The sequence below is a fragment of the Chionomys nivalis genome, chromosome 24, assembly GCF_950005125.1.
Source record: "Chionomys nivalis chromosome 24, mChiNiv1.1, whole genome shotgun sequence".
NCBI lineage: Eukaryota > Metazoa > Chordata > Mammalia > Rodentia > Cricetidae > Chionomys > Chionomys nivalis.
In genome coordinates this window covers 40,358,700-40,430,220 of record NC_080109.1, presented here as the reverse complement: position 1 = coordinate 40,430,220, position 71,521 = coordinate 40,358,700, and the positions used below count along the sequence as shown (strand labels likewise).

Genomic DNA, 71,521 nt, shown 5'->3' with positions numbered 1-71,521 from the left:
CCAGACTCTGTGCCTCAGTGTTCTCCGCGTCTTCTCAGAGAGATGCTGGCTGAGAAGAGTCTACAGCATCACCCTTGTTCCTGCCTCATGCTTGCTTTTTGTGGACTGATCCAAAAAGAGACAAAAGAGGCAAACTCCTCACACTTCCCAGCCTTTGCAGTGGTGTATGGTTTGAACCACGACTTGATTTGCCCAATAGAAGAGGACAGACGAGAGACTTCGCCAATCCCGAGTTTAATTTAACATGATTCTAGCCTGTGATAGTGGAGTGGGATGCCAAAAACACCAGGAAAGCCTGTGAGGAGAAACATGGCTTTCTATTTGACCAATCAAGTAGAATGATTTACTGAGAGCTCCCAATATCACCGGTGTCTACCTATGCCTTGTGTCAGGGACCACAGGAAAGGTTCAGAACATGCGCATTCCAGATAACCAGATTCAGAGATGACAACGGGTAGCTAAAGGGTTGCTCAGCTAACTCTGAACAGCATCACCATACGAAATGAGAAAATGGTAGCTTGTTTCAGGCAATCAAATCTTAGGAGAGTGTATATTGTTTTGTTAGGCAGCAATGAGCAACATCAACATTACCAATCAAAGGATATAACAAGGAACCCTTCGCCCGGCAGTGGTGGCGCATGCCTTTAATTCCAGCACTCGGAAGGCAGAGATCTCTGTGAGTTGGAGGCCAGCTCTGGTCTACAAGAGTTAGTTCCAGGACAGCCAGGGCTGTTACACAGACCCTGCCCAAAAAAAAGAGTCTGGAAAATAATAAACTGGAGGGAAAGCCCTCACACAAAGATAACAAGAACTTGCATTCACAGATGTTTCTTTCCATTTAGATTTTTATTATTAAATTTTATGTATTATTATTATTATTATTATTATTATTATTATTATTATATGTGTGTGTACAGATGCTATGGACCCTGTGTGGAGGAGGTCAGGGGATGACTTTGTGAAGTTGGGGTTTCTTCTACCACATGTGTCCCGAGGATAAAATCCAATCCTCTCAGCTCGTATAGCAAACTCCTTTATCCATTGAGCAGGCTGTTTCCCACTCCTCACGAACTTCGGGTTTTATTTTATTTATTTGTTTGTTTTTCAAGACAGCGTTTCTCTGTAGCTTTGGTGCCCGTCCTGGAACTAGCTCTTGTAGACCAGGCTGGCCTTGAACTCCCAGAGATCTGCCTGCCTCTGCCTCCCGAGTGCTGGGATTAAAGGCGTGCGCCACCACCGCCTGGCAAATTTAGGGTTTTAAAATACCTATTTTTGGTTGCCTTCCTTCGTTCAAACCTTCCAAGCAAAGAAACCGCCAACTCTTTTTATTTTTCCTTGGTTTTCCGAGACAGGATTTCTCGGTGTAGCTTTGGAGCCTGTCCCAGAACTTGCTCTGTAGACCAGGATGGCCACGAACTCACAGAGATCCATCTGCCTCTGCCTCCTGAGGACTGGGATTAAAGGTGTGCGCGGCCACCACCACCAGGCTAGAAACCTCCAGCTCTTAACATATATCTAACCATAATGGTATAATATTTATATCAGTTTTAGAATTTAAAAAATTACTGGGGCCAGGTAGGGGTGGCATGCCTTTAATCCCAGCATGGGAGGCAGGCAGATCTCTGTGAATTCAAGACCTTGCCTGGGTCTATAGCCAGGGGTACACAGAGAAATCCTGTCTCGAAAAACCAAAAGGAAAAAAAAATTCCTGGGGAAGAATGTTCATGTATTTACAGTGGCAAAACTGAAACAAATGAAGTGTATGTGACCTCGTTTTCCTTTTCTCATCCCAATAAACAGGCCCCCAAGGATAAGGGCGGGCATCATTTTTAACAGCAGTAATCAAATAAAGCCAGAAAACCGGAGACGCAAACCGCAAAGACAAGCCTGAAAAAGTTATTATTTCAAACACACAGCTCTCCAATCTCGTCTCCCTGGAAGAGAAAGCAAAGCTGGGGCACTCATCGATCGCATCCTCCCGAGGCCTCCTGCCCAGGCGGGATCTTTCCCTTTCCTTGAGGAAAATGGGGGTGGGGAGGGCCGTGGAGAGGAGACAGGGACTTCTCTACGTGGCCTTGTGGTACAAGTGACCATGGCTGCAGAGGAGAAGAAAAGCTCATGAAGCTGAAAAATTTTGCAAAGAGAAAACAATTGTCCCGCAGACCACAGTAAATAAAATAACAGCGGTGGGGCGATTTGCAAGCATGTAACGCGCTTTTGTGCGGGGCTGCTCCTGCGGGCCTCGAGGGTTTCTGTGTGCCTGCTCCGCAGGACCTCCGCGACTGGCCTGCAGCACAAAGGCCGAGCCTGCGCCCCTCCTCCAGCGATTCACCCCCAATCTTCCCCATGCTGAGGAGGTCTTACAGCGCACTGAAGACTTTCAGTGGGGTGCAGGGCAGTGCAATTTAGGATTTCTGCAGTACGGGGTGGGTTTCCAAGCCTGGCAGACAGGGGCCAGATTTAAAAATAGCCTTTACTCACCCGATTAACCCTTTCCTCGCTGCGCTGCTCTTTGCGATTTGCTTGCTCTGAACAGTGTAAGATTCAGCTTCTCATGGCTTGGAAATCAGCTGAATAAATGTCATGATTCATTGCCAAAAGTGCTATTTAAATTATCGCAGTCTTATATGGCAGGGTTGAAGGTGAAAGAGAAAGGGGGCTACCAAGAGAGAGATGATGACCTAAGTGGAAGAGAAGCAGTTCCTGGTTAGAGGAGACACGGCCCTCACATGGAGACTGGGATGAGTCCGTGATTACTTTAATGACCGTGAAACTTGAGTATTCAAAGAAATAAATGAAGCTATGTAATCACCTTCTAAGTCCGATCAAAGGCTGGTGAGAGCCCGATGGGAGGGGCCGGTTATATAATAGCATTTATGTCCCACAGGGCTCTGCAGGCCAAGGAAAGCAAGGGCTGATGTGTTAGCAGGAGAGCAGACCTGCATTCAACGCTACCGGGAAGGTCTCCTCTAAAGCAGGGAAGGCGCAGCCTGACCCATTGGGACCGGGCCTGCTGGTGTTTTGGGTTTCTGAGAGCTTTGCAGTGAAAATCAAACTTCAGGACGACACAGAGGATGGGCCAACAGGATCCAGCACGTGCCTGTGTGCTTTGACTTTTAAATAAAAACACACGACCGAAGCAAAAGACAAACTTGTGATTATCTTAATGTGGCGTTATTTTAATATTTCTCTCTTCTTTATTTGTTAAAGTGGTATTATTAAATAGCGTAACCAGTTGCCTAAGGGAGAGATGCCAGAATCAGCCCCCCAGCTCTCTTTGGGGCCGAGGATGGCTTTAAATGGTTGATCTTTTTTTGCCTCTCCTTCCCAAAAGCTGGGATTACAGGTGTTCCCCACTACCCACTTGTGCTTGGTTTATGTGGCATCTCAGATCCAAAACAGGCCCCACTCTACCAACTGTGACTATGTCAAGCCTGGGACACCTGTGATTTTAGCACACGTGGGTATTTCTCAGCCTGTTGCTCTGGGACAGGTCACATCTAGCTTTCTGTCCTGCTTCTTGCCCTCACAGCTGTCTAGCTCAGTGTGCTAGGGTCTCGCTTTCCTCATCTTGGAGACTAGGTCTCTGGCTACATCCTCAGCTTGTTCTGGGGATACCCACTGGCAAATGGGTGGCACCTGCTGATTGACGGATGGAGACAGAATGGTGTGGTGGTGTGGCCTACTCCAAACTTCCAGCAAGGCACAGCAATGGTTTTTCCAAGACAGGGCTTCCCCGTGAAACAGTCCTGGCTGGCTGTCCTGGAACTCACTCTGTAGACCAGACTGGCCTTGAACTCACAGAAACCCCACCTGCCCCTGCCTCTCACACGCTGGGATTAAGAGTGTGAGCCATCAACACCTGGTTTGGCTTTTCTTTTCTTTCTTCCTTCCCCCCCCCCCCTTTTTTTCTTTTCAGATATTCTTTTTTTTTTTTTTTTTTTTTGGTTTTTTGAGACAGGGTTTCTCTGTGGTTGTGGTTTTGGAGCCTGTCCTGGAACTAGCTCTTTAGACCAGGCTGGTCTCGAACTCACAGAGATCCGCCTGCCTCTGCCTCCCAAGTGCTGGGATTAAAGGCGTATGCCACCACCGCCTGGCCAGATATTCTTAATGTAATCCCTAGGAGTGTGTGTGTGTGGGGGGGAAGCCTTTAAAAAACAAAATAACACCTCAAACCCTTCTAACCAGGAGTTTGTTATTGTTGAAATTCTCCAGAAAAAAAGAGAAAAAACAAAAGTCAGACACCCAGTTAAATTTGAATTTGAGATGAATAGCCATTTTTCAGTGTAAGTATATGTCAGTAAAAAACAAATTATTTAAAAATTCTAGTTTGGCTGGGCAGTGGTGGCGCACACCTTTAATCCCAGCACTTGGGATGCAGAGACAGGTGGATCTTTGTGAGTTCGAGGCCAACCTGGTCTACAAGAGCTAGTTCCAGGAGAGGCTCCAAAGCTACAGAAAAACCCTGACTCAAAAAACCAACAAATAAATAAAATAAAAATTCTAGTTTGATTAGCCATCCAGTTCCTTCCTACACACCAACTGTGGCCATCTAACTCTTAACATTGAAGACCTGTGGGTAGTTTTCTTGCAGTAATGGGGATTGACTGAGGGCCTCCCCTGGGTCTCCAGGTGCTATACCACTGTCCAGGCCCAGCCTGAGACCTAAGAAGAGATACTGCTCCCTTTCTTGGCCCCAGACTCTGCTAAGGTAACAAGAAAGACTCTGTACTGTTGGGGCATCCATCTTTGGCCTTCAGGCCCATAGTATCCAGCAGACATTTCCAAAAACTGCGCCCATGTTCCCAAATATGGTTTATAAATATTCTTTTACATTTAAAGGGGGATATGATATAGATATGAATAATTTGCATTGGTATGGATTTTAAAGTCAGTTTTGTTATATGTATATACATATTTCTAATCTTGATTAAGGTATTGTGATTATGTAGTTCATTTAAAAATGTAATGTATAGCCGGGTGGTGGTGGCGCACGCCTTTAATCCCAGCACTTGGGAGGCAGAGGCAGGCGGATCTCTGTGAGTTCGAGACCAGCCTGGTCTACAAGAGCTAGTTCCAGGACAGGCTCCAAAACCACAGAGAAACCCTGTCTCGAAAAACCAAAAAAAAAAAAAAAAAAAAAAAAAAAGTAATGTATATAAGTTGTTAATTGATAATCATTGATAATAGTCAAGCTTGTAGTCATGTTAGATTTTCTAGATATATAGAGATATATTTCAATTAGATAGGCATTCTTCATATCTTTCAAAGACTACAGAACATGGCATTTAAAATGTTTTAATAAATTAGTCATGACAATAAGACACGTCTGCTCCTGGCAGCACCAATTTACTTCAACAGGAAGATGAGCATCAAAGAGGTTCCTTAAGGAGTTTGATAGCCATTTGGGCAAGAAACTGCACTTGCCTGGACTGTTGCATAAACTGGACGTGAAGAACCCGCAGAGAGAGGACTGCTAAACTTGCCAAAAGGTGAGATGGGCCGGGCGGTGGTGGCGCACGCCTTTAATCCCAGCACTTGGGAGGCAGAGGCAGGCGGATCTCTGTGAGTTCGAGGCCAGCCTGGTCTACAAGAGCTAGTTCTAGGACAGGCTCCAAAGCCACAGAGAAACCCTGTCTCGAAACCCCCCCCCAAAAAAAAAAACAAAAAAAAAAAACAAAAGGTGAGATGGTCTTTCGGGGTTCCTGACTTATGAAAGAGTCTGCGAGACATTCTACAGGACACAGCAGATAGTGACTGAACTGCCTTTAAAATTTCCTGCTTCATGGAAATGTCTGCTGGAAACTATGGGCCTGTAGGCTGAAGATGGATGCCCCAACAGTAAGAGGAACTTTGGGTGACTGTCCAGGCAGCGAGATGTCTCTGTCATTTCTAGAGTTTTCTTATTTCTTGTTTACTTAGGTAATATTATATCCTTCTAAAGTCTTTGATGGAGTTAAAGAATAAATAGTTATAGTTTTCCTTAGTTATGATAAAAGATAAAATAAATATAAATATTGTAACTGTAATTCTTGATAACTGTTTTGTTATATTTAATTTTACTATGTTAAAATGAATGCCTTTCTTTTTTGTTTAAACAGAAAAAGGGGAAATGATGGAGGTGGGTCTTGTATTTATCTGTTGCTTTCATTGGTTAATTAATAAAGAAACTGTTTGGCCTTTGATAGGACAGAAAATTAGGTAGGTGGAGTAAACAGAACAAAATGCTGGGAGAAAGAAAGCCGAGTCAGGCAGTCGCCATGATTCTCCCACTCCAGACAGACGCAGGTTAAGATCTTTCCTGGTAAGCCAGCTCGTGGTGCTACACAGAATATTAGAAATGGGTTAGATCAATATGTAAGAGCTAGCCAATAAGAGGCTGGAACTAATGGGCCAGGCAGTGTTCAAAAGAATACAGTTTCCGTGTAATTATTTTGGGTAAAGTTTGCCGGGTGGCGGGACACAGTCCACCGCTCCACACTACATAAAAGGACAACCATTTTGACTTTTTTTTTTTTTTTTTTTTTTGATTTTTCGAGACAGGGTTTCTCCGTAGCTTTGGAGCCTGTCCTGGAACTCCCTTTGTAGACCAGGCTGGCCTCGAACTCACAGAGATCCGCCTGCCTCTGCCTCCCGAGTGCTGGGATTAAAGGCGTGCGCCACCACCGCCCGGCTCCATTTTGACTTTTGCAGTTTAAAAAGTGACTTGGATTTTTATGATGCCTGGCCTGAGCCACAGCTATGTGACGGTTCAGGGTTGCTGGGCCAGTTCTGTATGTGTGGTTACCTCTTGGTGGGTTCTGTCTGTTTTCTCGTTCCCTTTTACAGAGCAGAGCTCCATGGAAGCTCACTAACAGGCCCATGTGGTCCAGACAAGGCCAGAAGCTGCCACACCGGCTGCAGGAGAGGAGGAGTGTTCCTAGGAAAATGATGGGATGAGTAAGGAATGAGGCACCCCGGAAAATACATAGGTGGAGGGGTGCACAGAGGCAGGCGAGGGCAGCCTGGTCGACACTGCAAGTTCCAAAACAGCCAGGGCCACGCTGATCCTGTCTCACAAAAAATTAAAAAGCAGCCGTGCGGTGGTGGCACACGCCTTTAATCCCAGCACTCGGGAGGCAGAAGCAGGCGGATCTCTGTGAGTTCGAGACCAGCCTGGTCTACAAGAGCTAGTTCCAGGACAGGCTCCAAAACCACAGAGAAACCCTGTCTCGAAAAACCAAAAAAAAAAAAAAAAGCAAGGAGGGTTAGAAATTCATTGTTGAAAACAAAAAGTTACACACAGTGTAGCAATGAGTTAATACTTGAAGCATGAGTTTTGTATTCTTAATTCCATGACACTACCTTTGTAAGGAAAAATTTAATAAGGATTTCTTTTTTGTTGGTTTGTTTTTTGTTTTTCCAGACAGGGTTTCTCTGTATAGCCCTGGCTGTCCTGGAACTCTCTCGGTAGACCAGGTTAGCCTCAAACCCAGAGATCCATTTGCTTCTGTCTCCCAAGTTCTGGGATTAAAGGAGTGAATCACCAATGCTGGGTTTAGATGCCATAAGCAGTTCTAAGTAAAATGTATTAATTTTGAAAAGTTTACTTCATTGGTCTTCATTTCATCTGACTATATGTAGCTCTGGCTGTCCCGAAACTCACCCTGTAAGCCAGGCCTTGTTTCAGAGATCCACCTGCCTCTGCTTCCTGAGTGCTGAAATATAGGGCACATGCCACTACTCCTAACTTGTATAATTGTGTTTTGAAAGGAGACTTATGGACTTCTATTTTTTTCCCCTTTGTTTTTTATTTAGAGACAGGGTTTCTCTGTGCATCAGCTCTGGCTGTTCTGGAACTAGCTTTGTAGACCAGACTGGCCTTGAACTCACAGAGATTCACCTGCCTCTGCCTCCCAAGTGCTAGAATTAAAGGTGTGTGCCTCCACCACCTGGCTAGATTTATATATTTTTATTTTATGTGTATGAGTGTTTGCTTGCATGTATGTGTGTGTGTGTACTGTTTTGGAACACACACACATTGGCCATGGAGCTAGAGGGGGGCATCAGATCCCTGGAACTTAAGTTCCAGATATTTGTGAGCCTCCATGTAGGTCCTGGGAAGTGAGCCCAAGACCTCTGCACGAGTAGCTAGTAATGTAACCACTTAGCCACCTTGCCAGCACCTCATGCTACCTTAGAACTTAACACCCCAAACAAAAATGGTGGGGCTGGAGACCACTCACAACCTTTGGTAACTCTAGTTCCAGGGGATCAGACAGACATCCTCTTCTGGCCTCCATGGGTACCAGGTATACACACCATATATATATATATATATATATATATATATATATATATATATATATATATACACATACACAAAACAATACACATAAAAGTAAAAGTTTTTTTAAAGAAAAGAATTATGAAAACAATGAGCCGGGCGGTGGTCGCGCACGCCTTTAATCCCAGCACTCGGGAGGCAGAGGTAGGCGGATCTCTGTGAGTTCGAGACCAGCTTGGTCTACAAGAGTTAGTTCCAGGACAGGCTCCAAAACCACAGAGAAACCCTGTCTCGAAAAAACAAAAAGAAAAAAGAAAAAAGGAAAAAAAAAAAACAATGAAAAAGCAGAACACCAGAACAACCTGTTAACTTTTGAAGGACAGAGAGAAATTTAGAGTAATTCAGACCAAACAGTGCTTTTGGTGGTGGGGTTTTTGTTTGTTTTTTCAAGACAGGGTTTCTCTGTGTAGCCCTGGCTGTCCTGGAACTCACCCCATAGACCAGGCTGACCTTGAACTCAGAGACCCTCCTGATTCTGCCTCTGCTCTGATTCTAGCACTGGGATTAACGGCGTGGCCAAACAGTTTCTAGAAAATTCCAGCTCTAAACCCTTTTGGTAGTGATGGTGCCTGGATCAGCTGCTGCACGTCAGTCAAATCACTAGAGAAAACTGCCCCAGGCCTTAGTGCAGAGGGCCTGTGAAGGAGTCAGATGAGTTCAGAAAGTAACCATTCCTTTTGGATGCCTGCAAGAACCCCAGTTACCTGGCCTGGCTTGTCACCTACAAGAACCGCCCCCCAAAACAACTGGTTTGCCTCTATCTGCTAGAGCCCCACCTGACCCCGAGTTCTAAGTAGTAAAGAAAACTTGCCCTGAAGTACAATTTTTCCATTCCTACTTGGAAGACCTGTGATGCCTGATGTCATGTGAGCACAGACTAGATGTCACAATGTCACACACAACTCTGGTTGTCAAAGTGTCCGTGACAGAATAAACCGCAGTTTCCAGCTTCTTGTTAAGTAGTTGTGAGCAAATTCAAGTGTGGTTCCTCCTTATTAGGCTGGACCTGTCATATGATGGAAAGGCGGCTTGAGAGGGTCTTGTTCCTCCCTCCCCTTCCACAGGTAGTGCGGCCACCTTTTGATCCGGGTAGATGTGTGATCAGCGGTGCCGCTGCAGTCTTTTCCCCTAGACGACTAATAACAAGCACACACATGTGATAAACACCATGAGCTGTTACTAACTTGTAATACTAATTTGGTGAGGAAAGGGCTTATTTCTTCTTACAGCTTGTAGTCCATCAAGCAGGGAAGTAAGTAGGCGTGCAGGGCAGGAACCTGGAGGCAGGAACTGAAGCAGAGGCTGGCCCTGGAGTGATGCTGCTTACTGGCTTGCTTGCCATAGTTTACTTGCCTGCCGCTTCATACAACCCATGTCCACTCGCCTAAGAGTGACAGTGGCATAGTGGGCCGTGCCCTGCCATAGCTGTCATAAATCATGAAGTGCTCTACAGTCTTGTATACCGGCCAGACTGATGGAGGCATTTTCTTTACCACTGTTCCTCTTCCTTGGTGAATCTAGAGTGTGTCAAGATGACAAAACCTAATGGATGTGTGTGTGTGTGTGTGTGTCTGTGTGTGTGTAAAATTTGCCTATTGAGACAAGTTCTTGCTACACAGCCCACCCAGGCTTGCCTCAGTCTTCTGAGTGCTGGGATCATAGGTACGTGTCACTGTGCCCGCCCTATGGCATTTATTTTTCTTTTGAGACAGGATTTATTAAATTATTCAGACTTGATCCTAACTTAGAATCCTCCCACCCACCTTCTGGGTGCCCTGGTGCTGGGGTCCCAGGCGTGTCACTGTGTCACTACATAGTGCTGATGAGTGACCCCCAGACTTTGTACATTGTAGGCAAGCGTTCTACCAACTGCACTGCATACCGAGGCAGCTCTATGGACATGTGTTTGCTCTATGGACATGTGTTTGCTTGTTTGTTTTGTTTTCCAAGACAGGGTTCTCTGTGTCGCCTTGTCTTAGAACTCACTCTGTAGATCAGGCTGGTTTGAACTCACAGAGATCTGCCTAACTCTGCCTCCCGAGTGCTGGGATTACAGATGTGTGCCACCACTGCTCGACCACATTTGGGTGTCTAAAACATATACTAAGACCAGACATGGTGGTGTACACTTTTAACCTCAGCACTCAGAAGGCAGAGCCACGTGGGTTTTTGTGAGTTCGATGCCAGCCTGGTCTGTATATTAAAATCCAGGATAGCTGGGGCTATAGAGAGAGAACCTGTCTCAAAGAACAAAAAAGGAGAAGAAAAAAAGTAAACAAACAAACAAGCAAACAAAAAAACCCCACAAACCAACCCCACATGCGCTAGGCGAGGTAGTATAGTGTATGTGCAATCCTAACAGCCCAGGAGGTTGAGGCAGGAGGTTAGTAGAGTAACTTAGCAAGACCCTGAAAGGCGAGGGTTCCAGTAAGCAGCAGAGCTCTTGCCTAGCACACATGAAGCCTTTGGTTCACTTTTCAGTACTGAAAACAAATCAAAACCTTAAAGCCAAAATAAAGCCAAGCGACTCACTTCATTGCTAGAGATTATCCCCCCCCCCCCCCTCTCTCTCTCTCTCTCTCTCTCTCTCTCTCTGTGTGTGTGTGTGTGTGTGTGTGTTAGTGGCTGTCCTTTAAAGTCCCTTTATAAGAATAGTACTGTGGTCGGGCGATGGTGGTGCACGCCTTGAATCCCAGCACTCGGGAGGCAGAGGCAGGCGGATCTCCGTGAGTTTGAGGCCAGCCTGGTCTACAAGAGCTAATTCCAGGACAGGCTCAAAAGCTACAGAGAAACTCTGTCTTGAAATTTTAAATAAATAAATAAATAAATAAATAAATAAATAGATTGGGGAAGATATTGGAAGGTTTTCATTTGAAAAAGTGAAGGGGCTCGCTATTGGCTGCGAGGTAGCCAGCAGCTGTCTTCTGCATTCACATCTGTGTCCTCAGTGTGTCTTATTTTCTTCCTGAGTACCTTTTTCTCCTAACCCTAGTGTTTGAAAACTGCATTGACCTCTCAGGCTACAGTAAGCAAGTGCTCTCTGGATTTAAAGCCCATTCCATAAGAAGGATCCAATGTATGACACCACCCACATGACCAAGACCTGAAACTGGATAGGCCACGGGCCTGGGGTGGGGGGGACGACACAGCAATAAGATGACTCCTACGAACGCTCGCTATACGCATAGGTCAGGGTCTTGCTCAGCCGCATCGAAGAAGCTGCCTTCTGCAAACGAAGACAGAGGCCCACAACTGGACAGAGTGCAGAATGAGAGGTTGGGGAACACTGTCCTAGGCGGGATGTCCGCATCAAACCCCTCCGCTCAGGGCTCAGGGAGGGATACAGAAAAGGAGGTGGGAAGACTGTGAGAGCCAGGGGGAAGGGATGACTCTGAGAAACCAGTGTCTTCCAGACCTGGCAGGACTGGTGCCCAGAGGCACTCACAGAGACTGGCAGCAGGGCCTGCTTAGGTTCAGCCAGACAGGGTTCCAATGCAAGAAGGGAAAGTCCAGGGCTCCCACCCCTAATCAGGAAGGTATCTTCACTTGACACCTGCTTGCAAAGGAAAAATTCGTTTTCTCCACTGGAGTCTAACTGGGAAAGCAAAGCATAGTTAGGAGCAGGCGGCATGTCCAGCAGTAGACGCCAAAGCAAAAAAAAGCTCATCGGTATTCTTTTTTTTTTTTTTAAGTTTTTCGAGACAGGGTTTCTCTGTGGTTTTGGAGCCTGTCCTGGAACTAGCTCTTGTAGACCAGGCTGGTCTCGAACTCACAGAGATCCACCTGCCTCTGCCTCCCAAGTGCTGGGATTAAAGGCGTGCGCCACCACCGCCCGGCTCATCGGTATTCTTGTAGACTCTCTGTCTCATGTTACTTCGTTTGGGCATTGTTTATCTTACTGTTCCTTTGCTTGTGTATTTTGGTTCCTAGTTTTGGGGTTTTGTGAGGTTTATTTGTGTGTGTGAATTTCTCGATTTTCTTTGTTTGGTAGGTTGACTGTTTTTTTGTTTGTTTGTTTGCTTGATTGTATTTTTAAGGAGAGAAAGAAAGGGTATAGAGTTGGATGGTTGTGGAGGTAAGAGGATCTGGGGCAGTTAGGGAAGGAAAAAAAGTGTGGCAGATTACATTGCATGAAAAAAGCTCCAATTGAAAAAAAAGAAAAAGAAAAAGGGGCTGGAGAGATGGCTTAGCAGTTAAGAACACTGGCTGCTCTTCCAGAGGACCCAGGTTCAATTCCTAGCACCCACATGACAGCTCACAACTGTCTGTAACTCCAGTTCCAGGGGATCTGACACCTTCACACCAATGTACATAAAATAAATTAATTATTAAAAAAACCTCTCAGGCTAGTGAGATGTCTCAGCAGGTGAAGACAATTGTTGCTAAGCCTGTCTAGCTGGTTTGCAAGCCTGGGAGCCTCTGGTGGAAGGAGAGAACAACGTTGCTCTCTGACTTCTGAATGTTCAGAGGCACCGTTCCCAAATAAATGTAATTTAAAAAAAAAAAATTTAAATCTGTATTGAAATATCTTAATATACCTCAACTCTGTTCCAAAGGGAAAAAATACATCAATTTTGTTTGTCAGGTCAAGTATGCAATTCTAGTTCTATCTCTCTCATAATAACAGTCTGTGCTGTGTACAGTACAGATCTTATGTGTAACAGTCCTTGGGGTTAGAGGCCACACTGTTATGTAGACAGGGTCTAAAATATCTTCAGAAAGAGCATGAGGGAGGGGCAGCCTGCCCAGCAAGCAGCGTAAGTTTTGGCTCCAGAAATGAGATGTGGATGGGGGAGTTATCACACAATCTTCTGCCGCCAGCAAATGGGAGTCCCTGTCGCACAGCGCCCATGCTTCAGGACCACCCTGATCAGCAGCAGAGTGCCATCGCAGAACTCTCCCATAAACAAGAGCACACAAACGGGTCTGTGGAGACACCTGCCTGCAGGGCTCGCTAAGGCCACCACTGACTGCTACAGATCCCCCCTAATGAGATATGAAAACAAAGACTGTTGGCTTATTCAAGATGACAAGAACGCAGAGGTGGAGGTGGCGGCGTGCAGCAGGGGCCTAGGGACACACACCCTGGCGGCGGCTTGGGATCTGACACTGAGACTCCCATTCATAGGTTGTCTACTTGGCGTCAGAGATGATTGGGATTAGTAGTTTAGTTGCTGGATACATGGAGCTGATTTGACAGATGAGTATTTGTGCCAGCCCCTTAAGTCCTGTGGTAACTCAGTCAGAGAAGCAGAGGACAGATAAGACCGCTAAGGGAACTAATTTAGTGATATCCAGGAAATGGATTGATCTTGTTGATTGCTTATTTGTTTTTTTATTTATTTGGGTTGTTTTGAGACAGGATTTCTCTGTGCAGCCCTGGACGTCCTGGAACTAGCTCTGTTGACCAGGCTGGCCTTGAACTAGAGATCTGCCTACCTCTGTCTCCTGAGTGCTGGGATTAAAGGTGTGCGCCACCATGCACAGCCAAGAAACATCTTCAGAATCCACAGAGCTTCTTGGGTTCCACCTGTGCTTCAGCACTGTGCATGTTTCCCACGTTTCCAAAGGTAGCATCTCTCTCATGGCAGTGGGGTCCTCATGATCTTCATTTCCCAGGCTTTTCCAAAATTCCAGACAGAATCCCTTAGCTCCCAACAAATTGGACAGATCCTGTTTGACAAACAGAAAATTTCAACTTGGAAATGTCATTTGCCTCAGTTCTACCGTTGCTGGATGACGTAGCTGAGAATAAAAATCTAGTGTTTAGCTTTGTAAAACTGCTCATGGAGGCGTACTTCTGGGACACCCCACCCCTGAACTCAGGAAGTAGAGACAGGAGATTCACAGGCTGAAGGTCATTTTCAAGTTCAAGACCAGCCTTAGCACCTTGAGAACCTATCTCAAGTATGTGATTTGCTTTGCATCAGATTCTGTCTGGAAAAACAAAACAAGGTGGCAAGTGGAGAGAGGCTCACAAGGCCCTGCCCTCCATGAGGATCTTCAGACAGCTGACGGTTGCTAAGTGAGTTGTGTGTGTATGTCTTTGATACCCAAAGGACCCTGGATGGGAGACTTTGGCAGTTGAATCCAACAGATGGTATTGTTATATACTCATACGCAAATACTATAGCAAAGACTGTAAGAGTTTGCCAAGGTTGTTTCACCAGCATGGCCACCGAGACAGGAGCTAAACATGGATGACACCAATGGACACGTCAGACTGAAAAGAGAAAGGCCCATGAGGCCTCGACTCTACACAAGGAACTATAGACACTCGAGAAGCACTGGGAGCAGGAGAGGCGGTCCTCCCAGAGACAGAGCACACCAATCGGTGGTCCTCCAGGAGAAAAAGCAACACCAATCGGTGGTCCTCCAGGAGAAAAAGCAACACCAATCGGTGGTCCTCCCATAGAAGACAGAGCACACCAATTGGTGGTCCTCCCCAAGAAGACAGAGCACACCAATCGGTGGTCCTCCCAGAGACAGAGCACACCATTCAGTGGTCCTCCCATAGAAGACAGAGCACACCAATCGGTGGTCCTCCCATACAAGACAGAGCATACCAATCGGTGGTCCTCCCAGAGACAGAGCACACCATTCAGTGATCCTCCCATAGAAGACAGAGCACACCAATCAGTGGTCCTCCCATAGAAGATACAGCACACCAATTGGTGGTCCTCCAGGAGAAAAAGCACACCAATCGGTGGGGAGAATCGGTGGTCCTCCCCAAGAAGACAGAGCACACCAATCGGTGGTCCTCCCATAGAAGACAGAGCACACCAATCGGTTGTCCTCCTCAAGAAGACAGAGCACACCAATCGGTTGTCCAATCACCAGCCAGCCCTGAGCACACATACAAGTATAATTACATAGACTTAGCAGGTGGTGTGTAGGAATATATATGTGTATACTTATACATATATATGCTTGCAACAACAAATAGTGAGAAAAGAGGCCATGAATTTTAAAGAGAACCTAGGGAGGGTTTGGAGGAGAAATATAATTAAATTACAGTCTCAAACAATGTTAGGTAACAAGTTGATTACTTGCTTTTCAAATTTGATCCCTAAAATTAACTTGGGAAGATGATAAAGGTATCAAAAAGAAACTGGCAAGATTAGTGACACTGACCACCACCTGCAGAGGACTGGAATTGGGTCGCCAGGGAGGGCCTTCCTGAGAGTTCTCAGACTGTCTTGAGCCCAAACGGAAGGGGAGGTTTTGGTGTGTCATCTAGAAACCAAGCTGCCCTGTATTTCATTTGTTTGCTTCTTGCTGTCTTTTTCTGGGGTGGAAGTTTTCCTGGTTAAAGAAAACAGGGCCCAGCATGCTAGACAAGTGTTCTACCACTGAGATAAAGATGCTAAAATATGAGGAGTAAACAAAGAAGAGAAAGGTAAGAGGAAGAAATAGAGAGGATGGGGTGATGAAAAGAGAAGACAAGGGATGGCTCAGCAGGTAAGCCATCTTCCAGAGGACCCAGGTTCGATTCCCAGCGTCCACATGGACGTTCACAACTGTCTGTAACTCCAGTTCCAGGGGATCTGACACCCTCACACAGAGAGGGTGCACCAGTGCACATAAAATAGGAATAAATGAATTATTTAAAAAGAGAGAGAGAAAACAGAAGGAAAGAGAGGACAGAGAAAAGGGAAGGAGGGAGAGGTAGAAAGGAGAGAAAGCAGAAGGACAGAGAAAGTGTTTTGAACAGTGAATGAGAAGACAAAGGGACATGGCGCAGATAGTTACTGAAAGAGTAAGAAACTTCACAAATCATCAATGATAGCTGCACAAAAACCCTGTTACCACAAGAGCATTGCTTCAGTGCTGAGACGGGAACCCAGGCTTGACCTCCAACCCAAAAGTCTTTTTGTTTTTAGCTCTTATTTTGCATATGGGGAGACACCAGGAGTTTGGTAGTCTGCTCGCCTACCTTTACTTCCTATGAATATCTTCAGCCTAACGTGGCGTTTTTTTTAGGAAAGTCTGAACACTGGAAAGGTCCAAGGGCTTGGGAAGATAGGGGAATGACTCAGGGACTGAGTCACAAACCTGAGGAGCTGAGTTCGGATCCCCAGCACCCACGTGAAGAAGACTGAGGGACAGGCAAGCCTGGCATTCCAGCACTAGGAGGCTGAAGCAGGAGGATCCTTGGGGTTCAGTCAGACCAAAATGGATGAGCTGCAGGTTACTGCGAGACCCTGACTTAAAAACATACTTTGAAAAATAATAGAGGCCGGGCGGTGGTGGCGCACGCCTTTAATCCCAGCACTTGGGAGGCAGAGGCAGGTGAATCTCTGTGAGTTTGAGACCAGCCTGGTCTACAAGAGCTAGTTCCAGGACAGGCTCCAAAGCCACAGAGAAACCCTGTCTCGAAAAACCAAAAAAAAAAAAAAAAAAAAGAAAAATAATAGAGGAAGACTCCCAACATTGACCTCTGGCCTCCACACATGCCTGAACACACATGTTTACATCACACACATACATGCATTTTTCTTCTGTTTTTAAAAGTTCTCACAGAAGTCCGGTGATCAAAGGTGGTGATGCACACCTTTGATCGCGGCACTACGGAGGCAGAATCAGGCGGATCTCTGTGAGTTTGAGGCTAACCTGGTCTAAAGAGCTAGTTCCAGGACCATCAGGACTGTTTCACAGAGAAATCCTGTCTAAAGAAAAAAAAAAGTTCAGCAGACCCGTGACAACAGCACAGAGAAAGCAGGGACAGGAAGATAGGTTGGAGCTCAAGGGTCAGTTTGGTTAGGGAGACAGACCCTATCTCAGAAAGACAAAAGGACAAATGACAGGCCTAAGGCTAGGCACTGCCGGTAATCCCAGCACTTGGTAACTTGGTAGGTGGAGGCAGAAAGATAAACCTGGGCTGGCCCTTTCTGTCTTCTCCCCCTTCTCCCAGGCCTTCCTCTCATATATATATGAGCCAATCTGGACTGACAAACAACTAAGAAGAATCAAACATAGGCATCATTTTGTCTGTTTTAATTTTTATGTTTAGAAAGAGCTAAATTAAGCCAGGTGGTGGTGGCGCACGCTTTCAATCCCAGCACTTGGAAGGCAGAGGCAGGCAGATCTCTGTGAGTTCGAGGCCAGCCTGGTCTACAAGAGCTAGCTCCAGGACAGGCTCCAAAGCTAAAGAGAAACCTTGTCTTGTCTCAAAAAAAAAAAAAAAAAAAAAAAAAAGGCTAAATGAACACAAGTAAATAAAACCTTCTATGACCCCTATGAAAGTCACACCCTCTCCTTTGAGACACGGTCTCACTCTCTAGCCCTGGCCTTCCTGGCATTGATCTGTAGACCAGGCTGGTTGGGAACTCATACAAGAGGTCTGACACCTGCAGAGCATTGCAAACTTTTTAAAAATGAGGAATTAAAAAAACAAAACAAAACAGGAAGAACAAAAGTAGTATATAATTTTGCTTCTTCGATCTTGCTAAAATACTAAGAAAAAAAAATTGCAGTCCATAAAAACTAAAGGCCGGGCATGGCTTAGTGTGCGGGGTGCTTGCCTGACAACGATGAGGTTCTGGCTTTGATTTGCAGAAGGAAATTAAACCCGAAGCCTGTAAAACAGCGGCAGGAGACTCCGAAGTTCAGCTTCAGCTTTGCTAAGTAGTGAGTTGTTGATAATGTTGTAGTTTAAAAACTGCAAAGAGAAGTCGGGCTTTGCAGCAAGGCTCACAGAGGAGGTTTACGGGAAGAGAGGAGAGAAGGGGGTAGAGAGGAGGGCACAGGCCCAGTCCCTGGGGACAAGAGTGGCAGAAGGGAGGGAGGGAGGGAGGGAGGGAGGGAGGGAGGGAGGGAGGGAGGGAGGGGAGGGGAGGGGGAGGAGGTGGACAGGTCCACCTTTTAAAAGGGAACATAGCAAATGTGCACAAAGGGTGCCCTTAGTGGCTGCAGATGAGGACATAGCCTGTCAGGACCCCAAGGGCAGGCTAGTGCAGATGCCTGAATACTAATAGACACACAGAAGTTCAAAGTCAGTCCCGGGATACAGGAGACCTTGTCTCAAAAGCAGAAAAAAGGAAAAAAAAAAAAATCAAAGGACACAGAGGTAGAATGCTTGTGTAGTATGGTCGAGGCCTGGGGTGAAAAATTCACGTAGTGATTTAATTATACAAAGCGCCTTGAGTTCCAGAAGACTGTTTTAAAATCATATACAACTCACAGAGGCAGGCAGATCTCTGGGGGGTTGAGAGAGTATTGTCTATATAGTGAGTTGCGGTGAGTAAGGAATCATAGTGAGAGAGTGTCTTAATCAATAAATCGATAAGCCGGGCGGTGGTGGCGCACGCCTTTAATCCCAGCACTCGGGAGGCAGAGGCAGGCGGATCTCTGTGAGTTCGAGACCAGCCTGGTCTACAAGAGCTAGTTCCAGGACAGGCTCCAAAACCACAGAGAAACCCTGTCTTGAAAAACCAAATAAATAAATAAATAAAAATAAAATAAATCGATAAAAACGGTTAAATAGGAATCATGTACAGCCAGTTCTAGTGGTGCACACTTTTAATCCCAGCACTCGGGAGGCAGAGGCAGGTGGATCTCTGTGAGTCTGAGGTCAGCCTGGTCTACAAAGGGAGTTTCAGGACAGCCAGGGCAACACAGAAAAACCCTGTCTCGAAAAACAACAACCTTTACCACTCTTTAATACAAAATGTTGGTAGTGAGGAACAGAAAACACAGATCGTTAAAAGCCCATTTTTTACATGTATTAATCTTCAGAGGGCTTGTGTGGCATGCACGAAGAAGCCCTGGATTTGTCACTGCAGAGCCAGGTGTGGTGACAAATGCCAGCATCCCAGAGTTTGAGCATCAGAGGCAGAGGATTGGGAGTCCAGGGCCATCCTTAGTTACATAGTAAGCTCAAAGCCAACCTGCACTACCTGAGACCCTGTCTAAAAATGACAATAAGAATAATTTTTTTAAAAAAATCATAATCTAAGTCGATGCCCTACTTACACATGACGTGCAACCACAAGACAAAATTTGTGCTGGGGTTTCCTTAAATGTCCTTCTAGGACTCAAACAAAGCTAAGAGTCAAAGGGTATTAAGGGCCAGCAAGATGGCTCCATAAATAAAGATGATTGCTGTCAAGTCTCACAACCTAACGTTAATCCCTGGGATCCACATGGTGGAGTAGGAGAAACAACTGCCAATGCTTGTTCTCTGATTTCCATATGTTCCACAGTACAAGCTTTCCTAAATACTTGAATTTGCCCGCGTGCGCATGTGCGCACGAACACACACACACATTTGTGCATGCACACACATTTTTAATTTAAATGTAAAAAAAATTAAAATATTCTGTAATAGTACATTCCATAAAAACATAACCAAACAAGGCTTTTTTAGGGGGGGAGCGGGGTGGGGGAGGGGTGGGGGAGGGGTTATTATGTAAATTGGCTGGAACTCACCTCCCAGCCCAGACTTGCCTTGAGCTCACAGAGATTGGCCTGCCCTCCACCTCTGCAGGACTGTGGTTCACTGAGTGTACCACTATCCCGGGACTCCACGGGGAAGAAAAAAAATAAGTAAATCGGTTTGTGTACGGTCCTGTTCATGCCTTTCCGCCTGACATCTGAGTTCAGGCTCTGTCTTGACCAAGCTGTCTGTGCACAGAACCACAGCCCGAAGGAGGTCACCTGCCGTCAGACCTCTACAGTGCTGGCAGGACAGTGTCATCACTGGGGCAGGCTTAAGATAGAGGAGGGCATCTTGAGTGTCAAGCGGGAACAGTAAAGGTGCCCTGTATTAAGAAGGAAGCTTGGAATCCATCTATTTAAGATTAATCACTATTCCCTTAGTTAAGCTGTTGCCATGTCTAAGTTTCCTCGTGTAGAAAATAATCTACACTTCCAGCTAAGTTATTCATGGTCCAGTTTGTTCTCAGAATACTATAATAGGCTTTGTGGAGATAAGTTTTATAATAGGGATTTAATGGAGTGAGAAGGAGCAAGTCCCAGGTCTTTGAGCATGAGCATTTGTACAGAGCACCTCCCTATCCCCTAGTCTGCACCCCAAAGGATACTCAGCCTTCTTTAGGTTCTAATTCCCTGTCTTGAAAAACAAAAACAAAAACAAACAAACAAAAAAAAGAATCAGATGCACAGGCACAGAGGTCGCTTCCTATGGGGAAGGGACTTGCTATTTGCAGAGCTGGGGAAACAGCAAACAGGGATGAGGGTGGAACTCAGCAGGGGTCAAGGAAGAGCCCTTCAGTGCCTCTTCCAGGAGTGGTCCAGGTCCCTGCTCTGCAGGGAAATTTGAGTGGTGCTTTTTGAACAAAATTGTGTGTGTGTGTGTGTGTGTGTGAGAGAGAGAGAGAGAGAGAGAGAGAGAGAGAGAGAGAGAGAGAGAGAGAGAGAGAGAGAGAGAGAGATCCCAAAGGTCTATAGACACCAGCTTTATTTCCCAAGCTTTGACAGTTTAAACTGTTGACTCTGTATAACTCTGCTGTGAAGACACTGTTACATCTTGTCAATTTTTCTTTTCTTTTTTTTTTAACCTCTGTGTGATGTTACTTTCCTTATTTACAAATTCCCTCTACTTTGTATCCAAATGGAGCCTATTAGTCATTTGCTTTACAAAGTAGCAAGGGACTTGAGCCAAACAATTCCTTGTCAATCCCCAGTGTTGATTTGCCCTGAGAAGGTGTTAAAAATCCCTCCTTTAAAGCCTTTCAAAACAGGTACACACTTTCCTACTTAACAAGGTTACAAGTTCTTTATTTAATATTGAATTTGAATAATAATTGGTTTCTGCCACATGATAACCACGTTGTATCTAGTTTGCTGCCGTGCTGTCTACCCTATTTGCATATTTGTAGCAAAGTATATAAAAGAGTAAAGATGCTTGGTTTATTATTTACATAAAACTGATTTTAGTCAGGTGGGGATTCTGAATCAGATACTTAACACTTCTAACTTTTGAAAGCAGAGCCCCTTGCTTTGCTCCACGCATTTTAATGATTTCTACGGCTGACAACTCCTCTCCCCGGCCTTCCAAAATGTTTATACTGTCCCCAGTAACACTCCGCAAATGCTGTCATCTCTGGCTAAATCCTTACTTAGGGTGCATGCTATGCCTCTGTGAGACAGGGTCAGGAGGTCAGAATTGATTTTGGAGGCCACCTGGAGAGTCTGGGCCATGAACTGACTCAAAAAATTTCTATCAGAGCCAGAATAGGCCACCTCCCACGGTCGGATCTGGCCTGACACTCCAACTGAGGGACCAGCATCGCAGACGGGCTTGGGGAGAGGGCAGAGTTGTCGACCCCAAGAGCTGACCTCTTCAAACTTCAGGAGAATTTTTTTGGCAGTTACCACGGTGACTGGGTACTCTAATGGCTTATCCTTCTTACTGAATGGAGGAGGAAAAAAATAGGAAAAAATATGTTAAAACCTACCTCATACAAATGTGTATCACAGTTAAGTTTTTTTTGTTTTTTGTTTTTTTAAAGAATGAGGATGGCCTTAACTTGTTTATTCTTTTGGATATTAATAAAGTCCTAAAAGATGCTTTCAAACTACAAAATTTGATGTTTGAAGCAGATCTGTTTTCATGTTTGTTGTGTGCCTGTCTTTTTCTCTTCTCTCTCTCTGGTGTATGTGTGGGGGAACCACATTACTGACAACATATGACCGAGTCATGAGCAAACCTTTCAAACAATGCAATTGTATTGGGAATTCTAATATCGCTCCACTCCTCTCAGAGAATAACTAATTAGCTATTGTAGGGAAGTTTCTAAATAAACATTTTTGCTTTAAAAACAGGCTCAAGGTACTTCTTCCTCTTGAGTGGATATTCTCCATTGTACCTCCCTTGAAATAATAAACATAGGGGAAAAAGCCAAGAACAATTGCCATTACATATATTACCCACAAATGACGTCACAAAAATAGTATATATGTTAAGAACAACACTCACAGCTGGAGAGATGGCTCAGTCAATTAAGACCCCTGGTCACTCTTCCAGAGGACCCAGGTTCAATTCCTAATACCTACACAGCAGCTCACACCTGTCTGTAGCTCAAGTCTCAGAGGATCCAGTGCCCTCTTGTGACTTCCGTGGGCACCAGGCATGCACATGGCATATAGACATATGTGCAGACAAAACACCTAGACACACTCACACAACAACAACAACAACAACACAACCACTCTAGGAATACTTTATATATAACAAAGAATACACAGAGGAAAAAAATACTTTATTTAAGAGCAGCGAATACTGAAACTTAAAACTTAAAATACTCACCAAAGCCGGGTGGCGGTAGCACACACCTTTAATCCCAGCACCTGGAAAGCAGATGCAGGCATTTCTCTGTGAGTTCGAGGCCAGCCTGGTCTACATAGTGAGTTCCAGGACAGTCAGGGCTACACAGAGAAACCCTGCCTGAGAAACAAAACAAAACAAAACAAAAACCAAGCAACAACAAAAACCCCAACCCACCAAATGGTCTTTCAAGCTAATTCCAAATATGATCTTGACATACAGTCCTGGCCAATGCAGATACTTCCATAGTCCATTTCATTCCATTCCGCAGAGCAAAAGCACACACATTAGAGAATCTGCTACTTGACTCTTGGTCACAGGTTATTACATAACATTCCTTAAAATAACTCCTGGATGTTACATGAAAGTAAATGAGAACCATAGTAAGAGTGTTTGTTTCTTATTAGCTGGGAAGGCTAAGGAAGAGACTCTCTAGTGGAGGGATTGTTTGACATTGGGGAGGCCCTGGGTTTGAGTTTCAGCCCTACAAAACGTTAGCAACGACAAACCAACTAGAGAGCTGAACAAGTATTTTGGGAACTGAAATCATGGGCTTTCAATGCTGTTGTTGCTCTGATCCACCCTTAGTTTTCTCATCTACCACCTCATCGGAAGAATCTGTACCCCCCCACACACCTCTTGGGTGTTTGATATGTGCCCACTCACTTATACCAGTGTTTAGGAGCACTTCTACATACTGGAGAAGGGAGAGCTGACCGGCATTTAAGAAAGCATTGGCTATGTAATGAACAATGTCTTTGGTCTAAATTCCATTTTTTTTTCTCTGCTGGAAATGACAGCACCTAAACTCCCAGATCAAAGCCATCGTCAGCTACATTATGAGTTCAAGGCCAGCATGGAATGTAGGAGAACCTGGCTCATAAAATAAATAAAGAAGTAAATATGTATTTTTTTTTCATATGGATTCTAAGCCCACCTCCCCCCCCCCGGGCCAAAAAAATAAATTACAGAAATGTAGTAACTGTCACACCCAAAATGACACAGAAGTGGCAGGAGAGTCTCTAAGCTGCTCTTGAGTGTGCCTTCTGTTTTTTTTTTTTTTTTTTTTTTTTTTTTTGGTTTTTTCGAGACAGGGTTTCTCTGTGGCTTTGGAGCCTGTCCTGGAACTAGCTCTGTAGACCAGGCTGGTCTCGAACTCACAGAGATCCGCCTGCCTCTGCCTCCCGAGTGCTGGGATTAAAGGCGTGCGCCACCACCGCCCGGCTAGTGTGCCTTCTGTTATGACCAATGTTATGACCTATTTTTACTGTTTCGTAATCACCACTGGCTTCCTGGAATAGAATGAACATGAATCTATGTATTCAGTAATTTGCCTTTTCTCCTCCCCCCCCCCTTTGGTGTTTTGTACTTGATGTAGACAAATCCTGAGTGCTGGGGTCAAAGGTGTGCGCCACCACACCCAGCCGGCTGTCTGTGTGGCCCAGGAAGACCTTAGTCTTGAGAGTCTCCTGCCTCAGCCTCTCTATGGCTAGGATTAATTCATCTCAATTTTAAAAGGAAAGAGGGTATAATTCAGGAATCATTTCTTTTCTTGTCTTTTTCTCAGAACAGCCTCAGAAGGAAATGCTTCAGATGCCCCTCCGGCTGACCTTGAGTGGACCTAGCTGTGTTACCAAACACAGTTGCTAGGATCTTCCAGAGAGTAGCTTCACCACTGCATGAGTCACTAACGTGGTGGTGCCACCCACTGTCTGAGATGAACTCACATGGTCCTTCCAGCTCCGGGACCTCCTGGCAAGCTTCTCATAGGGTCCAGGGCTAACAAAACAGGAGGAGCAGCAAACAGAAAAGGAGGCCATTCTTAGGTTTACAAGGGATGTCTGCACTCTCAAACCAAAGGAACCAGCCATTTTCTTTTAAATGGGTCTTGAGAATTTCTAAGTTTGATCTGAAAAAGAAAAAAAAAATTGAAATGTAAGTCCTATATTCCCAAGACCCTTCAATTAGCTTCTTCAATTTTAAAATTTCCCTCTCAGAAGAAAAAAAGCCGTTTTTCACGTCTTTATTCTCATCACTTGGGAGACAAAGAATGCCGGGCCCAGATCTCTGAGTTTGAGGCCAGCCTAGTCAATGAGTGAGTTTTGGGACAACCAGGGCTATACAGAGAAACTCCGTCACCAAAAAGAAAAGAAAAAACCCCACAAAACTTACCCCACCCACAAAAACCAACCAACCAAACAAAAAAACAGTCATTTTTCATTCTCCCTCCTTTTGGGATGAACTTGAACTTGTTCCGTAGCTGAGTATGACCTTGAACTTCAGAATCTCCTGGTTCCACCTCTCAAGTACTAGTTTATTCTGTGCTGGAGATCCCGCCCAGGGCTTCCTCACTCTAGAAAAACACTTTACCAGGTTGGAGAGATGGCTCAGTGGTTAAGAGCACTGACTGTTCTTCCAGAGGACCCAGGTTCAATAACCAGCACCTACATGGTAGCTCACAACTGTCTGTAATGCCAAGGTCTGGCACCCTCACACAGACCTACATATAGACAAAATGCCAACTTAAATGAAACAAAAATAAGTAAATTATTTAAAGAAAAGACAGACAGAAAAAGAAAGCATTTTATGAACTGAGCTGCATCCCCGTTCTCATTTTTCAGTTTTGTGTATAAACATTTGTACAATGATACGGATATTTTGTTTAGTAGCTAGTTGAGCTGAACATTCTCTGATGGTAAACACCCATCCCATCAGTGTGCTGTAAAACCTGCAGATACATTTATAGGCACAAAGCCTCAACTCCAGAGGCCCCACTGGCTGGAATCCACGCAGACCTAGCTAGGCCCTCCCTGCCTGCTCAGTGTCATCATAGGTCAGGAAGTGTCAACTCCGCAACACCAGCAGATATCTTGGAGCCCTGGAGTCCTTCAGGTACCAAATGCTCTGGAAAATAACCTGATCAGAGATCTCATGAAACCAGGTGTGAAATAACAACCCCCAGCAAACTGCCTTTGACCAGATTCGAAACTCTCAGGGCAGGTACTGTATGGAACACAGCAAGGTCATGTTGCCGATAGTATTTCTCTAGCTAATTTTCTTTCTTCAGTTGTTCTAGCCAGGAAACATCGACCTATGAATTTTCTCTAGTAGGACTCAGTCTCCTTTCGGCTGGGTTTGTAATTAGATGTCAAACAGGAGGCCTGTGGCCTTAGTTATCTCCCCTCCAAGTGACAGGAAAGACTGCCCAAATAGCTACGAGCTAGGAGACACAGGATGACCGCTCAGCCCCAAATGACTTCACTGTGCTGATTTAAGGCTGCCCTATTTGGCGCCAGCTTTGCTGTCTTTCTTCAGGACTGGAGAACCTTGAGAACAGAGTGAAAAAAAGCCTGTAGGCAAACAGGGCTACGGCCCATAGCTATGGGCTGCCACTTGTGGACTGCGTTCTGTCACTCTCTGTGGAGCCGCCCTAAATTTCTTAGTCATTGCTTTTGGGGGCTAATTTCTCTCTCTCTTTTGTCTAACTTTTGGGAAAATAATCATGATTTCATTCTGAAAATTTTCCAGGGGGGCCGAGAAGAGAAATGGGTTAGGGAAAAGGCGACATTTTCTCATTCTTTTTCCTTCTCCTCCTGCCTCCTCGTACCCCCCCCCCACTCCCGGGCTGGGATTACAGGTGTGCCCCACCATGCTCAGCGGGACTGGGGTGTAGCATGTGAGGTCCTGGGTTCAATCCTTCACTGCATAAACCAGGCTTGGCGTCACAGCCTATGATGCTAGTCCTCAGGAGGTGGGGGTGGGAGGCTCAGAAGTCCAAGCGACACAGTGAGTTCTAGGCCAGCCTAGGTTACCTGAGGTCGGGTCAACATCAAATGCAAACAAGAGAGTCCAGAGCTGAAGAGAGAGAAGAAAGTGGGCAAGGGCAGAAGGGGTGGAGAAGGAACGGAAATGTCCCTTCTGGGCTTGTCCCTGATGTGACCGTAGTGAGCTGGATGGCTGAAGCTACAAATATAAGCAGATCTGCATGGTGGGGTGGGGCAGACTGCAGTCCATCCGCGAGGCTGCAGCTTTCCAGTTGTGCTGAGATCAGCACGGACCATGGGGTACCTGCCAGCTCTCTTCCTGCATCCGATGCTCATGCTTGCTCTTTTTCCTCCTGACCACGCTGCTCTCTCCGCCACCTGCATTGATGCTTTCTAAACACACCCGTCCGTGTCTCCAGCATCCTACTGTTTTGCTTGACCCAGGTTCTTTTGTTTGAAATCCTGGCATCTTGGGAGTCACCAGACTTCAATGACATTGGTGTGCTTGCCTGTTCCTTACGTTAGAGAAAACAATGCACAAAACGGACGTGGCATATCTCCCTGTGGATGCACTGGGAGAGTGTGTGCACATCGAGCTATTTAAGAAGAAGAGTCTGACGCTCTCTCACTGTGGCTCTTCACTGTCGCAGCCTCCTCCACCTAGCTCATGCTGCATCTAGAAGTAACTTTATTTATTTTTTATATATTTTATTTATTTATTCTTCTCTCAAGTATCAGATCCCGATCACTGTTTCCCCTCTCTCCTCTCCTCCCAGGCTCTACCCTCCACCTCCAATCTCCCACAGACCCACTTCAGAAAAGGGCAAGTCTCCCAGGGATAGCAACCAAACATGGCACAACAAGTTACAATAAGACTTGGCGTATTCCTCATATCAAGGCTGGATGAGACAACCCAGTAGGAGGAAAGTGTCCCAAAAGCAGGCAAAAGAATCAGAGACACCCCCACTCCCAATGTTAGGAGGCCCACAAGACCACCCAGCTACATAACCATATTATATATGCAAGGGACCTAGCACAGGCCTATGAAGGGTTCATGATGAACATTAAACACATACAATGACCTACATATGCATTTGGGGTTTCTTAGAAAAAAAAATCTTTCTTTTATTTATTTATTTTCAAGACAGGGTTTCTCCGTAGCCCTGGCTGTCCTGGAACTTGTTTGCTAGACCAGGCTGGCCTTGAACTCACAGAGATCCACCTGCCTCTGCCTTCCAAGTGTTGGGCAGGATTAAAGGCATGCGCCACCACACCCAGCTTTATTTTTATTTTCATTTGTGTGTGTGTATGCACACATAGACACATGTGAATGCCGGTGCCCCACCAAGGGTGGAGGGCATCAGTTTCTCACGAGCTAGAGTTACAGGCAGTTGTGAACTGCCTGACACGGGTACTGGGAACTACACTCGGGTCCTCTGCAAGAACAGCAAGTGTTCTTAACTGCTGAGCCATCTCTCTTTCCCCTCAATGCACACAGAGGATAAGATACTTCTTCTTTCAAGGTGATGCATCCAATTACGAATCGGGCGGATTCAAATTAAACCGTCAGTCCCATCCCTTCTCTGAGGGCCGAGGTAGCTAAAAAAGTTCAGATTCGAAGCTGAATCCCCTGTTTCACTTTCTCGGGCTTGAATTTCGATCTTGGCACTTTGATTGCCGCAACGGCACTGGAATTAAGAATCACCTTGCTAAACTGGATTCTCTTCTCGCTTCTGCGGCGCTATGAACTACATTGTCATAAAATCAATAGGGAAACCTCAGCTGTCACGGATCCTAAGCAACTTCTAGCCACAGAAATAACACGAACTGGCATTTCCGAGTTGGAAAATGTGTGCTGTTTGGATGACAAGAGCGGATCTACCCGAACGGCTTTAAATTTCCTGATCTCTGTGAGTGCAGAGGCCTGCCCCCACTGAGAGACTGAGATCCTGGAATCCGCTTTTCTCCTGGTTAGAGACCAGGTGTTCCCTTTCTTCTTTCAGAAACAACCACAGGGGCCAGCACAGCATATTGAGATGTGGGACTCAGAGCTATTTCTAAGCTCTTCTAAGTTGGCTTTCATAGAATTTATAACAGGATTTCAAATTAGGTATTTTTTTTTCCTCTCCTGAACCAATGCAAAATTCAGATTTGGATTTAAAAGTAGAATTCAGATACGAAGTGCTGAACAGTTTCAAAGCCTGTCTGCCCGGCCTCTGCCAGGACACTGCAGCATTTGAAGCCTCCAACTCCAGAAACAAGGGTGCACCGCCGGGCGCATTTCTGATCGGAAACAACATAACAACTACCAGTTGCAGTTGCCCCAACCTCACCATCTCGGGGGACAATGCTCAGCCTTGCTGCACAGTCTGCTACACACATGCTAGCATGCCGTTCAGAGGAGAGAAGAGGAGCCCATGACCAGACCTACTCTGTTTCTATTTTGACACTGCTTTCTGCTCAGCTCAGGGACTTGTTTCATGGGAGCTCATTTCAAAACCTGTTACTGGATGCACCTACCTTGGAGTTCAACCAGCTTGGAGACTTGGATTATGCAGGAAACATGTTAACTCATCTCAAAACCTTGCTAAGAAGGCATATGACCATGGCACACTACAAATCGTTTACACACTAGAGGTAAAAACATTCTCTGGTGAATCTGTCACAGAGTCTATGCAGCACAGTTGCCCAGTGCCTGGATCAAACTATCCACATAAGCAATAAGTAAATACATGCATGAAAAAGCTAGAGGAAGGCTGGCCATGGTGGCGCACACCTTTAACCCCAGCACTCGGAAGCAGAGGCAGGTGGATTTTGGTGAGATGGAGGCCAGTCAGGGCTACACAGAGATACCCTGTCTCGAACGTGCTCCCTGCCACAAAAGATAAAAGCTAGAGGGAGATCAGTGACACAAGAACATCGTATAGTTTTATAGCGTGGACGTGTGACACTTGTCATTTCTAAACTGCGGCTGCGGGAGTCTGCATTTCCTCCATCGGCCATCGTTAAGATCTTTGGTCTGAGAATGAAGCTCTCTACCTCTGATTTGCTCAGCTTCCCGGAGTCAAGGTTTGTCTGTTGCACCCACTTAGCTCTGGAACAAAATAGAACTCAGGCTTCTGTCAAAAGCCAGTATTTCAAACAAGCTCCATTTACAATCTCTCAGAAGTCTCCAAATCACCAGGTGCTGGTGGCAAACACCTTTAATCACAGTACTGAGCTCAATGAGACATCAGAGTTCAGACTCAGAATATGAGGCCAGCCTGTTCTACAGAGCGAGTTCCAGAATAGCCTGGGCTACACAGGGAAACCCACACTCAAAAAACAAAACAAAACAAAAAACAACAAAAAGAGGTCTCCAACTCATTATGAATAGGCTTTTGAGACAGGGACTCAGGCCCAACTTGGTTTTGAACTTGTGCCTCCCTAGTACTGGGATTACAGACATGGACCACTACCCCCACCCAGTCTATGCTGTGCTGGAAATTGAAGCAATGCTTTGTGCACGTCAGATAGGCACTCTATCAACCAAGTGATATCTGTACTTCAATCAGTCTTTCTTGGCAACTTTGCTCTAGGACTGTGGACACTGCAGGGTTTATCTATGATCACGGTTCCTTGACTCTTCTAGAACAAGGAGATACAAGGGACAAAGCCTACACAGGTACCAAGTCACTCTAACAGACAGGGGTCCCCCAGTGGGAGTGGGACAGAGGGAGTCAGGACCAGGCACATCATACCAGCTGCAACCAGAATTTGGTAAATTCTGATGTTTCGCTGTAACCGGACATTTGATGGGTTAGCTTTTCTTGCCATTGTAGGAAATGACTAAATCCTACCCCAATCTCAGGAAAGGTGCGTGTGGGTGAGGTCAGGGGGGCTTGTAAAATTATATCTGATTCCTTAAATTTGATATAGTGTTCCTCCATGTGGCCAAGTCGGACCTCAAATTTCCAACGTCTGAGCCTCTTGTCTCTACCTCCTAAATTCCAAACCAGGGGTGTGAGCCAATACACTTAATACATACACCTTCTAAGGCAGTTCCCTAAGCTTTCTGTTGGCTTAATTTTACAGACATATCTGTGTCTCCATTGATCTGTTTAAACAGCACATGATGTACACCAGGCAGGAGTCTTGTGCCACCAATTCGGGCACATTGCTTCTTCTTAATTCCGGCTCCTAGCCAAGTAAGGTGCTACCAAACAAAGTCGAACTCCCAGCCCTGAAAACACACTTATAGTTCAAAAATCATTACATCAGCAAAATACGCCTGAAGTTCCAAGGTTGTAGATCTGAAATCCTCTAGTTCCATCCACCAGATGGGGGCCCAAGTGTGACATTCCCCTGCGGATACCAAATTCTAGACCAATGGCATAGTCTCTGCCCCTGGGAGCACTCTGTCCTTGGGGATTCAAAAAGAAGGGAAAAGTTTCAATGTTCACTTGCCAGAGTTACTACATTTTTAAAAGAGAGTCCAGAATCTCCACACCTTCTTTTGAGCTCTCTCTCTCTCTCTCTCTCTCTCTCTCTCTCTCTCTCTTGTACTCTTGGTCACCAAGAAAATACATCTTAAAAGTAATTCTTCTCCATGCAGTTCACTAAGAACAGTTCTCGCAGGATTTCTCTCCTGGGAAGTGTGGGCACTTGTTGATCTCTGGGTTAGAGGCGGGGTTTGGGAAATTCGACCTCTGCCTGCCCTTGCAAGTTGTGGGGTTGTAGATTGGCAGCGGCTCTGTGGAGGCAGGGCCAGGGATAGCAGGGGTCAGGGAGGTTGAGATGTATTCAAATGTAAATTTACACCTGAAAAGACAGAATGGAGTCACCCACTTGGGGGGTGATTTGAGTTTCTTGTGAATACACGCCCTGAGAGCTTCCTCGGAAAAGATGAAAGTTGCAGGAGAGAGGAAACCCAGTCTAGAAGTGCAGGAGCAGGAAGAAAGGAGGGAGCAGACACGGCTTTGATGAGCAAAAGAAATGAGTTCAGCCACCGGTTGTAAATCTATTTCAACTTTTCCTCTTCAATGCAGTTTTGAGATACAATAGCATGGTGGTAATTTCTGCCTTTCTAAATATTTGGAGATTGTCTATGAAATCAAGAATATTCAAATAAAGAACCAGCCTATTTTTTCCCCTGGCATTTTCCTGGGCTTTCTTGCTGTGTAATAGTCTTTCTCTTTAATGACTGCTACCTCCCTTGCTTAGTGGAATCCCAAAGTACCAGTAAGTAAACAAGAAAGGAAGAAAGAAAGAAAGAAAGAAAGAAAGGAAAGAAGAAGAAGAAGAAGAAGAAGAAGAAGAAGAAGAAGAAGAAGAAGAAGAAGAAGAAGAAAACACTTCTACATTCCGACACTGCCTTCAACCTCAAATGACAGTAAAAGGTTCATTCAGACCCCAGGACCACACTGAGGCATTAATTAGGCTGATGAAATCCATGGAAATGTATGGATTCAGCATAATCAAGTTTCCACCGCAGACTACCGTTTAGGAATATGTGAGCAGCTGGGAGAATAGAAAGTACTGTTAGAGTTAAGTCATGCATGTAATTGAGTATATTTAACATAACCATTTTAATGACCAGTGATTAAAAGTGCATCTTACTTAAATGGTATATCCTCTGCAATTTGTTCGTATCAAGTCGATAATGTTCTCAGAAGGAAAAGGGGGATACAAATTTCTAAACAAGGTTTTTTTTTTTCAGTTTGGAAGAAAAGGGCAAGAAAATGAACTGAGAAGGGAATAAAAGGCCTCTTGCATGCAAAGAGCTTCACCGATGTGCTCTAAATTAGCCGCTGTTTTGGGCAGTCTGTACTTAGTTCAAACAAAGTAGTAGGAAGATATAAGCACATAATACGTGAATGTTTCCCTTTAAGTCCCTTTTTCGGATGAAGGCTTTAAGGTGTTCATCTGTGTGTGCATGTGTGTGCTGTCACTCCAGCTCCCACGCAGGCCAAAATTCTGATTTGAAGAGATTTCCCTAGGGATCTGGGAAGTTCACCCTTGCAATCTTCCAGGCTGTAGGGTTGGCTGATGTGAGTGGAACCTGCCCCTGGGAAGAAGAGTCTACAGAAACAGAAGCACCCGGATATGACTGACCATAAGCAAACATGGCCCAGAAATCGTAAGGGGGGGGGCTGAACTGTTTCAACCACTAAAGGGGCCTGGACTCTCAGTCCACACGCTTAGAGGCAGAGTAGGCTCTGTCCCATTCACAGACACCAGGCCTATAAATGCCGGCTTTGTGGGACCGTGCACAAGCCAGCCTGGCTACTTTTGTTATATGTGCTCAGCTTTTGTGCTCAAAAAACAAAACCCACCAATGACTGTGCCCCAGGAAAGAATCGAAAGGCAGAGGAGGCTCTAGACCTGCGTGCACGAAGGGCACACACCCGTCCAGGCCCCATTAAAAGCGGGAGTTTGGGAGAGCTGTCCAGCTCCCAAAGTTGCTCCACAGAGCTCCTTTTTCCTCTTGTCTCTCCCACCCCCATTCCCACAGAGAGACAATCCATTCTCCTGTTGAAAAGGAAGGTTGCAGAGGGGCACATTGCTGTGGATGTCTGGGAGTTGGGCTGACACTTTTACTAGCTCAAGAGGAGGCTAAGGGAAGTGTGCAAACACGAGAAAGGAGGCTGGTGTGCATATTTGGGTTACATCGACCACAATAAAGGAAGTTTTTAGGGGAAAATCATTTGGAGTCTTTCCACCTCCAGGTAATGTGTGTGTCTCTTTTGGCTTGGAGGGATAGGTCCGGGGACGTGAGGGCTCTGAGGCACACTCTTGTCCTCAATGTGCAGTCTATAAACGTGGCCGAAGAGTAGTGCCAGGGCAGGCAGAGCAGAAGAATCTGAGCCTTGAAAGCATCTTTTCCTTCTGGCTATGGTGGCACTTAGATGATAATGTGGGCAGTCAAGCTGGGAGATTTATATCTTTTGGAAAGTAGGGCAAGCCAGATGGTAATAGCGTCATTAACACACAAACTTGGGATGTGGGAGTCAAGCTTGAAATCAGGGAAGAGCTCAAGAGAACAAAGGGGGCTGCTGTGAAGAGCCCCCCTCCTCTGCTGGCCAGAGCTAAGAGCCCCTTGGTACTGGGGTCTGCTCCTGTCCAGAACTGGATAATAAACAGCAACTTTCCTGATCTCCCGTTGTGACTTAGTACAGAGAAAACTTTTCCAACAGGCAAATTCAAAAGTCATTCGTGGGTAAGCCTTCATACTCTGAAGTGGCAGGAGAGGGCCTTTAATTCAAATGTGTGCCCCCCAACCCAGTATGATAAGCCCTGCAATGTTGACACTTTATGAAATCAAAGTTCTGCTTAGTGTATGTTTCAGACAAAAGTTCGCTTCCCTCCCCTTATGTAAACACTGTATGCAAACAAGACAAGTCCAAAAGTACCTCCTTTTATTTTATTTTTTTCATTTTGGTGCAAAGGTGTTGGGGGTCACAGTGGCAAACTGAGTTTTACTTTGTAAGACTTTGATGGTCAAGTCAAGCTTTTTCTGAATAGATAAGGTTTGGAAAGAACAAAGACGATACCAGGACAGTATAAAAATGGTACTAGTAATAATGAATTTATTCTAACTACCTCCACAGACGCTTGTGAACAGCGAGTGCAGTTGTAACTAACAAGACAGAAATTAGTAATTGTGTCATTTTATTAATGCAACGTGTGTGTACACATATATACACAATGCATTATTAAAAAGAAGAGCAACGTTCTTGACACAATGAATGCGCCACACACAGCTTCCAGAAGACAGCAAGCAAAGGTGACGGGTATCAAGCGTCGACTTGCTTGAGTGATTCCTGTTAGTAACTAAAAGATGACGAGGTATAAACTAAAATCGAACATTTTCCCTTTTTCCTTAAAAGCAAAACAGAAAACAGCACACACACACACACACACACACACACACACACACACACACACACACACACCGCCCCAGCTTAAAAAATACCCTCAAACTGAAGCTCTTTAAAGACCTTGAGGACTTATGCTCAAGGCATTATTCAGAAAAATACTGAGCGGGGCCGTTCGTCACAGGCAATTGTTAAAGCCTTTCAAAGAGCCGATCAAACGCGGCCAGAGTAATCTACATTGGAGTCCGGATGGTGGAGTTACAGCGTACACCTGCGGGGTGTTTGCTGTCCTTGCCCCTCGCAGAGCTACAAATCTTGATTACAGCTCCCTGCCTAAGTTTCTCCCCAGTTTGGAAACAAGAGTTTCTGGGGACAGTTCGCTTTGACCAGAGAGCTATTTGGACGCTCCAGTCAGAGCGGAGTGAAGCCATCAGGGTGGGGAGGGACAGGGGCGGCGAACAACAGAAAAGGTCTGTTTCTCGAATCGATTTCCTGAAACAGAACCTCCACCCAAATGCAGACAACCCTGTTAGAAGCCCCGATATGTCGCTTTGAATTCCCGCGTCTCCAAAACTACTTCACTGTCTTTGCCACAACTTTTTTTTGCCGACCCAGTGTATGGATAGCAAGCTCGTTTCTTCGCTTTCTTTCCTTCACTCCCGCAGGTGCCTACATTAGGACCAGTCCCACCCTCGGCCAGCACTCTTCTTTCCTTGTGCAAAACTACATCTTTCTCCCACCCCACCCCCCCGCCCCATGGTCGGTACCTAGTATGAAACTTTCACTTTTGATTCATTTGTTTGAGATTATCCTTATCCCCCCCCCCCCACACACACACACACTGCTTTTCTGGGTTGGCTAGGTTCCCCACTGCCTTCACTCTGAGGGGCAAAAAATGTGAAGTTGTGAGAAAAGAAGGTGAGTGAGGGTCGGACGGTTGGAAGCGGGAGGGACCTCAGCGTCTGTCTGCACTCAGCTAGCAAGTCCGCACACCGTCTGCAATCGGTGTGTGACCCATTTGGGGGTGGGGTGGGGACTAACCGGCTGCCCGCGATGCCAAGATCAACACTCGGAGCGAATGTTATCAATAGACCAATTTTCTGCTCTTACTCGGGCCTTTTTTTTGTTTGTTTGTTTCATTCCTAAGTGGAAGTGTCTGAGCTGCGCAAGACGCAACTGTACGGAGGCATCCGGAAAGAGAGGGCGCTAGAAGCGGGAGACGCAAATATGGAAATTAACTCATTAGGAAGGGGTGTGGTTAGCGCGAAGCCCCCTCCTCCATCCCTTCCTTTCTCCCTTGCTGCCACCGTCCTGGCTTGCTAAATATGAGATTACAAACAAACAAATAAAGCAGAAGCTGACTACGCAGCCCCAGATCAAACACGCTCCAGATAATTCTCTCCACTCAGCGCCGCGGCCAGCTCTGCCACGCAGCGCCCGCCCCTGTCGCCACTGGTGGCTGCGGCGCTCCCTGCGCCATCTCAGGCCGCCTGGTACCGCACCGGGGCCGCAGCCACCTTTCGAAGGCGCAGCACGTGGTCCCCACACCCGGCAGGGTGCACGTTTTAAACCCTAAGGCGCCAGCTTCAGCTTCTGTGGCGCCCTTCCGAGGGCGTCTGCTGACCTCGTGGTTCCTCTGCAAAGGCCGTGGGTGCTGGTGTGCTCTGGGGGAGAAAACAAGCAAGCTAGGAAGGAATGTCCCTGAGTCTCTGGCCTGGGGACGTTTTCTGCGGAGCCGTACTCCCAGCGCGAGATTGCGGTGTGCCAGGGCTCGGGTGAGACAAAATTGGCACCAAGGCGGAGGCAGGCTTAGCGTCAGAGCCCAAGGTTGAGATGATAACAAAAGACAAGGTTCTCAAGAATGAAGACTAGGGGCATGGACCGCCTGGAGTGCAAAATTCTGTGTTTAAATAAAATCGCGTGTGTGGGGGGAGCAATTAAAACGAAACAAAGTGCAAAACTCATCACTCTTTAGGGTGACACGCCTGCACGCACTCACACGTCTCAGGCAGTCCTGTATCTAGGTCCTCAAAGCCAGGCTCAGTGTAAGGCCTGAGGCAAAATGGTACTTCTAACGGCTGTCCTTCCGGCGACCGGCCTCCCCGCCCCTGACGCTCCCGCAGCTGCGGGCCCCTTGGAGGAAGGCTGCGCAGTCCCCAGCCTCCTGCTGCCTGCAGGCCACCGCGCCTCAATGCGGGCATTGTCCGCCGCGGGTGGGGAGGCCAGCAAACCGACACACAAGAATAGCAATGTGCCCGACTCCTCTTAAGACAAAGTTTCCAAACGCACTTCTTGTGCTGGAAAAATTACTTTTTTTTTTTTAAAGTGCAAGTGCGTGTTTCTGTGGGCAAAGACTCGTTTTTGAAAATCCTCGATTTCCTCGCAATTCCTCAACAATTTTCACTTCTTTTGGGTTTTCAGAAAGGGAGGGAGTGGGCAGGGAAGTGACAGGCACATCGTGCGAAGGGGGCCAAAAACGTTCACACGGCTGGCCGCGGACGGTTTTAAAATACAGGCAGTTGTCACCCGGGTCGGGGACGCGGAGACAGCTGCTGGGTCGGTGCGCCGAGTGGGAGGAGGGCCCGGGGCGCGTGTGCTGGGAAGCATTTCGCACCTCCTGTTTATCTTAGAAAGGCGCCGAGGGGTGGGTGAGGAGCGAATTCTTCCTTCTCCCGACAGGCAGTATAAGTTGACTAAAATGGAGAGGCGGGCACATACAAAAACAAAACCTTTGCTGGCTCCGAGTGTCTCTCCCCTGACCCAAATTCCAAAGGCTGGGGGCTTGCCACTTAGAAGACATTCGGAAGTCTGAAGACCCCAGCATCGGCGGTCTCCCTACCAAGGCAGAAGCAGCGGTGGATGCCGTTCGAATGGGGCCTTTGAGGACAAGGGTGATGAGGCTCTTATTCTAGCAGCGGGGATGCCTTCCTTCCAAGTGTGGTCTTTCTCTGGGTACTCTCAGCTCTTCCAGGTATTTGTGAGATAATGGGTTCAGGTCTCTTGCCAGACTGTCTGGGGCAAGTCTATTCCAAGACCCTGCAAAAACCGACTCCTTTTAAAGAAATCACACCAAAACAAAATAAGACCCCAACCAACTAACCAACCAGACAAACAAAACAAAACGAGGCCCCTGCTCTCCAGGTCCCACAGCCAAATTGACCGTAAGGGCGCCCAAAGGGTTGTGGCTGTTTGCAAGTCTTGTTAATTTGGTAAGCTGACTGGACGCCTTAATGATAAATCCCCAATGTAAAGAGCCCGATACAAGCTCTAATTGCTGCTGGGAACTTCAGGTGGTTGCTAGGTTCTGTGGACCACCGCCACCCCAGAATGCCTCCAACAGTGTTTGGACAGTGGGCAGAGGGGTAGGGTGGAGTTTCTACAACTAGCGGTGCCCACATCTGCTGGGACTTCCATATCGAAGCTGTTCGTTTACCGGAGCCAACTTATGAAACCTCCACAATTAGATCTTCATTGTCCTTCCCCCATAATACTGTCTAGAAAGAAAAGGTCTTCTCGGTCGGGGCCAATCCAACGAAGCGTTTGACGTTATTAAATAATAAAGCGATTGTGATTTACATTGTTGTTGAGAAAAAAGGCCAATTATCCACTGTTATGTTGCCATAAAGATCATATTAACTCGAATTAGTAATCAAACAATATGCGAGCGCTTAAAAAGTACAGCAGAAGTGGGTGACAGCTACCGCGACGTCTTCACTTTCACCAGCAAACCCACCCGCATCGTCAGCCTGAGCAAAAGAGGCCGACACACCAGGCCCGAAGGAGGGAAGAGAGCCGCGAGGTGGTGATTAACCGTGTCCAGTGTTAATTATTCTCAATTAATCCCAAACAGTGAAAACCTTTCCTGGTTCTATGAAAGTTCCCGCGTTGGGAATGCTCTGGGGATTGCACCTCTTTGGGAGGGAAGAGGCGCCTTGAGTACCTGCAGGCTGAGCAAAGGGACTGGGATGCAGGTGCGTTCGATGATGTTGGGCGTGGTGCGCGCGCGCAGGAGGTTCGCTGCCTTCCCCACAACCCCAGCTGCAACCCGAGGCAGACGCCAGACGTGGGTAAGGCCCACAGCATCCTTCCACCCCACCCCACCCCCCGTGAATCGTGCGTCTTCTCTACTCAAATCCCTCGCGCGCGCGCCCTCTGTTATTAGGTTTATAACTCGTTGCCCACTTAAATCTGTGCAGCCAACCAAGGAAATCTAAATAGGTTTGAGTCGCCCCTTGGGTACCGAATGGAGGCTTTAATAAGAAAGATTAATTGTGGGTGTGTACCGGCCGGAAGATACGTTAGCGCTTAAGCTGCGACCGCTGTGGATGGGGGAGCCAGAACCTTCTTCTGGGTCTAGACTTTAAGTAGGCGCCATAGGCATACCCACTGTGAGGCCACGGGCAGTGGGCTTTGTCGCGCCCTCAGACATCTCTCCCTGTGATTCGGGGTTTTAAAGAATTTGGCCTTTACTATCATTGCTTTTCAGAACCACCCGGTGCACTCTGGCTCCTCCTCTTACTCATGCAGAGGTGAGCAAGGGGTCCTGCCAGGTTACCCCCGCCCCCCCCCCCCGCAAGTGTTTAAGTGAACCATAAACAGGCTTTGCTTGGGGAGGGCCGTTGGAAGGTTGATGTTTTTCTTGGCTAGAGGAGTGCGCTTTAACTGTAAGTAAACTGGGAGTAATATTTCTCAGCACAAATGGGAACCATCTATTAGCTGTGCCACCTCGGTGACACCCTCATATCGCGGGCCGGGGTGGTGCTGCGGGAAGTATCTTACCTCCCCTTAAATGTCCAGATCCAAAACTAAAACCTGGCAAAGCGACGGGGCAGGGTGTGTGAAGAAGGGCCTGACTGCGAAGTTCCCAGCAGCCTCTCACTCTTAAATAATCCCATTGCAAACTTGCTGCACCCAGGGCCGCGTTTACACCAGTGCGAGATGAACTCTTCTAACGTCTGCTCCTTGCCAGCAAGGGCGGCTAAAGGGTGGTCGCATTTTCTGTCCAGAGTTTCTAAACAGTTGCCGCCTTTCCTGACCCCCTTCTCTTTCTCCCCACCCCTCTCCCCAGTAAAACCAATTCAAAAGGGGACAGGACAGCGATCAGCGAGATTAACGTGCCTTCATTTGTAGGATTAGCCCTCTCATACTGCATAATAAAATACTAGAGGTCCTTTTACATTTAAACAAATACACGGAATTCATGCCTTCTCTCCTTTCCTGTTTGATCTCACAGGACGTGCAAGACCCGGGCTTGGAACCTAAGTAGTCTCAGAAAAACTTTTAACTTAGAGTTTTCAGATCCCAGCACATCTGGCCCTTCTGAGCATTGATATTGGGAGAGAGCAGAGGGATCCGCTCACTTTTTAATATCTACAGCTATAGATTTGAGTTTGGAACTCACGATTAAAAGTCTGTTTGTTCCTCCCAGGGCTCATGGATTTCAATGCTGGCCATAGGAACCACAAAATGTTCATTAAAGGAACCTATGCAAGGCTACTGTATGGCCACTTTGTTGGTTCAGAACTATGGATGGGGAAAGTATGTAAGTGGGAGCCGATGTCACGCTGGCCACCAGTGTGTGGTCTATTGTGGGAAACGCTGCTTTTTGACTGAACAGAGGGTCCCCTCCCCCTTTCCCAGCTCTACTGCACCTGCAGTGGATGAGGGAGTCCCTGCCATTCAGCCCATCGCAGATTGTTCAAACAGAAGACATCTCTGACAGCACTCAATTCATTACATTTCTTCCTGCTTTTCAAACCAACACACACACACAAAATGAGTATTGCCAGCCAGTGACAGCCAAAAAAAAAAAATCTTAAAATACTTTATATGCAGCTAATTTAGAAGCTCACACAACTAACCATGAAATATTTTGTGTCCTTAACTTGGAAAGCTTCCTGGGGCTGGATGGGGGATGGGAGGATTACCTGATTTTTTTTTTCCTATTGAAACTTATCTCCATAGTTTATAGGGAAATAGTAAGTTTGTAAAATGACATTACTCACAGAGCAGGGAGAACTTTCTATGGGGATCAAAGCTGAACCATGCAAGAGAAAAGAGGTCCTGATTAATCTTAGCAGAAGGGCCCACTTGATATATATTCACAATTTATGCTGGGGAACCAGCAAGCTAAAAGAGGTGGGGTACCCAAGTACCAGGAGCAGGCTCCTGAGGAGGAGAGGGAAGCCCTGGGGGCCTGAGGTGTGAGCTAAACATTTAAATCAGTCTCCTGACAAGCAAGCCTCAGCTCCATATGTTCAGGTTTGTTTTGCCATCCTTGGATCCTAAAATGTTTTGCACTCTTTCGCAAAGCTGATGAGAGGGTGTTGAGAAAACCAAGGAGAAAGTGCTAGCCTAGTTGACCAGAAGTTGGAGTAAACAAACTCCTGAGGAGCCTAGATTTTAAGTAGACCTTCCCTGGAGGAGGGAGGAAAAAGAGGGGACTTTGAAAAGATAGGCTTGCTTCTGCCTGACTGGACTGTCATGTTATGCAAGAACCCAGATTGGAGCTGTTGGCCGATTCTTGCTGAATCATTAGTCTTGTGAGATCCTGGGCCAATATCAGAATATAAAGCCCAGTTTCTGGACCCATTGCACTGGAAGGGAATTAAAAATATATATATAACTGATTTAAGGGGGTTGAAAAGAAAGCCTGGGCAGTACATCCCAAGGAACACCAACGGGCTTCCACCAGCAGCTTTGTCCGTCTTAGACACACCAAACGGCTTCATCTGTAACTTGCCCAGCCAATGTCTGTAATCAGTGCTTAACTCTAACATGGTATCATTCCTATTCTGAGATGGGTCTGATGTTGCTCTAATTTAAGGTTGTACAGATCCTCAGGACTGGAAGGCATGGAGAACATGGACTTGGCAAGCCAATGGTAAGCCAGGAGCAATTGTCCTAACCACCGTGGCATCAGAGCCAGGTCCAAAGCTGTTGCTGGGACTCAGGAAGGCAGAAACAGAAACTCGTGGCACGTCTAGAAAGGCCTCTGGCCTAATTTGATGGCCTAAAGACTAAAAAAACCCACAGCTGACCAACTCATTCTGACCTCAGAATGAACTAGTAAGATGACTCCACCTTTGGAAGTACACATAAAGGAAAAAGAATCCCGCTGTAATGTATGTGAGCAGGGACATTTGAATGCTGGGGAGACCAGGGTCCTCTAAAACTGGACCTTTAGGTAGTGTGATGGAGGTCAGCTTTACTGCTGGTCAAAAACTCTCTGGTCCACATAGATCTCCCCGAGTTGCTGCAAACCCTGACATCACAAGGTTTCCTTCTGGCCTGGCTGCCAGTGATTAAGAATGTTGGGGAAGAAGTCATGGCTCTTTATAATACAGTCACTATTTTACTGCCCTCTGGGAGTGGGGGCAACCCAAGTCTCAAGTGCCAATAGTTTTCTCTTCAGGGAGACACAGTGGTGACAGAGTTTTCAAGTGACTTTCCAGGCTAACCCTAAGCCAGAAGGGGGTAGAAAAGAGGCCGCTGGAAGAGTGGCCCCCAAGCTTAACGTCACTGCCTAGAACCAGCAAGACAAACTTGGCACAGCACCCCTTGTCTCTCACCTTGTTCTGAGAGACAGAGAGGAAATCTCTGGCTTGAATCAAGGCAGTGGATGTTGGGGGCGTGGGAGTGGATTTGCACGACGACCTTCTCTACTTCACACTTGAGGAAGCGCAGGGCTGACTCAGCATCCCCACCTGCATCTTGCATCCTTCCACCCTTCCCCCAATCCAACCAGACCAGAAGACTCGCAAAACTTCCCACACTTCTGCCAGCTCTTCCCCTTTGACCCTGGGTGGGAAGGACCCGGTGGGGCTTGGCCACAGGCAAAGGACTAGGGTGAGATGTCCGGAAGACAAGACCTGTTCCGACAACTTGTGAATTGGAAGGTCTGGAGCCTGTAGCCATCTCTGGGGCCAGGAGGTCAACAAACAGAGGGTTCAGGCTCCCGCGCAGGAGGATGCAGGGGACTCTGTAGCAGCGACACAGTGTACAGCTGGGCGCAGGGCTGCGGGAGGGCAGAGAGACTGGGAACCCCTGAGCATTTTATTGGGGTGGGGTCTCTGGAGATGGGGGGGGGCGTCTGGCCGCGGTGATGTCAGAAGCTGACCAACCCAGGTCAGCCACGGGTTAGGTTTGCCCCAGCCCAAGCCCAAGGCTCTAGGTCTGGGCCCTCAGTCCCTTCCTCCCAGGCGACCTGCAGGAGGCTGGGGAGCTCTCAAGTCAATCCTGCCGAACCTGGGCCTAGAGAGGCAAAGGTGCTTCAAAGCGCCCAAATCTTTATACCTCCGTGCTCACTTGACTGGGTATAGAACTCAGATAGGGTCATGAAACGAATGTCCCTCCGAACTTTGGATCACCTGAGCTGCCTTCCAACTAGGAAAACTACCTCTAGCCTGAACGCTGGCCCAGCAGCCGCAAGTAAGTCTCTGTGTCCCTCAGATGAGAAAGATTTACCGCTTGCTTCTGGAGAGAAACTGAGAGCAGTGCCCAGGAAGTCAGAACTACTCCCATTCTACCAAAATATAAAATACAATTCATCCGGAACCGCACACAGAAAGAGGGCTCTGACTCAAGAAATCCCAGCTTACCTGAGTACTCCCGTCTCCCCAAGAGAAGTCTCTTTAGTCAAAACAAGAAAGTCCAGTCGGCCATTATTTTCTAAAGGCCACAGAAGGAAAACATCCTCGCGGAGAATAACAACACTAAAGCTGGCTAGCATCCCTAGAAGAGAGGAGGCTCTCAGCTGGTGTCACGGGCACATTTCCGGTAAAGTTTTTAATAGAAAATAACTATGAAAGATGTCAACGTAATCCTGCAGTTCGAGCCATCTTCCCTGTCTTTGGAAAGCTCTGTTGAGCTTATTTTAAATTTCCAGAGGCCGTGTACAGGCCTTTGGACATTATCCAGACTCTCACAGTAAAGGACAGAGTTTCTCCAGTCTTTAAGGAATCCATCTCTTAGACAGAGTCCCTAGGGAGAGGCAGTCAGACATCTTTCAAGTCAGGTCAAAAAAGGAAGCAAAGAGTATGAAGCCAACTCCCAAACCCAGGCCCAGGTGGACCCTGAACGAGGAAAAGCAGCAGAAAATAAACAAAAACAAAGCAAAAAACTCCACCGAGATGCAAATTGTTTTAAAGTAATGGTGGTGTGTGTGTGTGTGGGGGGGTATGGGAGAATTAGAAACTGGGGTCTTGACTAATGGGGTTCCACGCAAAAGAAATTCCAGGAAGAAACAAATATGAAGGCCTGCTTTTCAAAACTTTTTGAAAGCAAGAAATGGGGGAAGGGAGTTTCAGAGAGGAAGTGCTCTCAATCACAACATAAAATAAATAGATAAAGAGAATAATAAGAGATGCCAACTAGTAGTGATCAAGCCACAGCCAGTCCACAGTCAGACCTCAGTCTCAGAGCAGTTGAAAAGTAAAACCTCGTGCACACAAAGGCCCGATTTAATTTCGCTCTGGTAATGGCTCTAAATGAAGACCCCATCACCCAACAGTTTAGTAGGGGTTCTTGCCCCCCCCCCAGCCCTGATCAACTCCTTTCAATGTGAGAAAACTGGCGGCTCAAACCCAGTCAATGGAGCATCTACTACAAAAGTTCTGAGAAGCTGAATGAATTGGGCTGTAATTACTGCCCCCCCAGCTTATCTCTTGTTCATTCAATTTATATTATTGTGGAGGAATCTTACTCTCAAAATCATTCGATTACCAGATTACCATTTACCTAAGGTCATGGGGGAACCTGTGACAAGGCAGAAATGCATACCCCCCCCCAGTGTTAAAACCAACAGGAGAAGAAGGGACTCCTGGCACCCCTATTTACTCTGCCATTATTAGAACTCAGAACACTCCGCCTGGTGCCTTCCATTTCAAACCTTTCCTTTTGTTGCCAAACAAGAGTATGTTCCCTACCTAAGCTCAAGCTTGGCAGGGCCTGAGAGATCCTGTGACTTCGTTATTTGGACAAGGCAGAGGTTGTATAAAACACCATCCAGTTCCTCCCCAACATCACAGACTCTAAAAGATCTTGCCAGACATGGTGAAGAAAGTCATGTAAATTATTATGGAGTTTTTCCTTTTGAACTAAAAATAGTCCCTGAAACGGGATTTAAAAAAAAATGCAATTCTTTCCCTTAAACCAGGAAAATGTTTCAGGAAAAAAGTCAGCCTTGGAGTGCCAGGGTTCCCCACACCTTTCCAACTGAGATGCTGCTGATGGGTAGTCTCAGGAGGTTTTCCCACTGCAAGAATGTGTCGCTTCCAGAAATAAGTACAGCTATTACATCCAAATCTACTAGCAGTCTAAATAATTAATTGAAGCATTGCTCTTTGACCTTGAAAAGTCCAGTAGGGACACATTTATAGTAATAATACCTCCGAATGAGCCCTTGTCAAATATTCATTTAGTGGTTAATGTGAGCCATTTTCCCCTGGGATAGTCTGTGATACCAGCTTTCCGGCATTGGCAAAGGAACCTTGTTAATCTACTCCCGCTCAGCAAAATATTTTAACACTCTTTAAGATATGGAGGGGGCGGGGGTAGGAGAAAAAAAATGTAGCAAGAACAGATTATATGCTCATCCTGTTACACATTTCTAGTCTGTGTATAAAGTCAAAGCAATATTTAAATTCACCCTCTTGACTGGAAATTAACTCTCTCTGACCAGCACAATATCCCTAGAAATGATGTGAACAGCCAGTAACAGAAGCAAGTCATCCCTGCCTGGGCAGATTCATGTCTTATCCCTTTTCTTAAAAATGAAATTATTCTTAAAAATGATTTGCTCATAAATATTAACCTAGGTATGAAATTATACATCTTGGGAACTGTTTTACTCAATAAAATGGATAATGCAAAAGAAAAGGAGTCTTTTTCTTCAGCTGCAGTTTATCAAAAGCTTCTATACTTGGAAACAAAACACGGTGACCTCTACCTTTAAACTATTTGGTTTGGAGATATGGGGTTTCTCCCCCCCCTTTCTTGAAGAGTGATAATCATTTAAATGTTTTTAACTCTCAAAAGTGCTCTTCTGTTTTGCGAAATATTTGAACCTGAGCATCTCCCCACAATGTTTGGCTTGGGTCAGATTCACTGAGCCTTTTTCTCGTTCCTTTAAACTGGGAGATAGAGTCGGGTAATTTATTGTAAACTGTATATATATATATGTATATGTATATATATCCCTAAAATATATTTATTTTCAAATATATACATTCTATACTGTCCATTGGCTTGAATTCCGAGAATATCTTCTCCTGTCCCCCAGCACGAGAGTTTGGTTCTTTATTCAAAGTTTCTTTTATTCCTATGTGTGAGCAAGAACTGTCGAACGTGCTCATCACCACGTGAATAATCCTATATGCATCACAATGGCTGGCCAGGCCCAGAGAAATTCTTTCAGAGTCTCTGCATTAATTAGAGGAGAAAATGCCTAGCTTGGATTGGAAACCGAATAAATGTCCCTTCCCCATACGACATAACCGTAAAAACGAAAATAAAGAAAACTACCCACTGTACACCTGAAATGTAGCGATCGAGAAGAAATATAAACACAGAAAACGACACCTTCACAGTCCTCCACAGAACATCAGCAGCTCCTCAAGAAAGAAAAGACTTTCTTGCAAAAGAGGCAACAGAGGCCTAGGGGCTGACAGAACCGGCTAAGGCCGGTATTCGGCTGCAGGGCAGAAAGCGCCGCAGGATTCTAACTTTAGCAGAGGTGCCTCGAGCCAACTCTCTAGAAACAGAAGCAATGCTAAACTCCTAAGGACGCTCGATTGCTGGTTCTTGGTGCCTTTGAAAGGATGAGCGGAAATGGGGGCAGGGAGGGGAGAGCCCGCCAGCGGCCTCGGATGCGCCGCCAGAACCTGCTGGTAAGCCTAAAGACCACGGCGGTTCCCAACTTTTCCGCTCCAGCCGAGGACATGGCCAGCCTCTCTTTACTTTTCCTGGGGCGAAAGAAAACAGCAAATCCAATCTCGTTTCCCCTCCCTCTCTCCTCCCCGTCTCTCTATTACTGTAGTAAAACAGTTAACAGATCAAAAGCACAATCATGTCCAAATGTGATCAGAGCGCACAAAGCGAAATATCTACCTCGGAGTCGAGAGCTTTCTTCTGTAATATGTCTGTTGCCTGGCTTCTCTTTTGCGTGTAGCCAGCTGCAGAGATTATCCGATTTGGGACTAGTCTTGGACCCGCGCTGCCAAATTAAGAAGTGGAATCCGGAGTGGGGGGTGGGGAGGGAGGAGAAAGGGGGAAATAAAATAAAAAGTCCATGATAAGTAAGGGAATTTTGCAAGGCGGTCTTTGCTTTTCCCTCGCCCCAAACAGGAAAACGTAGAGGAGAAAGTTTATGAACTCGGGAAACAAAGACAGAAAACCACTTGTTTCCTCACACAATAGCAGGGATGGAGCCACCCAAGCACCTACCCGGCAGAACACTCCGCGTCTACTTTGTAATTATTCCGATACAAGAAGCATCATTTTCCCCTATAAACCACATTTCAAAGGGCTATTGTGTTGTAAAGAAAATGAAAACAAACCCAGCCAACCTGGCTCTGATTTGGCTCAATACCCCATCTGCTAAGCTACACGAAAATTTTAGAATCGACTCCTTCTGGCAACAAGTGGTACAAGCTAGCTTAAGCCCACAGCGCGCTTATTCACGCTGCTTCGGAAAGGAGGGGGTGGACTTACAATATATGCCTCTCGTTTCTATTTTAGAAATGACAGCGCATTTCAGTTTCCCATTATTAATCAGCCAGCCATCTTTTCCTTCTGCAGTTAATGCTAACAGACATTGCTGGGAACGTCAAGCCTGGGGGCTCAGCATGGTATTCTCATTCCCCAAGAAGTTATGTCTAAGCATTGCTAGCCAAAGAAATAAAAGACTCAGGCATAATTTCAGTGTCCATATTTCAAAAATTTATTTATCTCAAACTGTGCATAATGGAGTAAAAACTTAAGTTGAAAATGTAGCTGTTATAAGGATGGTATTAGTTCAAATATATACATGGATTCTCGGCAGCCTGATTCCAATAACAGAGCCGAATCTTTTAAAGTACAACTACGGAAAATAAAAGGGGAAAAAAACCTTAAAATATCACAATTTACAGAAATATTACAAACCATAAGAAAATATTCCAAACACAGTAATTCCATATTCTTTTATCTGAACAAAATGGAAAGGTGGGATTGAACAAAAGCTTTTATAAATTAACAACGATATCAACCTGCATGGACATTTTTTTGCCTTTAACAGTAAGTTAAAAATTTAGTACAATCTAGAATTTTGCCCTTTTAAACAAGACCAAGAAGATAGTCTTGCCAGTACTTGTTCTGAAGTTTTCCTTTTGTACAATTTTAAAACTAAAATGTTCAAATCAGAATAAATTTCTTTCTTCCTTGTTTGTAACGGTCCTAATTTTACGCTGCAGAATCAAAACCCAGCAACAACCCTTTCCTCGAAAAATATTGGCAAATTCTCAGCTTATAAACAATGGACATTTGATTGCCATGTTTATCTTGATAAATACTGTACAAAAGTTGCTTGCAAATATTAAAACTTTTTTTTTTCGTCGCTCGGAGTCTAGCTCTAAATATTACTGGTAAAGACTTTTGCAAACTCCTTGCGAAGCGCCTAACGTACCACTAGAACTTTAAAAAAAAAAAAGTTTTGCGTAGTTTCTTTCTCCAGATCTATACATGGTCCGATTCCCCACCCTCCCCGCCGCCCTCAGGTTTTCTCTGTACAAAAATAGTCCCCCAAAAAGAAGTCCCAAGATCTCTCATAAAAGTTTTCTAGTCGGCATCACGGGTTTTGCGTTAATTTGGATGGGATTGGTGGTCTTTTACCAGCAGCTGTCAATTTGCTGCGGGCAATGAGATTTTTTTTTCCTTTGAGCATATTAGATTTTTCTTACTCTCCTCTTTTGCACCCCTCCCAATTCCCTTGTTTCTCTTTGAAAATCTCTCTCCCCCTTCTCAGTTCGCGGTCCGGCCCTCACATGTGCGACAGGGGCAGTGTGCCGTTAATGGCCGTGCCGGGCACCGGGCCGCTCTGGTAATGCTGGGCCATGTGCAGTCTACTGGGAGCAGCGGGCTCCGGCACCTCGGCGCCGGGGAGGTACATGCTGATCATGTCCCGGAGGTCCCCGGCCTGGCAGGGCGCCCTGGAGTGGGAGGAAGAGGTAACCACGGGGGGGCTGGAGCTGGCCTCGGACTTGACCACCGAGCCCATGGAACCCAGCGCCATGCCGGGGGTGCCCTGCTGCGAGTAGGACATGCTGTAGGTGGGCGAGCCGTTCATGTAGGTCTGCGAGCTGGTCATGGAGTTGTACTGCAGGGCGCTAACGTCGTAGCGGTGCATGGGCTGCATCTGCGCCGCGCCGTGCGCGTTGAGGCCCGGGTGCTGCGGGTAGCCCAGCTGCTCCTGCATCATGCTGTAGCTGCCGTTGCTCCAGCCGTTCATGTGAGCGTAGCTGTCCATGCGCTGGTTCACACCCGCACCCAGGCCGGCGCCCACCCCAACCCCGCTCGCCATGCTGTTCCCGCCCGGGGCCAGCAGCCCTCCGGGAAGCGTGTACTTATCCTTCTTCATGAGCGTCTTGGTTTTCCGCCGCGGCCGGTATTTATAATCCGGGTGCTCCTTCATGTGCAGAGCGCGCAGCCGCTTGGCCTCGTCGATGAACGGCCGTTTCTCGGTCTCCGACAAAAGTTTCCACTCGGCGCCCAGGCGCTTGCTGATCTCCGAGTTGTGCATCTTGGGGTTCTCCTGGGCCATCTTACGCCGCTGCCCCCGGGACCATACCATGAAGGCGTTCATGGGCCTCTTGACGCGGTCCGGGCTGTTCTTCTGGTTGCCGCCGGTCGCTGCAGCCGTGGTGTTGCCTCCTCCGCCGCCGCCCCCCGAAGCTTGCTGCGGGCCCGGCGGCTTCAGCTCCGTCTCCATCATGTTATACATGCAGGCGCTGGGCGCGGGCGCGGCCCGCCGGCGGCCGCCGACCCTCGGCCCGGCCGGGACTGCGGGGGCCGCGCACGGGGGCCGGGCTGCAGGGGCCGCGGGCGGGGGCGTCGGCGTGCACGGCCCTGCGCGGAGATCAGGCGGAGAATAGTTGGGGGGAAGCGGAGCTCGAGACGGGCGAAGTGCAATTGGGATGAAAAAACAGGCGCTCTCCTCCTCGGGCCGCCGCGATTGTTGTGATTAGTTTTTGGAAAGGCTTAAGCCTCGGGCTCCAAACTTCTCTCCTTTCTTTCTCTCTCCTCTTCTTTCTCCCAGCCCTGGTCTTAAAGAGGCAGCAAAGTACTTTTCCCTTTTTGCAAACACTCTCTTCTCTGCCTTGACAACTCCTGATACTTTTTTGAACAAGTTAATAGACAACCATCCATGTGATGGGGGCTGTCAGGGAATAAATGGGTTTCCGGCGGCCAATCAGCGAGCGCCGGCTCCTGCGCCCGAGCCCAGCCTCGCCAGAGGGTTTTGCATGAAAGGGGGCGGGGCCTGCCGCGCCGCCGAGCCGAGCCCAGCAGAGCGCTGTGCCCGGAGCGGCGCGGGGGAGGCGGGCCCGCAGCCTGCAGCCGGCCGCGGGGGAACCTTTGTATCTCCCTTCCTCAGCAACAGGTCACGGCGCACGCCTGTTCGAAGGAAGTGGGTAAACAGCACCAAGACGACAGCTCCTTCCCCCCCTTGCTACGGAATATTGGCTCCCTCTTGGGTACATAAGGGAGGATGGGACGCGGGGAGCTGGAGCCAGGGTGGGGCAGGGCCCATGGGTGGTTCAGGGCGACCGTCCAACTAGTATTTCAGGAAGCTGGCAGGGCCGGAGGTGGTGTGCCATTGTTCCTCCGCTCATCCGCGGCACTACTCTCGGTTCCAGCCCCTCTTCCTACCTTGGTGCCAACACCCACTCAGCCCCTCTTCTTACAGTATAGACAAGAAGTTAGACCCAAGCCTCGGGCCTCAGCGCCCTCCTGGCTTCCACGTTATCTGCTCGGCTCCCAGACAGTTCTCTGCCCATGTGGCCCACTGCAGAGCAGAGCTAGGGCCAGGCCTTGTTCTCAGCCTTCTCCTAGCCTGGCTCAGGTGTGGCTTAAGGAACCGCAGCACGTGTCCTCTATCCTAACTCCCTCCTCCACTAGTCTGTCCCATCCAGAGGGTGCAGAGGCAAAGATTGAACTCTCCTCCCACTCTCCTTCTAACTCCCATCCCCGACACAAGAGGATTTTCAGTGGTGGCAGTTTCAGATGAGAGCCTGGGGACGAAAGAATCAACAGAAAGAGGCTCCCAAGCACAGGCGAAGGGGGAGGGTCACGCAACTTCCTGGCATCCCACCGCGAGGCACCGAGGTGGCATTTGGGCTGAGCTCACCAACTCCCTCCCACGCACCGTTCCCAAGATGGGAGCTGCGCAGCCAGCACTGCCCCTGCTGACTGGCACGCTGGTAGCCGCGAAGGCCAGGCCGAGTTGGTCTAGGGCTGAGAGGCACTGGGACCTGGGAGGCACGCGGGGTTCAGAGGCACAGGTGCAGGCGAAATGCGCAGGGACTAGGCCTACGGAACCCGGGGAGCCGGGCCCCAGCAAGCCCAGGCTGCGGGAGGATGGGCTGGGGGCGGGGGTAGGGGCTCAAGAATCTTGCTCGCCCAGGACCCGAGAGGGTAATTTTAGCCGATCTCCCATTGTCCAGACGTAAAGATTTCAATCGGCAGGCGCTCAAAAAAAGCCCAGAGCCACCGCACCACGTCCGTTACAAATAGGTAGTTTTGTTTCTCTTGTTGTCGCTACACGGAGTCAAACAAAGCCCCGTCTAAGTTTCCTTCCACTCTTGTTGGAACCTTTGTGGCTAAAATGCACTTGGGTACAAAAGGGGAGAGAGAAGGGGGGGGGGAGTCCTGATGCCATTTTTTTTTCTTTTTAAATAAAGAGCTTAAACCATCAGGGTTAGTTTTTTTTCCCCTGCAATTCTCTCAGCCCCTCCTCCCCTCAACCACCCCAACTAGGCCTAAAGAAAGCATTCAGAAGGGTATCTGCGGGCCACGCTCCGCACATTGTCCTTACAGCCCTGTTTATTCTCCACTGTCCACCTCTGCTCTCCTCCCACCCCCACGGCTCCAGTTCCTGTCCTCCGAGACTTGGCTGCTAGGGTCACACTCAAGCTAAATATGCTCACGTCACACCCGGAAAAGTTGTGGTAAAGAATTTTTTGCAAACTTGAAGTAAATACTTTCTTTGCTACTTCTCCTTCTGTCTGTTCTGTCTGCCCCAGGTGCTCCTTAAATTTTAGTTGCTTTAGTTCTTGGGAACCCGAAAGGGACTTACAGAAACGCGTAAATATTTGGGACTCTTCAAATTAAAACATTGTTTTCAGCTTAATCGGGGTGTACTATTACGCTCAACACGAATCTCTGGAGATTACCGAAAAGGTTGAGCCGGGGAAGGCAGCCACCGACTTTTCAGCACGCCTAGTTTCTGGGATGTAGCTGCTGCGCCCCCTGCTGGTGTATTAGCTTTCCCAAGACTATGCCTTTAAAAAGAAGGTGTGTAGAAATAATTAAGTTAAAAAAAAAAAAGGAGGATGGACGATCAGACTAATTACACATAATCTAAACAAAAGAAAAGTTAACATACCATATAAGCCGTAGGACCAAATCATAAGAATCAAATTTAATTTGCTTAACTTAGAAATGTACATAGAACCGCCAGATGAAGTGGAAGGTTAAACCAGGGGAAAATAGGTATAAATTATGAGATTCAACATATGAATGAATTATGATTGTCCGCGCGCCACGAAGGGCAGGCCGGGCATTCACTTTGTGATTGTGTATGTATCGGTAGGCGCTTAATAGCATTATTCTGAAAACTTAAAAAAGCTTATGGATAATTAAGTTTGAAGAAAAAAACCCCAACAAGTTAATGTGGACAACGGTGGTGTATATTTATTAAGATAAATATTAATAATGGATGGTGATAAAGAAACATCTTTTTAAAATCTTGATAGTGTTCTTTCAAGGGTAGTAGTCAAAAGCAGCATAGCTCCGCCCTCTCCTCCCCAACCATCGGATGGTGTGCAATTCTCAAATGCCTGTCTGCACCTGAACTCTATAATAATGTACTTATAGAGGGTAAGGGTTCTGGCGAGGTCTTTTGTTAATTGCTTTACCATATGAATAACCTATGGGAGTACATTACAATTGTGTTACCCTTGGTAGTATTTATTTACAGGTTTATTTTAATTAAGCTTGCTGTACTTAGACTTATCCAGGCAAAGCACTAACTGTGGCTGCTGTTTATGCATAATAATGTGCAATGAAAATAAGATTAAAGAAGATGGCAATAGCAAAAACCATTTTTAGTTTATGGTTTTTAGAACATAAGCACTGAAAAAAAAATTAGATCACTGGCCACCCGATTTCAATCCAGCACCATCATAGTCCCCAAAGTATAATAAAAACTATAACAGCCCCAGCCCATGACGGAGGCAAGCCTCTTTGGGGGTTATAATAGCTAACTACAGTAGCAGCAACAATACACTATTGACTAGCAGACACTCAGAAAGAGACTTGGAACAGGGTGCTTCATCCTCCGAGAATTTAAAATGTTGCCACTGGCATAGTTTATGAAAATTGGAAGTGCTTCATCTAAAGAGAATGTAACACTTCCCTTCCATGGGCAGCAAAAAGCTATACACTTTTAGACCAGCATTAGTGATTAGCATATGCCTGGAGTAATCAGATTTTATTTTGCTCTGCTATTGGCCCTAGCCAGAAGCCTTAACTGCTAAGTATAACCCAATTTTATTTAAAAAATCTTTTGCATCAGTTTTCCTCTCCTAAATGCTCCCTATCCTTCCAGTATTATATCTGAAGCCAACTGACAATTTTGTGGAGGTGAGGACTGTAGACTTATTTTTTTTTCTTCTTAGTGGCAAATAGAGGTTTAAGTTGCAGTAATTAGCGAGAACTAGCCAAGCATCTTACTATTATGATGCTTGTTAAAAACGCTTCGCTCCCGCATCTGCATTTGAGTGGGTTCCCTCCTCTCCTAATCTCCTTATGAAAATGAAGGCGAACGGCAGGGGACCTGCAGAGTCTCGGAGAATGCCCTTGTTAACTGGAATTTCTCAGCGTTGCTAATTAGCTGAGTTTGACGACCACCAGTATTGGGGGAAAGCTCTGTTTAACCACTCACCAACCATTCCGAGGAAGAGCAGACTAATTTTATTTTGTAATTAAACTCTGAAAAGGGCCCTATTTGACAGTTAGGGCTATGAGAGTTTTATCTCCCCGAGAAATAATTAGTACCTTGATAACTCAATTTTCTGAAAAATGTCAACTGTGGGCTCCAAAAGTTTTAATTTCATTACATAAGGGAAAGAAGTAAGAAAAACAGGAGAAAATGTACAGAAAGGCTTTCTAATTCTGGAACTGCTTAAATATATCAGGAACCATGTTTAACTAAATGAAGCGGTTCCCCCTCCTCTTTTTGTGATTTTTTTCAGTCCTCTGAATGCTAACCTTCTAACCATCTCCTGTGGACACGACCATAGCAGGGATCCTTCTGCTGCGAGGGAAATGACGTTGGAGCCTGGTGTTCCAGAGGCAAATAAAGCCCAAAAGTGAAGTGCAGAAACTATAGGAGGGTTTGTGAGTTTAAAAACCACAGATGCAGAGAGTATGGTACCCGAGGCTTAGGGAAAGGCTGAAAGGGTCTGATGGGGCGAGATTCTTTCTGTCTATCACCTAATACTACAGGAAAACAGAGGGTTACATAGGAGACTTTATGAAATGCTTCCTTCTGCCCTCTAAGTCACAAAAATGCCCAGTCACTCCTTTTGGCAGGTGGGGTACCACTCGGCTTCCAGAAGGACTAGAGCTTTAAGAGTTAAGAAACACAGATGAATGAAGAGAAAGGAATGCATTTAGAAAATTTGTTTTTCAAATAAATAGTATATAAAATCACATTCTTTCCAAAAAATAATTAACAAGAAATATGCTAGAAAAGTTAGGGTACAGAAAATTGGGGTGATAATTAGAAAATGAAGTCCATTGCCATGAGGCATTCTTTCTTTTGCTATGAACTTCCCCTCACTGGAAAGCCCATAGGGCTACCTTAATTTTTATATTATGACTTTGAGAATAATGAATGGTCTTTCATTTGTGCCTTCCCCATCCCATCTCCCTAGGTTACATTTGTTAGATTTCGGAAGTGTGAAAGATTATTGACAGAAACCGTCACCTTTCAAGATGTCACGAAAAGCCAAGCACAAACTTTCTATTTGCCATATGGATACAAGGTAGACTGGTAATTGAAAATTACTTAATCATATTTTTTTCTTGTATGTCTCTCTTCAGGGTCTTGCCTCTAATTTTCAAAAGTGGTATTACACACAACAAATGGACAAGGGGCTGTCGAAGTCCAGACTCAATTTTACCAAATAATTTCACTGAAGAGCTGCAAGGACCCTTGAGCTCAAGGAATGAGGAATGCAGGGCGGTCTGCTCACTGTCCATTGTACCCATCCCTCTATCTAATTCTCACTGGTGAAGTAAATACATTTGCAAAAAGAGTTTGGCAGTTAGAAACTTAATATATTTTTCCTCTTGCTTTGAACTGTACCACCCTCCCCCATTACTTGGTTTTAGTCTTCTGGGCTGTATGTAACACAATATGACTTAACGCACAGTGTTTCATATATTTTTGAATCTTTCAGATACTCCAGATCAATTATTTTCTGGGCAAAGTATTCACACTTCGCTTTTTTCATTTCTATTTGTTTGAATCATCAAGCCATGAGATTCTGTTCCCACGCTGCTGTGGCTGTCCAGGGGAAAATGTAGATTGCCCATTAAATGATCTAACTGCTTTAAGAAAGAAATTCCCCTGTTAAAGACAAACTGAGAACATGAAGAGCACTATTGGCTTTCAATTTCACTTCTGATTCTAAAAATCAGAGGAGAGAGAGAGAACCAGAGAGTGCAAATACTTCAGAAAGTTCTTAGTTCCTTTGCACCCCCAAATCAATGCTTGGAAGTCTATGCACACACCTGTTTGACAGCCAAACTACTTTGGGCAAAATTCATCCTACCAAAGCCATATGGCCTCGTATGCCCAGTGGCTATAAATGTTTCCCTAACTTAAAGAAAAAGATGTTAGTTAAAAATTTTCTAGCTGCAATTATTGTATTTAGTTGTGACATCTATCAGAAAAAAAAAACCGAAAAAAAAAACACCCCAGCCTTCGTTGAGGTTTTTCTGACTCATATTCAGCGACAGCCGTGCAGGCCAGTGACACGTGACTGCCGCAGCCAAGTCCAAGAGGCTGGAACTCTTTGCCTGGATCCTGGTCTTCTTTCCTGGGGTGACCTCATATAACTTTCCGCTCTGTGTCACTCATGAGCTTCCTTCCGGAAGCTCAACCCAATGCAATCCAAACATCAACAGAAAGTGATAAAACCACAGAAATCAAGGGTCTCCGGCACCCCTAAGAGCAAGCCACGGGAAGGGGGGAGATCTGCTTCGCTGTAAAGGACTGGACGGTGCTCATGGGAAAAAGAGGAAAGCTTTCCCCACCTGTAGCATGACAAAAAGGTCAAGCAAATTTGTGTACCAAAAGTCACCCGTAGTCACCACCAGACCTAAGAGAAGCCATGGCTAGTCTGACAAAATCACACACACACACACACACACACACACACACACACACACACCCCAGATTTAAAAGCCACCATGGCTCCTTCTGGAAGGTTTGCTCTTGGCGCATACGTGCCCCCATTCCAGGCGGGCTGGCATCATCCTTCAGGCCTTCTGTTGATACCAGGAGACCCCTTGTAAAAGCTCTTCTAACCCCACAAACAATGTCTGAGAAGTCGGGTTTCCCTGAGGCCCACTTCTGCACCTTCCAGCCCAGCTCAGAGATCTGGGCTTCCAAACCCATCCCTGTGGAATTCTCAGATCGCTGGCCTGATAATCTTTAAAGGCTCCTTCTGAGCTGGGGCTCCGACTTTTATCTCCCCTCCCATCCTTCTTGGCTTTTTGCGGTCCCCACTCCTTTTTCCTCTTAACTCCCCCCCCCCCCCCCTTAATTTGGAGATCACTGACAAGCTATGCTGTAATGAGCCTTTAGAAACTGTTATGATCTATGGTGACAGTCTCCACACCTAATTCACAGATTATTGACAAGCACCGTGGGCTCAATGGTGTCAAGTTGTACTTATGGTATCTACACCCTTCAGCAGCCCACGTAGCCCCTGGGCCCCGATTCCGGAGCCACAGCCTGGCAGTTTATTGAGAATGATCTGTAGCCCTGTTCCTTTCATCCTGGTCCCGCTCTCTCCCTGGCTCTTTGTCTGCGACTTGGATTCCAGGAACTGAAGGTTTAAAAAACGAACAAGAAAGTAAACTTAATAAACGAAAGCACATCCTCGAACCTGGCTCTTATTAATGAGCCTTGCCCCCGCCCCATCTCCAAAATAGCCTGTCCAACTCCAAACCACAAACCCTGCTTCTCAGCGTACTAAGCTTGGGAGGTAGCGGGAAAGAAAGGAAGGACGGGTTGAGGACTTGGCCTGGACTCAGTGGACCTAAACTAAGTTGGCCCACCCGGCTGGCTGGCTCATAGGACTCAGTACTTTACAAAGCAGGGCGCCCAGCCAACCCGCCCGAGCTCAAGCCTGGACGAGGCGACTACAGACCCAAAGAGCCTGCCACGCCCCTAAAGGGTACAGAGCGGCTGGGGAAAACCGGCCGGCTGCCAGCCCGGGGAGGCTCTGCCTTCTCGGAGGACTCAGCCCCTCTTTGGCCGCCTCCCTAGTCTCCAAAGGTGGAGCCGCCGCCTCCCCGCTGGCAGTCCTGCGGCGTGGGATTGGGGCAGGGGCTGGGCCACCTGCGGCTGGAGAATCACAATGCAAGCGAGCATGGGTGGCGCGCTCTGGCCTGGCTCATTCACTAGCTCAACGGCTTCTTGCTCAGGCCCGCAAGTCCTCCGACCTTGCGAAGTTGCGGACTTGCAAGCTGCACGCCTGCCCCTGCTGATCTTTGCCTAAATCTTCTGTTCGCACGCGGGAGGGAAGGCTCTCCCAATTTTTCCACACACCCCAATGGCAATCTGTTTCCGAGGCAGGGGTCTGTCTTGACCTCTCCGCTGCTCCGCGAGGCGGGATGACCGCAGGCAGTCCTGGGAGCCGGGGCGCCCAAGAAGCGTTCCCGAGTCTCCTCGGTAGGAGTGAGATGCCCAAGGCTAGTCCCAGGTGGGAATTTTCCTAACCAGGCCTACCCTCTTCGTGGAGTAAAGGGTGAAGGTGCCAAGGCAGCGGCTCCTGTTCGCCTATTATTTCGACAGACTGCCGGGTAGGGATTTCTCAAAAGCTGGATTTTCCCCCCTCTTCCGAGATCCGATCCCGGGATCAGATGAGAGGCATCTTCGCGAGAAGCAATTCCTTTAAAAACCATCTCAGATCCGCTATTCTGAACTGGCAGAGATACGGCATTAAATGTGGAGAAGCCATTCTGTTAGGGAAAGTTAAGCTGGTTTCCGATAGCAAGCCGTAACCGTGCGGTTAAAAGTTTAAACGGCAAACATGTCTGCGAAGGGGGAAATGGTCGTTTTGTTTATGGAGCGCTTGATGGTTTCTTTTTGATTTTAAACTAAACAAACCAACATTTTGTGCATTCTAGAGGCTATGTTCTTTTTGTGGTCCCTCTTTCCGAATCAGTCGTAAGCCTGCTTTCCCCTCCCTCCCTGGCAAAAGTTACAGCTCCTTCTAACACAGACAGGTTTGGAGGTATTAAACAAACAAACAAAAACTGTTTCCAGTATAACTTGGATTTATGAGCAATACAATTTATCACAGATTAACCTCCCTCGAAATTCTACATTGAGATAAAAGTCGAAAAGATGTAAGACACCTGTGCGATAGACAATAGCTGGGATTTAGCCAATCGCCAAGAGGGAAAAGTTTGATCAAGACTGGTTTGAGGGGAAGCAAATACTCGAAGGAGAGACTGGACTTTTAATTACATTCTGGAATTAATAATCAAATATTAACCGAGTTGCTTCATTCACTAGAGACTCCAAGAACTTTACTTGCGAGCCGCGGTTGGCGGTTCAGCGAAGCACCCACCGCTTTACTGTTATTTTGTGGAAAGCGGGCGAGCGGCAGAAGCAGTTTTCATTACGTTTCCCTGTGGTACCACGGCATATCTTCTAAAAGAAGACCCCAGACCAGACCAGGATGGGGGAAAACTAGGGTGTAAGGAGGAATGTCATTTTTTTTTAAAGAAATAGAATTGAAAAGGAATATCTCTTTAGTTTTTGTTGCATTCTAGTTATCTTTTAAGGGCATAAAAACTTTCCGCACCCCTACTTCCTTTTTTTTTTTTTTTTTTTTTTTTTTGAGGGCAATAAAGAGTTTTCTCTAATCCCAGGGCAAGGGCTGACGCAGGTTCGGGGAGGGCGCTGTGCATCTCCCACTGCGTCCAATAGGGGGCGCTGGCACGAGACAGCCGAGTCGCTTCTCTACTGAGCTGCTCCCGGCCCGACCGCGACAGCCGCTGGCGGGGTCGAGTGTAGAGCTTTCGTCTTTGCGTATAAAAAGAGATTAAAGGCTAAATTCTTCTTTTTTTTTTGGTGTGTGTGTGCGTGCGTGCGTGCGTGTGTGGTGTGTAGAGAGGGTATCAGTTTTAACCAAGTACGAAAACGTAGAGCTTTGATGTTATAAAGAAACTCCTACGGATTGTAAAATTTTGAGGTTTCTGAGCCAATACGCAGCTACAGTGTAGGTGTGTGGGTGTGAAATTATTAAAAATATATTTCCCATACGTTCACACGATCCTTTAGAAGTCCTTTAAAAGTGGACGCTTATCTTTTTGGCTGGCCTGTTAACCCTGCTCCGAGTTTCAAATACTTTTAGCTGTGTTGAAGGCCCTTCTGTTCATTCGAAGAGGGGAAAAAAGAGACTGGGGTCGGGGAGAAAAAAAAGAGAGACTGGGGTCGGGGGTGGGGCTGGCGGTGGGTGGGAGATGAGACCCAAATATTTAAATCCTCCGCTAAATAGTTACTGAACTCCTTCCTTCCCCTACTTCCTTTAAACAGTGGCAAGTATGTGACGGACGCATTTTACCCTGTCGGTCCCTCAAAGCCAAGTATAAATGACAAAAAACAATTCTAATAGAAAAAAAAACAAACAACCAAAACCGGTGTTGGACCACATAACCATCATAGTACAAGAAGAACTCTAAATAAAATTGTAACCCACCCACCCCCACCCCAACTTAAAAAAAAACCACTACTCTTCACCTGTATTTAAATAGCTTGTCTTTAATTACAGCGGCGGGGGTTGCCTGAGGCTGGAATGAAATTAGCAGTCATTACTGTCCTTTAACTCCGTGTGCTTTGATGAGCACTAGATTAGTTTTTGAGTCCTAACAAAGGCTCTACAGCAAGCAGTGGGCTGTAAATAAGACCGCGCGACCTGCCCTCAACACCTTCTCTCTTGTCAATCATAGCTCTATCATTCAGCCCAAGATTAACCTTTATCTACCAAAATTTTGAATAAAAAAAAGAAGAAAAATAAAGAGGAGGAGGAGAAAGAAGGGAAAGGAGAAGGAGGCGTTAGAACAGGCCCCTGACCACAGCAAGCCTGGGTGGCAGAGGTCCCCAGGAGCCTCCTTGAACTGCGGTGATGGGCGGGTGTAGGATGCTGGATCCTGGATCCGCACCCTGGCCATCCCGACCACACTTCTCGGGCGGAGAAGCAGGCCCTCCCTCCCCCAGCACTGCTCATCCCCACGGGGCCTCCCTCCACGAATCAAACAGCCATCCATCGTCTCCTCGGCGTGGAGGGGAAACGCGTGTCTAAATCACGTGCACCAAGTTTCTGGGCTGAAAAATACCTATTTCTTCTACTCTGTGCAGAGAAAAACAAATCAAAACAAACAACAACAACCACAACCACAACAACAAAAAAACTCGCAGCGGCAGCGACAAAACCCTTTCCTGAGCGTGGGGTGGCGAGGGTAACGTTGCTCGATTGTCGTTAGAGGGCGCCAGAGAGCAACCCACAGCCCCAGCCAGCTTCCCTCAGCCCTCCCAGCTCCCAGCCTCGTCAGCCCGTCATTCCCTCGCAGGTAATATTTCTTGATGATCCTGCCCCCTTGCGTTCCTATCTCCCTCTATTCCAGTTGCATAAAGAATGAGGGTTCGCCAAGTCCCCTGACTTTTTTTTTTTAATGCAAGTTCCCTCTCACCCCAATTACCTCTCCCCCGCCCCCCCTCCCCCCAGTCCCGATGGCGATTGACGTGAGCCTTTCAGGAACTGTACCTTTCATGGCAAGTCACAGCGGTCTGCTCAAGGTTCTTTGTAGGAGAGCTACTAGAGTTTAACAGTTTTAAGATGGAAGCCCCAAATTTTTCATTATTGGATTTATCTATAGGGACTCACGCATCTGTTTCTAAGTTTTCACATATAAAGAAACACCCTCCCCACCACCCCAAGCCACCTTGGTTGCGTTCAAACCTAAAACTAACTGCTCGGAAGGGAATAAAATGTCATCTCAGTTCTGCAGTTGTTAACGAGATCTTAATTAGCATTTAATTCCCAAACTTAACACCTTCAGACTTAAATCGGCCTGCGTTAAATGACTACCACACAGAGTAGTTAGGCAGACCTCTTAGAGGTCACAAAAAAAAAAAAAAGGCAGAATGAGAGAGGAAGAAAGTGAGCGAGAGCGTGTTGGGGGTGGGGAGAGGGAGCTAGCCTTGAATGTCAAAGTTGGGTTGCGAGCTACTTACACGTCCATGCCAGATCAGGGTGTTGTCTTGTAGCAGTTTGATTGGCAGGTAAAAAAGCCCTGAACGTGAGGGCTCCCGGAGCCTCTTGTCAGCCCAAGCTGGATCACTCCTCGCCGGACCGAAGGAGTTGAAGGAGCTCGCACTTCCCCCTCTTCCTCCATCCAAGGCACGGAGAATCCATTTCGGCTTTTCTTCCACAGTGTCTTCCATCAGCCTCCTGCCTTACCCGCACCGCCTCACACCAGCCTCCAAGACCTAGCCTAGCTTTGCCTCTGCAATCCCCTGCAACAAGAAAAATCGTTTATGGCTTAAAACCCCAAATGGCTGATTTTTTAAAAGAGAGAGAGAGAGGGAGAGGGAGAGAGAGAGGAGAGAGAGAGGGTGAGGGGGAGAGAGAGGGGGAGCGGGAAGAATGCACCCAGAGAACAACAAAAAGTCAGTTATCCTAACACTGCTCTGTCCCCCACCGTACAGAAGAATAAAAAAAAAAAACAAGCTTTATGTTTTTCAGTGGGTATTCAAAGATAATTTGATGCCATTGTTTCTGCTACAGATGGTTCTTTTAAATACAATAACACGGCTCTTTGTGCAGGCTACTCACAATAAAATCCAAAGCGTTCCCCTGAATAACCATTTTGTTCTCTCTTGTATGGGGCCAACAAAAGATGCCGTGAGGTAATGGGTTCTGTTTATTGAAGCCATAGAATAGGGGTTTGATAAAGATTTTTTTTTAAAGCAGAAGACCTTGGAAGGTTGGGCTGATCTCTTCATATTTTTTGATTAAAATATTTGTCCAATACATTATTCCTTGGTGCAGCTGCAAGCTTCCTCCTCAATTCTTAATCAGCCCAAACATCTGTCTCTTGGAGGCTCTAAAAATCTGCAATTGTATCAGTCATGCAGTAACCTCATCAAACCCCAAGTCTTTAGGCGCACTCCAGGCTTGAAGGCAATGTAGTTTCAATTGCATTTGGGTTAAAGGAGGGTTGGGGGTGCGGAGACCTGCAAACCCAGCTCCGGTGACTTAAGGAAAGGAGGCTTTCCTCTCCCCAGGCTGGCTGACCACGCTACCAGCTGAATCAGACACATGCTTATCAGCAAGGACTTCTTCCCTCCTGAGGCGCGCCTCCTCCCCTCGGCAAGCATCTGCCATGTGCACGGGAGGGGGAGGAAGGCATGTTTTCTTTCTAGCCGGCCTTCCTCTCTGTTAACCTAAAAATCCTAGGCCGGGAACCCAGGTGCTGTAGAACCTGTCAAAGGTCCATCTCCAGCGCTCAAGGAGCCCACTCTTGACTCGCTGATTCATCCCTGGCCACTTGTGACTGTTCAGGGTCTGAGGACCAACCTCCAGCTTCGGTGTCTCACACTCTTAGGGTGGCCCTTGCAGCTAGCTGCTCCCTTTCTTTCAGTTCTGTTCCCTCCCACTCAGGAAAGCCAACCTCTAAACTCAAGGTCTGAAAGTGCTCCCAGAAAGCCACAGGAAGTGCTTCTTCTTTGGTTTATCTATCGACCTTTCTGGAGGCTTTGATGCCATTGCCCTTAGGCCAGCAAGAGCCCGGGAAAGGACTGTTACTTCCTCTCCTGACTTCTGCTGTCTGTGTTATTTGGGAAGAGACAATTGTCTGGGAAAATGCTTTTTATCTTAAAAACAAGTCTTCAGAGAATTTTCCAAATGCCCCTCCCCCATTATTACTTCTTTTCTTCCCACACACCTCCAAAATAAAAGTAAACACTCAACTAATCCCTTAATAAAACTGATATCATCTCTTTTTTTTTTCTTTTGGAAACAATTCTGTTATTGGTTTACAAATGGCCATCTCACAAGCGATTTGGGGGGGTGGTTACTTAAACACTATAAACAAATAAAACGTTGGCAGCAAAGTCATTTCAGAGGTTATTTCTCAATAATTCATATTCTAAAATATTTCTTTATTTTGAGACAGTCTTACAATGCAGCCCTGGCTGGCCTGGAACTCACTGTGTAGCCGAGGCTGGCCCTGTAGTCTCTGCCTCTGGAGTGCCAGAATTAAAAGGGTGCACCATCACACCTCACTTAAATTATTTATTGTATACACTGTTGAGACAAACAGCCTCATATAAATCTGAAAAGAATGAAAATTGGGGCAGCACTTTAAAAGGTTAAACATTTCCTAAGATTGGTTGAAAAATGAGCCCCAACTGGTGTCATGGCAGCTGAATGATAAAGCCCTCACCTAGCGAGCATGAGGTGTTAGGTTCAATCCCCAGTGCTGCCAACAAGAAAAGATAACTCGTGCGCAAGATGGGAGGGACCTTTATCAGTGGCTGAGGGTTGTGTTGGTGTTTTCTACTTGGGGCACTGTGGGAGAAGCTGGGACACCACACAGTCAGTAGGAACACTTCCAGTAACTGGGGATGAGGAAGGCAAATGTGAAATGAATGCCCAAGTTGCCATAGTAACGAATTCTGGAAAGTCCGGAGTGGACCACTGTATTTTTCTCCCTATGTTTTCACTATTTAGACTCAAGTGGCCATGGTCAAAGTTGTCGTGTTCACCCCACCCCTTTCCATTTTACATGGACGGCAGGAAGACTCAGGCTGATGACCTCTCTCTCTCTCTCTCTCTCTCTCTCTCTCCACATTGAGGGATTTGGAAATTGAACCAAAGACTCAGGCTCAGGGTGAGACATCCTGCATACCTTAGAATCGGCACTATCCCAGCTCTAAGAAGTTTAAGGAATTTAAAATTAGTTGTTCTTTGTCTCCTCTAAGTGACCAAGAAGGTGTGTGTGTGTGTGTGTGTGTGTGTGGTGTGTGGGCAAGGCATCCAAAGTCTCAAAAGCCTTAATTCAAAGCCTTTGCAGTCAACTCAAAAGATGACCAACGCAGAGCTAATCAGTGAATACAGAGATGTCCTGAAGAGTGACAGCCCAAGGGACAAACTGCCTTTGCAGATGAGAAATCTGGAGCCATGGAGAGCTACTTAGGAAGAAGGAGAGAAGGGAGGGGAGGGCAGGACAGGAAAGAGGGAAAGGTAGAAGGGAGGGGAGAGGGGAGAAAGAGGGAAGGGGGACAGGAGAAGGAGAAGGCAGCAAGAGAGGCTTTCTACATCAAAGGGACAAAGCTGACTAGTCTCCCACACCCACCACCCCATGTTTGGAGCAAAGGGAGTCACCAGAAGGATGCTCTTGAGGCATTCTGGATGTACAGACAGGCTCTTTGGGACCAAAGCTGGGCCCCACAAGTCTGTAAACTCAGACATGAACGGGAGCGAATAACACTGAAAAGGAAGCATTCAGGATGAAGAAGGAAAGAGGGAGGGAAGGAGGAGAGGAAGGTAGAGAACCTTGTCAGGAGGGGACTGCTACAGAGGGCATCCAGGTTACAGGTAACCATCCCTAAGCCTGTAGCTCCAGTCTCCAGAAGCAGTCAGCAAACAACCATTCCCCCACTGAACCTATCCACGCTCTCCTCATGAAACCAAGTCTGGTCTGCTCGAGGGCACAGGGTCCCTGGCATCTCTGTAATTCCTGGGCACGACACAGTGGCAGTGATATGCTGCCACCCGCACCTGCCACCAGCCATGACCCGGCTAGTCACTGCCGGAAGTTAGATGGCAGCACAGGTTAGAGGGCTCTTAAAATGCCAAGGGCCCTATACCATCCAAGTGGTTACTTGGATCTAAACCCAAACGCCATGGCTGCCTGCTACCGCTCACTTGTAGGTGACTGGAAGGCGGCTACTGATGTCCCGCAAAACACCACCCGAGGGAAGACAGGGTTTAGAATCCAGTTTTCCAGAGGCTGAGCACCCTCCAAGTGGCGCACCATTGCAGAAACCAACGCCCCAACCCTGCTCCTGCTATGGCCAGCCTTATCCAATTGCTCCCACTTTGGAAAGCAGAGGTTGGGGTGGCCGGGCTGGGTTCCCTTAGAGTCCAATTTTTGCGTGGCTCACGGAGGGCCGGGCCTAGATTTGAGTGGGAGGCCTCTGTTCCAGGGTACAGAAGCCATTTGCAGGCCCCTGTGGAGAGTCTGATTTGGGGCCAAAAGCCTGGAGGGTTCTCCAGGCAGAGCTTGAGAGCAATCACCAGGGAGAAGGACTCGGGATGGAAAGTCTTGCTGGTGAGCCTGGGAAGCTCAGAGAGGGTCAGAGATTCTGACTTGGAATAAGGAGTGGGCAACCATTGAGCCTACGGGCTGTGAGGAGGCCCCCTGCTCTGCAAGGCCAGCCTTCACACCTATGGCATACTCTGGCCTTCTCTGAAGTTCCTGGTGTTGACAAACAACTCGGATCCAAGGAAGGTGAGCTCGATAACTAAGAGGAAGTCCCAGCAAAAGCAAGGGCTGCTGGGAGACTATGCTATGGCTTCCTTCATGGTTTCTTTTCATAGATGAATCGAGATTATACAAAGCCAGATGCTTTATCTGTGTATTTGAAAAGCATTAATTTTAGCCAGGCATAGTAGTTCACATTCATAATTTCATCACTTAGGAAGGGGAGACTGAGGCAGGATAAACTATTGCCCCTCGTTCAAGACCAGCCTGTATAGAGAGTTGCAGCTAGAGGAACAAGGAGAAGATCTTGTCTCAACAAACAAAGAAACAAGACAAATTATAACAGGGGGCTAAGGATATAGCTCAGGGTATAGCTTGCCTAGAGTGTGCAATACCTCATCGCTGGTATTGTGGCAAATAAGGAAATAAATATAAAATAAAACATGAAAGAATACAAATGAAATTAAGTTACACCAATTTGTCAAACACACCAACCAACTAACATATTTACTCTCTTATTTTCTATAATTTTTTGAATATTCTTTTTTCCTTTAGGATTTTTTCCTTTATTGCTTCTGTAACATGGCATACATGTTAAACTGGGCATAGTGGCCCATGTCTACAGTCTCAGCTTGGGAAGCTAAGGCAGTGGGGATTGTCGGAATCTGAGGCTATCCTGGGCTACAGAGGGAAATCCCATTTCAAGAGAAAATCCGCAAAGAGTATTAATTAAAACTGTTAAACATTTAAAACATGCCACACATGAACATGTTAATAAGTTTTCTAATTTATTTATACATGAATTCACCTGAGCGTTACCCAGAGTCATAAGAGATTGGAGAGGAAGTAAGGGCTGCAGGATGTCCCAACAGGACGTGTCATTGGTACCGTGCATAGGAAGCTGCTGTTGTATAGTCTAGGAGGAGCCATCATTTCCACATGAATAAAATACTAATGCTCTCTAGCAGGCTTCAATGCATGCCTTCTACTTTTTTGGGGGAAACAGTCTCATGGTATCTTTGACTGGGTCAAACCTGCTGTATAACAGCCTTCAATTTCTAAGCCTCAATGCCCCTCGACCAAAGAATGGTTAAGGAAAATGTGATACATTTACACAATGGACTACTACACAGCAGAAAAAACCAATGACATCTTGAAATTTGCAGGCAAACATCATATTGAGTGAGGTAACTCAGACCCAGAAAGACAATTATAATATGTACATAAGTGGCTTTTAGACATAAAGCAAAGAAAAAACAGCCTACAATTCACAACTCCAGAAAACCTAGACAACAAAGAGGACTCTAAGAGAGACATACGTGGACCTAAGTTACATGGGAAGTAGAAAAAGATAAGATCTCCTGAGTAAACTGGGAGCATGGGAGAGGGTAGAAGGGGAGGGAAGAAAGAGAGGGGAGCAGAGAAAAATATATAGCTCAATAAAATCAATAAAAAATATGTAAATAAATCTCTGAGCCTCTTGTGGCTGAAGAGATAGCCCAGTGGTTAAGTACACCACTTGCTATTTCAGAGGACCTGGGTTCAATATTCAGCACCCATATAGCAGATGGAAAGCTAACTCCAGTTCCCAGGGATCCAACCCCCTCTTCTGGCCTCCATGGGTAACAGGCATGCACACAGTGCACACACATGTGTACAGGCAGAACACTCACATACATAAAACTAAAAAAAAAAAAAAAAGCAAAATCTTACAACAAGAACAACAGAAACACAACCTGCTCCTCCTTCCTCAATCTTTCATGACTGGAGTTACATATGGGCAGCGCTGTGCCTGACTGCATTTTATACTCTTGAAGTTACTGGTGCATAGTTCTAGCCTCTGAACTTGAACTTTCTGAACCAAAATGAGCAAAATTTAAACCCACAAACATAATCACACACCCACGATCACACGCAGTCTTCATATACACAGGTTTGGAAAGGCCCCCAAATGGTGGTCCTTACTTTCCATTCCTCTGTTTTATAGGCACGAGAGTAGGCAGTTAGCTCTGGTAACTAACTTACTGGTATTTTGTTGTTGTTATTGTTTTTGGGACAGCATCCATCTAGGCTAGCCTTGAACTTGCTATGAAGTTGAGGATGACCTTCAACTCGTAATCCTCCTGCCTCTATCTCCCAAGGGCTGGAATTATAGGTGTGCACCATCACACCCAGGATATCCAGTGCTTAGGATTGAACTCATGGCTTTGTGCGTCAAGGCAAGCATTCTACCAATGAAGCCACATCTTCAGCCGTGCGCATGAATGTAAGCACATTCGTAGGCTGACAGAAAAGGGGCGTGTTCATAGGGATTTGTCTAGAAAGGAATTAGTAATCCAAGAGAACATTCCAGAGAAAATGTCTATTGCTTTCTCCCAACCGTGTCTCCTAATATTCTTTTCCTCTTTGAAGAATGAACAGCCTTCTGTTAGCCTGAGGGTGAACAAGGAAGGAGCTAACCTTGAATTTGGCCAGCAGATACTGTCTCCAGACAACACACGAATTTGGGATTACTCTATTCTGCAGTCCTGGCCTCAAACTCTTTATGGAGCTGAAGATGACTTTGAACTTCGGATCGCCCTGCCTGCCTCTATCCTTCTAGTGCTGGGGTCACAGACCTGAGCCACCACACCCCGTTTCTGCAATGCTGGGCCTCAGACTTAGGGCTTTCTCACGCACCATCGTATTCCAGGCTTTCCTTCCGCAACACTGGTCCAGGTCACAGTTCCATGAATTCAGATGCTGCAGGGCTGAGAAAGTTTCAGCCTTAAAGCTCCAGCTTTAGAACCCAAAGTGCTGGGAGGGAAATACAGCAATAACTAACCTCATTAATGACTGGAAACTGAAGAACATTTATATTGGTATTTTTCTCAGAAAGGCAGCACAATACTTTGCTTTCCATGAATTTATCCACACTCCCCATGGGGAATTACTTAGATCAAAATTACCCCTCCATATTGATAGCCCTTATTTTAAGACAGGAAAACATAAAATATACATTGTTCTTTTAATAGGGACCGTGGAGAGTTTAATTTGTATCTCATATAAAAATTAAACATATGGTGAACAAGGTATAATAGATTTTTCACACTCTAGCTGCCGACGTGGCAACCATGGCCGGCTCCTCTCACTGGCAGGCGTGTCAGTGGTGTGTTCGCTAGCTTATTTGAATTAAAATAAAGCTTCTCCTCTGCTGACTGCACCGCATTATCTATGAGACCGTAATCCTGCAAGCAAATCCTGTATCTTCTAGAACTGGCTCTTTTGTTTGGGATTACTGAGAGCTTAGTTTATCACAAAGAAGAAGGAGGCATCTCTCCCTTCCTCATAATTAAGTGTAGGGACTAAGGCAGAAACAAACCCAGAGAGGTGCACTGGTTAGAGTTATATTTCCATGCCGAATGGGGAGGGGACGGGGTGGGTAAGTGTACTCCAGGATTGCAGCCCATTAAAACTAAGAGCAACAGGCAACAAGGCACCGATGGCCTCACACAGGGCAGCGCTTCTGCTTCTGCGAAGGATCTGAAAGGATGTCTGCAAGGGGAAGTTGTTCTGCATGGGGCTTGAGATGCGGTACTGCGCTTCCTGGGTGTCATTTTTTGGCTTCTTCCATGCTAAGAGGCTTCCCAGTGAACGGTTGTCCTGAGCAGGGCTGTTAAGTGAGAAATAAACCAAGCAGAAAAACGTTCGCTCATTAGGAAAAATAATACAACTTTTTTCCTCACTAGAAATGTCAACACTTTGCCCCCAAGGAGCACACGACTTTTAGCAAAATTCTAGGTTCTTCCCAAGATTCCGAACAAGCTTGCATGTACAGATAACCCAAATGTGTGTTCAAAGAAGGGATTTTTACTGAATGCTATGCACAGACTGCTCAGTAAGCCGTGTGCCAACTGATGTCTGTTTATGCGTATTTATTGAGGGAAAAGGAAAACAGGTTGATTTATCAATGTCACCAACATTAATTGTCACAGACAGGAACTGGGACGATATCTGTGAAACCAAAACAGACCCTGCTTAAGCAGGCCCTCAGACTTTAAAAACACCCAGGCAGAGTGACAGTTCGGAACATCTGTTGGCCTTCTGGCTGAGCCTGCACTAGAAGTCCTGGGGTGCACAGCTGTGGGCATCTCAGGCTTTCTTCCCCAACATCTGTCAGAGCAGTAGAATAATGGAGGTAATTACCCACACCTTACATAAACTGTTTGCTAGTTCAGCTTTGAGAAAGAGTAAAATTAGTGTTTCAACCCTTGGCGAAAAAAATTGAGATAAATGTAATTATTTTTTTATCTAAAAAATGAATAAATGATCTGATCTTTAGTGCAAAGAGCACACATTTAAAATATTTTTTGGCAGCTGACTTGGGTCTGTATTGTATTAAAAGGCAAACTTCACTTGTAATCTTATGCTTGAACGCAAAGACAGAGCAAACGAGGGAAGGAAGAAACCACTGGCTAGCCCACCGAGTAACCGAAGGTGCTGCGATTTGTAATAAAAGGTTGCATTTGCTAAAACCACACAGCTGTGGCATTAATTGATTGTGTTTTTATAAGAAATTTAAAAAATCACTCTAACACAGCCCACACTGCTGAATTATTAAAACCTGCCACCCCTCCGCTATCCTTCAGTGCTAGAATTCTACAGCATCAGGGCAAACAGATTAACACCCACACAGTGCCACTTTAATCACCAAAGTCAGGTACCTTATGGATGCCCAAGGACCCAAGGATCTTTTTATTTCTCTTGGTTTTTTGAGACAGGGTTTCTTTGTGTAGCCCTGGTTGTCCTGGAACTCATTCTGCACACCAGTGATCCCCCTGCCTCTGCCTCCTGAGTGCTGGGATTAAAGGCGGTGTGCATGACCACTGCCTACAGATTCCTCATTCTTTAAATGCAACCTGTATGCAAGTCACCTAGAAGATGTAAGTCGCTACTGTCTCGTAGCTGATACCCATGATCTGGGAAGCTGTTTTCCAGCCTAAACAACTTGGACTGACAAGACTGACTTCCACAGTACCTGTTCTGGAGGAAGATGCTGGTCAGTGATGTCTCATTGGAAGACAAAGACCAGTCACAACAAATAAAGGAGCTTCATCATTGATACACGCAGTGCCACGGAAGGAGCTGGGTACAACCCGGCTTTGTCATCGAAACACGCAGTGCCATGGTTGCCAACTCTATACGCTTTTGTTTCTCCTACAAAAGGGGTGCCACTTTTGTCAGAGACTGTAATTCCAGGATGTTCAGGCAAAGACAAGGAAAAGTTGAACAAGTCCTATAAATTCTACCCAGAGTGAGGACGAATGGTAGAGTCAGAAGGTCATAATCTCCATCCCATAGGCAGTTCGATCTAGACCACTGATTGCTAAAGTTTCCATGTTGTCACAGAAAGGTATGAGAAGGGGCTGGAGAGACATGTCTTCGTTACTTTTCTATTGCCATGACAAAGCACCATGATCAAGACAACTTAGAAAAGAAAGCATTTTTGGGGGAGGGCCATGGTTCCCGAGAGAGTCCATGACCATCACGATGGGGAGCACGGCAGCAGGCAGGAAAGGCTGGAGCAGTAGCTGAGCGCGAGTATCTGATCCGCATACACAGGGTAGAAAGAGCAAGTGCCAATGGTGTGGGCTTTTGAAATATCAAGGCCCACTCTGTGACACACCTCCTCCAGCAAGGACACACCTCCTCCAGCAAGGACACACCTCCTAGTCCTTTCCAAATAGTTCTACCAACTGGGGACCAAGCCTTCACATCTACGAGCCTACGGGGAATATTCTGATTCAAACCACTCCAGAAGGCTCAGCAGTTGAGAGCACTGGATGTTCTTGCAGAGGTTTGATTCACAGCATCCACACGGTGGTTCACAATGACCGATAACTTCAGTTCCTGGGGTTTCAGTACACTCTTCTGGCCTCCACAGGCACCAGGCATGTAAGTGGTGCACAGACAGACATACATGTAGACAAAACACCCATATGCATGAAATAAAAGAAACATAATAGTAAATATTAAAAAGATGAGTTCCCTAAAAAAAAAAGAGGAAAGATATAGGAAAATGGTCTGTGGAGAACACTGGGTAGAATCGTGGCATAAATCCCTATTCTCACACAGGTTTGAGTAATACATATGGAGTAAAGACCAGACAGTTATTTCAATCGCAATTGACATGTTTAATATTATTCTATCTTTAGGATTATCTTGTGGAGGATATATATTTTATTAGCAGGCT

The 71,521-nt window shown here is 46.4% G+C and overlaps 1 protein-coding gene and 1 long non-coding RNA gene across 3 annotated transcripts; both read right to left on the bottom strand.

The window, feature by feature from the left end:
• Positions 1-13,678: 13,678 nt before the first annotated feature.
• On the bottom strand, positions 13,679-61,313 carry LOC130866118 (uncharacterized). Of its 2 annotated transcripts, none has more exons than XR_009056299.1 (3): positions 61,034-61,313; positions 24,344-24,525; positions 13,679-13,999 (listed from the first exon to the last, which is right to left on the bottom strand). It is a non-coding gene; the product is annotated as an uncharacterized LOC130866118 (long non-coding RNA). The 2 variants fall into 2 exon arrangements; XR_009056298.1 differs by lacking the exon at positions 13,679-13,999 and adding an exon at positions 46,345-46,450 and having other exon boundaries at positions 24,035-24,525.
• Positions 47,168-49,618, bottom strand: Sox2 (SRY-box transcription factor 2). The gene has a single exon (XM_057757392.1). The coding sequence runs from the start codon at positions 49,211-49,213 to the stop codon at positions 48,254-48,256; it is 960 nt and encodes a 319-aa protein (XP_057613375.1). The 5' UTR covers positions 49,214-49,618; the 3' UTR covers positions 47,168-48,253.
• Positions 61,314-71,521: the final 10,208 nt, after the last annotated feature.

Coding starts and splice junctions, on each gene's coding strand:
- Sox2 (XM_057757392.1), bottom strand. CDS start 49,213: ATGTATAACATGATGGAGACGGAGCTGAAGCCGCCGGGCCCGCAGCAA.